A 72,089-nucleotide genomic window follows, 5' to 3' on the forward strand; every position below is an offset into this window, starting at 1 on the left:
GTTAATGATCCATGGATGGCCTTGAAAGTAAAGACAAGGATCTTGAATTTGATTCTCTGAGGGATGGGGAGCCAGTGGAGTCGGGCGAGGGTGGGAGTGATGGGGTCATGGAGCCTGGTGCCACAGAGCCAAATAAGTCACTCATTTCATGGCTTTTGTACATTGCCTACAAATACACAGTTGCTCCATTTCAGTGATTCCTATGAAGTGATTTGAAAAGCCACTATATCAAATGCAAGCATGATTTATTATTATTTCTATCATTAGTGTGCTTTGGCAATAATGCCATTGTTATGGAAGAATTAAACAGAAAATAACTTACCAGATTCAGTTTGAGGATGGTTACAATGCTTCAAACAGTTATGAAATGCATATTTAAATTTGATGTCATGACTTATTAGTTAGCAATAAATGAATATGCATAAAAATAAAAAGTATATTCAGATGTTTAAATAGTAATTATGCTAATGGACACAATAAGATAAGCCCAACATTTATAAATTTGCTTATTGGCATCAATCCACCAATATTAGAATCTAGCAGAATCAAAGCTTTTCACTTAATGTCAATAAAAAAGCTATTATTTAACAGTGCCCCAGACATCTGCCTCTAATAAGCCACACAACATATTAACACCCTTAGGAAACCAAATACACAATTACCAGTGAAGCGTTCATTGAATGACATAAATCTTACATTATTTAAGTGACGTAATGAATGATACAGTCATCTTAGCTCATTTGGACACGAAAGCTATTTATATTGATAAGTGATGTACAGTCAGTAATCAATAAACATTTACAAAGCCTAATTTGAAATAAGTATTGGAGCAAAATTTTATTTATGGAATAAAATAGTTGTATGCAGTTCTCCAGTTTTGAGAACCACATACAACTCCATTGATTAGGAATTATATATTGTTATCTGGAGAACACAGTTGCCTATTACTTTACTGCATCTGGTCTGACCTAACTGATAGTTCTTGACTTCAAATTCATCTTTACCTCATAAAATCCATTTAATACACTTCTCTTTTCACACAAAGGTGCTATAACTTCATAACTAGTACCATCTTAGTTAGAAAATCAAAAACAGTATCTTTAAAAGATGGACAAACTTGGACTACAGTGCCCCATTGGAGCTTTGGTTCACAGCATTGAGGACCTGTATTTATCTCTAATTCTTAATGATGAACCAGCTATGCTGGTCAGCCATTGATAGCACCTTATATTACCAAATCTTCCTGGATTTTCCAAATGTCTCTCCTCTGAGCTAGTTCATTTCCTAGAGAAACATTATTTCTCATCTCTCTTCCACAGATTTAGAGGTAAGGAGGAAAAGGCTCTTCAGTCCATTGATCTTTTACTTACCAAAGTACCTATGTTTTAGTATCCTTTAGTCTTCCAAATCCAATATCAAGCAGTTTCTTAAAGAACTCAAGTAATAAAATCCTCTGGAATGCAAGTTATCAACAACAACAATTTATATAGCACCTTTAACATCAGGAGGACATGAGGGATTGGGTCACACTCAAAAAGATTTATTTTAACAAGGGAGCTCCTCCTTTGTACATCCAGCTTCTCCAGACTTTCCTCTCACATTTGCAAGCCCCAGCTTTATACTTGTGCTCAATTATCCCTAAGGGCTAGTGCCCAATTATCACAAATGCCAAGCAAGTCTTATTGGAGTCCAGCCCTTGTTAGTTTCCTTTAACATAGGCTGATCACCAATAGCCATAAAAGTTGAGATCTCACACATCCATTTATTGGGCTATTTTCATTTAGAATTTATCATTTATTGGGCTAGTTTCACACAGATGTGCTTCCAGTGTGCTTTAATGAGTTTCCATTCATTAAAATCAGACCAATGTGTCTACAGTTGACAGGTAAGTTCTGTCATTCACTCCACAAATGTTTGGACTGAATTTGTCCTTTCCAGTGTTATTTGTAACCCTAATCATGTTGTCTCACAAATCTCCCAGTTGAATGGAAATCTTTAAAGCTGTTATCAGTAGATCTGGTATAATTTCCCAATACAATCTAATTTATTAGCATTCCCACCAGACCAGATATAGAAACCTCCAACACAAGGAAGAATTGTAAATTCCAATTTATTTTAGCCTCTGGAGTAATAGATGTTGTAATCTAGTTGCAATTAATTATCTATAAGATCCAGACACCTTCACAATATGGACATTAACCAAATTAAAACTCTGTGATGCATGATGGATTTGTTTCCATCGCCTTGGAATGTCCTCCCAACGTGAAAGGCGCTATACAGATGTAATTTTGTTGTTGTTGTTGTTCATTGCCGAATGGGATGAATTACAACAATAGCAAAATTACTTTGTAAAGTGTCTTTCATGTCAGGAGGGACGTCCCAAGATCCTGAACAGTCTGGAATCAGGATCCGTGTATGGCGGCAGGGTTGGGATGAGGGAGGGCAGAGAGGTAGGAGAGCAGCTGAAGGCACGGTCGAAAAAGGAGGGTCTTGAGTCGTGTCTTGAAAGAGGCAAGGAAGGGACCAAGACGAAGGGGCTGCGGGATGGAGTTCCAAAGGGTGTGGGCAGAGAGGCTGAAAGCCTGAATGCCGATAGTAGGGTTGGTCGGGTGGGTGACATGTCGCAGGCTGGAGTGTGATGAATGGAGGGAGTGGACAGGTTGTCAGGGGTTTAGTAGGTCAGAGAGGCAGGAGGGGGCAAAGCCGTGGAGAGCCTTGAAAGTGAGGAAGAGGAGTTTGAATTCTATCCTCTGAGGGATGGAGAGCCAGTGGAGCCAGGTGAGGGTGGAGTTACGGAGCCTGGTGCGGGAGAGGACACAGGCTGCAGAGTTCTGGATGATCTGCAGCTTGTGGAGGGAATTAATCAACAAGGAACGGAAAGCAGAAGGCCAATCGGCCCATCGTGTCTGTGCCAGCTCTTTGAAAAGAGCTATCCAAATCAATCCCACTCCCCTGTTCTCTCCCCATAGCCCTACAAACTTGTCCTCTCCAAATAATTATCTACTATTAAAAGTTGTTATTGAGTCGTCTTCCACCACCCTTTCAGGCAATGCATTCCAAATCCGAACAACTTGCTGTGTGAAAAAATTTCTCCTCACCTTCCCTCTGTTTCGTTTAACAACTATTTTAAATCAGTGTCCTTGGGTTACCGATCCACCCATCAGTGGAAATTGTTTCTCCTTGTTCACCCTATCAAATTCCGTTATAATTTTGAAAACTTTTTATTAAGTCTCCTCTTAACCTTCTCTGCTCCAAGAAAAATAATCCTAGCTTCTCTAGCCTCTCCTGATAACTGAAGTCTCTCATTCCTGGTACCATAATAATAATAATAATCCTTGCATTTGATATAGCACTTTTCACGTCGGGAGGATGTCCCAAAGCGCTTCACAGAACACACTGTAAAGTGAACTGACTGTATATTTGTGGGCAAACACGGCAGTCAATTGTGCACAGCAATGTCCCGCAAACAGTCGTAGATTGAAAATGACCAATTTTATTATTGTTTTTGGTTTTGGAGGGATTATTATTAGGCTCTGTGTGGAGTAAGGAAACTTGCCCAAGGTTTCGCCCTCTGCCTGGAATTGAACTCAGGTCTCTCGCTTGCAAAGCGCGTGCTCTAACCACTGAGCTACAGGACTCCACTATTACCATACTAGTAATAATGATAATAATAATAATCCTTGCATTTGATACAGTGCTTTTCATGTCGGGAGGACGTCCCAAAGTGCTTCACAGAACACACTGTAAAGTGAATTGACTGTATATTTGTGGGTGAGCGCGGCAGCCAATTGCGCACAGCAATGTCCCACAAACAGTCACAGATTGAAAATGACCAATTTAATTATTGTTTTTGGTTTTTGGAGGGATTATTATTATTAGGCGTGTGGAGTAAGGAAACTTGCCCAAGGTTTCGCCCTGCCTGTAAATCTCCTTTGCATCTTCTCCAATGCCTTGATATCCTTCCTAAAGTGTGGAGCCCAGAACTGAACACAGTCTCTAGCTGAGGCCTAACCAGTGTTTTATAAAGGTTCATCATAACTTCCTGACTTTTGTATTCTATTCCCCTATTTATAAAGCCTAGTGTCCTGTATGCTTTTTTTTAACAGCTTTATCTACCTGTCCTGTCACCTTCAAAGATTTGCTTATATGAACCCCCAGGTCTCTCTGTTCCTTCACCCCCTTTAAGATTGTACCATCAGTTTATATTGCCTCTCCTCATTCTTCCTCCAAAAATGCATCACTTTGCATTTCTCCACATTAAACTTCATCTGCCGCGCATTTCACCAGTCTGTCTATGTCCATTTGCAGTTTGCTACTATCCGCCTCACAGTTTACTACTTTTCCTAGCTTAGTATCATCTGCAAACTTGGAAATTGTACTCTCTGTACCCAAGTCCAGGTCTTTATATAGATCAAAAACAGCAGTGGTCCCAATACTGACCGCTGGGGGACACCACTGCACACTTCCCTCCAGTCAGAAAAACAACTGTTCACCACCACTCTCTGCTTTCTGTCTCCCAGCCAGTTCTGTATCCATGCTGCCACTGTCCTTTTAATACCATGGGCTTCTGTTTTGTTTACAAGTCTCTTATTTGGCACTTTATCAAACGCTTTTTAAAAACATATAAACTACATCAACTGCACTACCTCATCCACCCTCTCTGTTACTTCATCAGAAGCTCTGTCAGGTTTGTTAGACATGATTTGCCTTTAACAAATCAGCGTTGGCTGTCCTTTATTAACTATATTTTTCACAGTGAAAATAGTGACCTATATATAGCCTCTAGAGGTTTCCCCACTACCGAATGTTAGGCTGACTGACCTGTAGTTCCCGGATTTATCCTTCTGCCCCTTTTTGTTCAGGGGATTAACATTTGCAACCCTCCAGTTCTCTGGCACCACCCCGGTGTCCAAGGAGGTTTGAAAAATTGTGGCCATAGCCTCCATTATTTCCACCCTTACTTTCCTCAGTAGCATCGTGTCCGGACCAGGTGTCTAATCTACCTTGAACACTGACAACCTTTTTAGTACCTCCTCTTGGTTTATTCTTATTTTATCCAATTTCTTTAGCCTCTCCTTCAATACTGTGGCATTGGCTGCATCCTCCTCTTTTGTGAAGACAGATGCAAAGTACTCATTCAGTACGTCAGCCATGCCCTCTGCCTCCACAAGATTTCCTCTTTGGTCCCTAATTGGACCCAGCCTACCTTTGACTAACCTTTTATTCTTCATATGCTTATAAAATATCTTAGGGTTCCCTTTTATGTTACCTGCTAATCTTTTCTCATATAATCTCTTTTCTGCTCTTATTTCCTTTTTCATTTCTCCTTTGTACTTTCTATATTCTATTTGATTATCTTCTGTATTTTTGATCTGACATTTATCATAAGCCTCCACCTTCAGCTGACAATGGCAGGAGTTTGATATGCACATCTGAAGGGCTGACGCTCGTACAGCAGGCCTGATGGAGTGCTTAGTTCCCTGGTGAGTTATCACAATGTATCCTGGAGGTCAGCAGGGAGGTGCATCTCTTCAATGGCCAAACTCTACTATAGTGAGCACCCTCATATTTTCTGCCGATTCTGAGGGAGTTTGTTTTTGTGAAGTTCGATTTTATGTCATCTTATTATCAGAAGACACTGACTAACAAACTAAAGCAAAGTTTCAGCTGATCTGCAAATTACTTTCCAGTATATGTGGCTCAACTCTGTCCTGTTGTCTCTTTGGAAATTTTAAATTCCTTAAGGCTTAATTTTTTAATCTGTTCAGTTGTCAACGTGTAATCTTGTGATATAGGTTGATACTTTGATTTCTGGTAATTATTCAGGTAATAATAATAATAATAATAATCCTTGCATTTTGTATAGCGCTTTTCACGTCGGGAGGACGTCCCAAAGCACTTCACAGAACACACTGTAAAGTGAATTGACTATATTTGTGGGCGAACACGGCAGCCAATTGCGCACAGCAATGTCCCACAAACAGTCGTAGATTGAAAATGCCCAATTTATTATTGTTTTGTTTTGGAGGGATTATTATTAGGCGTGTGGAGTAAGGAAACTTGCCCAAGGTTTCGCCCTGCCTGGAATTGAAGTTCGAAGGAAATGATATTAAAAGGAACTCAATTTGTTTTTTATACATCCACCAAAGGCTATATCAAAACAAACATATTCTGTGCTTCAATTGAAGGTACCCATTTGAGAACATTTAGCAAGCTCCATTTATAAAGCAAACAGAACCCATGATTTGAAAACAATTTTTAAAGGTTATTGTTTAGCAGGCCATTGGTGAAGCAGGAATGTTTATATTTGCTTAATCTGGCCATCATATAATGATTATAAGTTCAAACAGGTTAGAGGAAGAACAAATATGAGATGGAGAATGATATTTGATCCCACAAGATGAAGTTAATTGGAATCAAAAAGAGGGCATCAGTGATATCTGAAATGGGATACCCAAGCTACCTAAGCGATAAGAAGGAAGATAGGAAAATGCAATAAAAAAAAGATAGGATAATTGCATTTAGCTATTGTCAACCGTAGTTGGTGTCGGGAAGCAACATTACAATAGAATGGAGAAGGCACGTTGTTACATTATGATTGGCAGAAACATGCAATTGACCAACAACAAGTTCTGGATTATCTGCAGCCTGTGGAGGGAGGTGTTGGGAAGGCCGACAAACATAGTTTGCATAGTCGAGCCTGGAGGTGATAAAGGCATGAACAGTGTTTCAGTGGCCTGAGGGGTGAGGTAGTGGTGAAGTTGGGCAATGTTATGGAGGTGAGGGAAGGCAGAGTGGGTCATGGCTTGGATGTGGGGATGAAAAGACAGTTGAGGGTCGAACAAGACACCAAGGTTCCTGACTGGTGGTTTTCACTTCATTGGCAAAGTCATGCAACATGTAAAGTAATTGCTGGGAATTAAGCAGCGATTTCATATTCCACATCATCCACAGTCTATGAGTATTGTAGAGTGTGAATTGCTCCCTGAAAACAATACTTACAAAATGGTGGAAAGCTTCAGTTGGTCATGGTGCTTATGAGTTTGCATTTCACCCCCTCACAAACTATTGGGTTTTCAACCCATGAATTAATGATTGGCTGCATTCTTAAAATGCCTGAACATTTGTGGACAAATGGATTGTCAGCACCTGAAACTCAGGGTATAACACAAGAAAATGACATGTGCTCATTACTGTCTCATCTACAAGAAGTTCCTAATTATGTTGCATATAATATTGCAGCATCCATAAGTCTAATAAGATGATTTTTGACCAAAATGTTTGTGAAGAACAGTGGGAAATTGAACAAAAGGTGTGCTACTTAAAGTTCATAATTCAGTGGGTCAATTTGGTACTATATGTACTGGCCCCTTTTACTTTGTTAATCGAGTCAGTCCTGCAGTTTATCAAATTTCTATTCCCACCTCATGTGGCAATCAAAAACTCTACTGGTATCATATTAGCAAACTGAAACTGTTTAAAGCAAAGGATCTTATGACTCAGTCCTCACAAGTACCAACCAAAATGGTTCATCACAACTCATGAATCTGCTATGATTATCTCCCTTGTTGCCTCCTGTGCAGTGACTTCTCCTGGGACTTACCCTTTCCTCCAACAACCCTCCGACCCACAAAGCCGATCTTCACCTTCCATTTTAGCAGACAAGAACAATTTAGTCAGCTGTTTATTCCACAATAACAGCCAATACCTGCACAGAGGACCTCAACACAAACATTGGCAACACATTCAGTGTGCGTTGGGTGTGGTGAAGCACAAGCATTGGGACAATCATTATCACCAAATGTTAAAAGGAGAAAGAAACACAATTGAATGGGTGATAGCAGTTAAACTGAAAACATTAGGGAACAAAACAGAACATGAATGGGGATATGGACCGGATTAGGAATAGGGCCGGCTGATTTCTGTGTAAAAGAGACTTTGTTGCAAAGAAAGAACAAACATGGACTGATTAGGAGTGGTTTCAGTGAAACCACTGTTGTCATCTGGTGAGGGGTTGATGCAGGCACAGTAGCAGGGAGTCAGGCGGCCGTATGGCAGGTGAAGGGTGTGTCAGTGAAGGAGAGAGATAGCCACCATTTTATACAGGGACGGAGAGAGAAAAACTCCGAGATGTCTGTGTAAGTGACTCAGAGAGACAGAGACAAAACGATTGTCTGTTTAAAAGACTCAGAGATACAGAGAGGAGAGAGGAAGATACTGAGGCAAAGGAGAAGGAGGGCAGATCAACAACGTACACAAAGCGGTATATAGCTCAATAATCCCCCAGATAAAGTTGATAATTCACTTCACAGCCGTTGGTGGGACCTTGCTGTATTCAAAATTGGCTGCCATGGTTGCCTACAAATAACAACAACAACTTACATTTATATAGCGCCCTTCATGCAGGGCAGCACCTCATAGCACTTAAACAACAACAGCAGATTACATTTGTACAGTGCCTTTCACACTGGGAGGAGCACTGGGTGAAAATACAAACTGCAACAGCAGTAACAACAACTTCCATTTATATGGTGAGCACCCTTTGCACATCTCAGAGCACTTAACAATGTTGTAGTCTAGCCAGGGGAAAGGGGGCATGATCAAAGCGATATCATCGTATGACAAGGGATTGAGGCAGTGAGTTCCAGAGGTATGGGGCGTAGTGGCTTACATTATTACATTCTGTTACATTCTTACACCATGTTTTGCATTCTGTTAGTGTTACGTTGTATTACATTCTGTTACAGTGTTATATTCTGTTACAGTGTTACATTCTGTTACAGTATTACAGTCTGTTACAGTGTTACAGTCTGTTACATTCTGTTACAGTGTTGCATTGTGTTACAGCCTGGTACAGTCTGTTACAGGCTGCTACAGTCTGGTGCAGTCCGTTTCATTCCGTTACAGTATTGCAGCATTACAGTGTTACGAATAGCATGTGCTCCAATGTTTTAAATAATAATAATAATAATCCTTGCATTTGATATAGCGCTTTTCACGTCTTCTAGACATCTCAAAGCGCTTCACAGAATATACTGTAAAGTGAATTGACTGTATATTTGTGGACGAAACGTGGCAGCCAATTGCGCACTGCAATGTCCACAAACAGTCGTGGATTGAGTGACCAAATTATTATTTTATTTATATTTTTACTTGAGGGATTTTTTAAAATACGTTTAACTTGTCATCACTCAAAAGATGAAAAGTTCCGGCACTTGGCACACAAGTACATGGTAAGAGGGTAGTACATTCTCCACTCTTAATAGCTCTTCTGAACAATTATTAGAATATTGACAATTTTTGTTGAACTTTTGGCCCATTGTACTTGAAAGTATAACCTCTGGGACCTCAAACCTTCAAAGCAGATGTAAATAATGGACAAGGTCACTTGCCATGGTTTTCCTTTGGATAATTATCTCCAAGTAATTGTTCAAAATCCCCCTCCAGCAATCCTCCAGTCTCATCTCTAAGTAGTCCCATACCTTTGATTGTTCTACTTTAATTTGTTTATAAAAGACTTTACAATTATCCTTCCCATAAGAGGCCATGCTTTTTCATATTCCCTCTTAGACTTCTTAATCTTCATTTCTTCCTTTTGATTTCCATGTGTGTTGTCAGATCCAGATTGCATTCATTGGAAGCTGGTCGGGTTGATATTCTGGAAGGATGAGATCAAATGGCCCAAAAGATCTATGAGGAGAAACTCATTCAAATATTCAAATTTTGGCAAATTCTTAAATACAGCCTTAATTTTGAACTATGGTGGCGAATCTGCTATGATTTTTCCCAAATAAGGTCCTGCCTGTTCAGGTGGACATTAAAGATCCCACAGCATGATAGAGAAGGGAGTGTATATGAGAGGAAGAGGTGACTTTAGGAGCATTGCAGTTCACAGCTGCATTATTTCTGGTATAAACACAGCATGTACAGTCTCTGCGGGCTTCTCCATGACATCCTTTCAATGCTCTCAAACTTTTCCCCAGGCAGTATAAATCTAGCTTTCCATTCCATATCACTTTGGCATAAGCGCACATAGCATTACTCCTATGATTGAAATAATTCTTATGGGCAATACAATTAAAATGACACTTAAAGGGAAAACTGAAAAAATATTAGCAGACAGAGATTATTTGGCATATTAGAAATTGGGCTAAATTTTGTCCAACAAATTCTCAATTATGGAACAACTTTACTCACAAATATAGTCCTTGATGATCTTCACAAAATTTACTGACACAAAATTTATTTGACTGCTCATGACCTTGTTTTACGAAATGAGCCACTAGAAAATGTTTCAATATAGTGTAGCTGCATGCTTTATACAGTATCTTATAACTATAATGCCTCAGCAGCACAAAACAAAGGCCTCAGGATCTAAAGGCAACCTGAGCTTCCTTTCCGTTCTCGTGATCTGAACACAATGTCATATATTGATAGACCAGCAATGTGTGGTACAGGACAGTGCAGGTCACCATTGCACATTAAAAAGGGTCGAGACCATTTATGCCTCTTTCCAACATACAATAAAAGACTTAATCATGTCAAACTTAGTGAATGGGGAACATTTTAATGTTTAATGCAAATGCAAAAATGCAAACGCAAGGATTATTATTTATCACATCAAATGTTTGCTGGATATGGTGGAGGATATGGTCGAATTCAAGATCCTCATCCTCACCTACAAGGCCATTCACGGCCTTGCTCCCTCCTACCTCTCTGACCTACTATCCCCCTACTTACCTGCCCGTACACTCCGTTCCTCTGGCTCCGGTCTGCTCCACATCCCCCACCCCAACCGCCCTACCATCGGTGGTCGGGCCTTCAGCCTCTCAGCCCCTAGGCTCTGGAACTCCATCCCCCAGTGCCTTCACCGCCTCCTCCCTTTCCTCCTTCAAGGCCGGTCTCAAGACCTTTCTCTTTGACCGTGCCTTCAGCTCCCCTCTCGACTCTCTACCCCCTCCTCGCTCCCTCCCTTTCCTCCCCTCACCCTGACCATTTCCCCCCTGCTCAGGTCCTGACCCAACTGTACAGCACCTTGGGACATCCTCCCGACGTGAAAAGCGCACTATAAATGGAATCTTGTTGCTGTTGTTGTTGAGGTGGATCCTGCCCCCTCCATTATACAACAACCCTTACCCTCATTGTACAACATTCATCAAAAAATGTAAAATTTAAATCATGCATAAAACTCTGAGCCGGTGTTTTAAGTGATGTTTTACAAAAATTGATAATTTTCGTGGTTATCAGTGATACGTCTCCTGAAGCAAACAACCAAAGTTGCCTTCAGCTTTTAAGCCTTAAGCGTTAGCCTTTGATCAGTCCTCACAGCTGCAGTTGTAAATCTTGACAGTTTTGTCTCTCCAGACATTGCAAACCATGTTATCACTGCTAACAATTTAGAGAAGCTGATCAAATTGCCGGAAGCCATCTGTTATGTTGTTGTGACATAACCTGTAGTCCATATTTCAGACAGCCCAGGAGCTCTGGTTATTGTACCTTATTGCAAGAGGCAGCAGACATTACTCATAATAATAATCCTTGCATTTCATATAATGCCTTGTCATGTCAAAACATTTCAAAGCACTTCACAGAGTTTTCTGTAAAGTGTACTGACTGTATATTTGTAGGTAAACACGGTAGCCAATTTGCACACAGTAATGACCAACAAGAAAGCAATCATAAAGTGAATGACTGATTGTTTTATCTGAGGATCGTTGACTAGGACATCGGGAGAAACCCCTTTCTCTTTTTGAATTTACTCATCAGTTTCATCAGTGCATTCATCAGAATTCCCTCTAATTCCCTTGTGATGTGGTCAATGTTTCAATGCCCACCGCCCCCTTCCATGTTCTTTTATGAATGAGAGTGACTGTATGTTTTTATTCCTTTTGTGTTGTAAAATAGATATAGAAGTTACCAACCACCTATAGTTATGTGCTAAAATGTACATTAGTTTCTAAATCAACAACAGAACCGACCGTTCTGATGAAGGTTTGCGGACCCGAAATGTTGACTCACTTTCCTTTCTCCATAGATGCTACCTGACCTGCTGAGTGTTCCCAGCGACTTCTGTTTTTGTTTCAAACTTGTTTCAAACAGCATCTGCAGTATTTTGCGTTTTGTTCATATTTAATTCACTGCCACTTCTCTTCTAAGAATGCCTACCTTGAAGAAGTTCTGCTCTTCTCAAATCTAGTTCTTCCAGGTTCCTTCTCTAAGTCACTTTATAATTGTTATGTACAGATATTAATTATTACAGCATCATAGCAAATGCAAGCTAGGACACCTAGCTATCTGGAAATATCGTTGCTTACCCCTTCCTCAAAGATTCACTTGATGTTGGCTTGATTTAAAAAACACAGAGCCTTTAATTTAGTAGTGGCACTTAGAAAATGTAGCTAGTAAAGTTAATATTCTAGGTCTTGAACCAAAGCAGATGTTTATGAAAACATGATCGAACCAGAACAGCCACTTGGGATAGCAAGTTCAGTGAGTACACAGAACATGGAACATTTGGGTACAATTCTCTAGTTAATTTATAAAATCTCCAGAGGTTGCATAAGTTAGATGGTGAATGAATCGTTTAAGGAGATGAATCTCTGTAAAGTCCATCATTGATCCTCAGATCAAATAACCTTGAGTTCTGCACAATTACCTTGAGGATCAATGACTATTACCACTTTGTTCAACTTTGACCAATAGCATGCTACAGATGATGCCGCATATTTCCATGACTCCACAGCACAAGCATGAATCATCATGCTCCACTGAATATTTTACCATTGATCATATTCATCATAACCTTCGAGCCATTTTTGTGTTGATAGATATACAAGAACGTTCAATATCTGCACAAATGGCTTCCTTGTGTTTGTGAAAACAATGTGGCTATCAGATAATCTCCCTAAGCCTTATACTAGAAGAATGAAGTTTGTCATTAACTTCACAATTATTTATTGCACATTGCATTCTGCAATTTGGCTGCCGTGTTTGCCAACATATACACAATCATTACAAAATCCCATGATTTTGGAGAGTGAAAAGTTGTCAAAATAAATTCAACGAGTGCATTAAATAGGAAAATGTTGGTTTAGAAAAGACAAGGATCAATATGATTGAAGGAAGTATTCACCAGGCTTTAGAGATTAGATTAATGAGAGAGGAAACTCAGAGCAATATAGTGAACTAAAGAAGATTAATAAAGAGGAGGGAAATAATGAAGATTAAAGAAGGAAAGGTGATAGGGAGTGGTTTTCTAGAGAGAATGAATGAGGTTGTCATTACATCATTCATTGCTAATAAGCAATATCTGGACTCACTCTTACCTTGTGTAGCCTCTAATTATAATAATAATCTTTCCATTTGATGTAATAATAATAATCCTTGCATTTGATATAGCGCCTCATCACGTCAAAATGTCTCAAAGAGTTTCACAGAATACAATGAAAACTGAATTTACTTTATATTTTGATATAGCACCTTATCATGTTGTTGAAACATCTCAAAAGTGTTGTAAAGTGTTGTGACTGTGCATTTGTACACAAATGACTGAATATATATTAACTGGTTTATTCAGCTGGTCCAGATCACTCAGGCTAAAAACAGTATAACAATTATAATAATCTGTGCATTTGATATAGCCCTTTATTGCCTTGTTGAGATAGCTTAAAGTGCTTTACTGGATATAGTGTAAAGTTCTGTGTTTTGTAGGGGAATGCAACAGCAAATATGCAAGTATTAAGCGCCCTGGGATGCTACTCTATGTGAGGGGCATTACATAAATCCAAGTTATTGTTGTATTTTATATATGGGGTGGTGGGGTGGGGGGGGGGAGAGATGTAGCATTTTACCAGAAGGAATGCTCAGTCTGTGAACATGATGTAACCAATATTGTGAAAAATGTTTAGAAACACCTTTTAGAAAATATTCAGACCCATAGTTATACAACCATAAAAGCATAGAATGGAAGAAGGCTATCTTTATTCAGCCCATTGTGTTTGTGCTGGCTCTTTGAGCAATCCAGTCAATCCCTTTATCTGCCTTTCACCTTACTCCTGCAAGTTACACCATGATATATTCATATAAGATAATAATTGATAGTTATGTTACATGGCTGTTTGTGGATCTCTTAACATTTGAAGAGAAATTGTGGTTATTTTTGCATTACTTTGTTGGAATTCAATAATAAATTCCTTTAAAGGGAGTGTTCAGCTTTCTAAGCCTAAAACTGACAAGAGCAAACACCACTGCCCCATCACCTGAACAGAAATACACTTGTGTGCATAAATGCTGAATTACTGCTGTTTCAATGTTTTAGATTTCTACGTTACAAACAAAACTCATAATTATACTTAAAATGTCTGGTGTCAAATTAACTCAGTTGGTACAGAAGGTTGCAGATTCAAACCTTATGTCAGGATTTGAGCTTATTGTCTGTGACAGTGAAGTATTCTGGGACATCAATACAAATAATTTTAAAACAAATTAAAATCAAGTATTATAATAAATGTGACAACACAATGTAAAACTTTTTAATGGAACATAAAGATGCCTAATGCACTGTGGCAGACACATACTGCGAAGAGTGGATGTAGCTGTGCCATGTTGCACTGCTCTGGAGCTGTTTTTTGTTAGCAATGTCACCTGGACAGGCTTGCATTGCCTTTAGTCAATTGGAATGCAGTTTATTGCAACACTGCACCATCCTGGGACTTGTGTGTTGGACATACATTTGCTGGACAATAAAGTTTCACTAATCACCACAGCTGCCGGAACAGCCTGCTGCAATCTTGATTTTGAGTTATGATGAGCTATATAACTATGTAGCTATATATATATATAGCTATATATATATATATATATATATATAGCTATATAGTGACCTAGATTTGCAGATGCGTCTGTAGATGACATCAAGTTAGGGGTACTCTGAAATCAAAAGAGACAACAAAGATCTTATGTTGCCTGACACTATATACACATTAAGTTATTACAAATAAATGCAAAGTACTGCATAGAGGAAATAAAAATGAAAGATACACAAACACCATGAATGGGATAGAACTGGGGGTGGGTGGGGGGGAACTGAAAGAGATCCAGGAATGTTAGTTGACTCATGCCTCACCATGTTAAAACCATGTGAAGCAACAATAAATAGGGCAAATAGAATGTTGGGCTACATTGCTAAATCAGTTAATTTTAGATACCCAAACATGCTCCAGTACAGTGCTGTGGTCAGGCATTTGTTCTATTTGCTATGGTCAGGCATAGTTCTGGACACTTCAGCAAAAGAGTTTCCCAGCTCAAAACTCAGTAAAGAGGACAGCAGCAAGGTTATTTCTGGTGTTCAAGGAATGACCTTGAAGCAATAATTAGACAAGTTATGTATCTTCAGCCTTGAAAAGAGACTTCTCAGAGGGGCATTATAGAGATAGAGTTTATAATGGGATTGCTAAAGTAAACCCAGCACAATACTTTCAGATTTGCCAAAGGATTTGCCAAAGAACAAGCGATCACAAATTCGGGATTGCAAAGGGCCATTTCAGGACAGGCACCAGGAAGTTTTTCTTTACCCAGAGATGAAGAAAGAATAATGATCGGAACAGATCACTGGGAAGGGTCGTTGAGCCAGTACCCTGCATTCCATTATGAACATCTTATTACAAGTAGGTCTTCCAGAGCATGAGATCAAATGGCTCAAAGATCCTTCTTCGACTGACCCTCCCTTGTTTTCTTGTGTGATCTAACATTTCTTCATTTGTTTCTCTATTTCCTGAAGGAGCTGGGGCACCTAATTCCTCGGAGACTGAGTTCTTGATTCTGGGTAAAATGGTGCTGAACGGCAGTATGCCTGATCAATATATTTGTTTTGGTTTCACTCTGTCTACATCATTGTCTTATTTCTGAATTTCCAGGGTACAGTCTTCAACAAAGAATGTGGGATCAAGGGGAGTACGACAGAAACTGGAGCTGCGATTTCTTTCCAAATGACAAAATATTTTTAACCTGGTTCTGTTTCATTGTTTCTCTGCTAAGGAGAAGATTCAGACATCTACCAGATGGTGTGTTTGTATCTCTTCAGTAGAAAAAATCTTCAAAATGATTTAAGACCTGAGAATTTGGGAATGGGTCCTTTCTGATTCAGTTGATCAATGTTCTTTAGTATGTTACTGCAACCAATCAGACAAGACTAGGCTCTGTATTAAACTGTTACAGACCCTGAAATCCTCCAATGCAGATTACAGTGTTTTTATGGTACAGCAGGGGGCAGCAAAGCTCAAATATTGAATGAGCCACACCAGCTATCTGCACATAAAACTCATGTGCAGGCTTGTCAAACAAATATTTTACAGATTTTATGGCAATGCTTTTTATTATACTGTAAACTGACACATGATTTCCCCCCCCCCAATTAACTATAACAATCAGAACTTCAATAACATTAGATCGCTGATAACAGCCAGAATCCCCTTATAGCCCTGGAGCACTAATAATATGTGTTACCACTGGACCTTATGTCAAGCCTTTGTGAGATCACTATGTTTCACCAAATCAGTTAACCATGGAATGAATGGCAGGATGCCAATTAATCTGAACTGAAGCCAAAGCAACTGAGAATAATGTCATTATTGCAATACTCTTATGTACAAAGTTTCAATAGTTAATGGCTGCAACTTATTCCCTTAAATTGAAGATCATCTAAACGCTTCAGCTCCTTCAACAGATAGCGTGCCACATTCAATCATTTGGAACAATAGTTCTACCAGAGAATTGTTGTTCAATAGCTTTTCTGAAACGTTTGTGATAGCAATGGTTTCAATACTATTGCTGAGTAACTTGGTCAGATAGCAACTGAGCCATTGATGCTTGAATTAATTTGTGGATGGTGAAAACTGGGGTGTTCTGTTTCAGGCGAATAGATATATTTTTCAATAGGAAAGAAAAAGAAAATGATTGCCAGGCAATCTGTTTTTTCAAATACTAGAAAATTGGGATCTGTCTCACTTTCTTCAATGACCTAACTTTCAAAATAACATGATGGATATGATGGGTATATATATATCAATCATACACAATACCTATTCAACCTTGGCAGTCAAGACAAAAGGTTTGTGGGCTGTATGTTTTGCTTTCAAGGTTAAGCTGAGGCCAGTTCAAGCATCTTAGTAGGTCTCTGTGACAAAATGTGCTGAGACAAAGGAAATTATTGTAAGTTATTGCATTTCCAAGGAACCAAGAACACAACATGGAATTATTTTAAAGGCTGCGATGTATGTTTTCAACATGTCCACTTAGCTAAACATGAGAATCGTAGAATCATGTTATAGAACAGAAACACCATAAAAAATCAGAGCACATTGGTCATTATTCATTGTTTTATTAATATAGATGACCAGAATATTGGAGATTAAACATAGAGCTACAAAGCCACTATATCAAACATATCCTGTAGTCTTATTTCAGACTAAAGTTTGATTTCGGTGTAATTACCACTAGTAACCACTAGATGTGACTGTGATGCTTTATTAAAATTTCCAAGTACACTACTAGATTTCTATATATTAGTCTGAGCACCCATTTGGAAAGTAGATATTGTTTCTTTCTGGAGCATTTTTTCTCTTGATTAGTTTTTATTTCTTCCTGGATAATTTTTAGTGCTCATTAAATAGAGACTTGTCATATGGTTCTCCGAGAAGCTTCAATACCTACTTAAACCCCGAAAATATCAAATTGTAACATGGTGTGATTCCTATCATCATTGAGCCACTTTTATGTATGAAAACTGCAATTATTTTAATAGTGACTATTTAAATCGATATCTGAAGGAAATGATATAGGAAGACTTCCACTGTAGACTGAATGGAAAAGCAGCTTTATAATAACTTAGATTAGTTTGCATTCATCTCCTTGATCAATACTGAGTAAAATTCTTACTTAGTTTAGTGCAAATGGCTATGAATATGAATAATTCTGATCCATACAAACTATCATAAACAGGTATGACTTAGGCACTTTGCAGGATTTGAATGGTTCGATGATCCTTTAAACTCCAAAAGCAATCTATAAATGATGTCTGCAGCTGGACCCATCACAGAATGTCTCTCTTCTGTAATTCTTAACAACAGTAACAATTTTTATTCACATAGTGCCTTTTACACTAGTAAGACAACTCAAAGCTCTCCACACAACTTTCCCCTCCGTGGTCATCTTAAAATCACCTCTGAGCCTTAGCTGGGTGGGAGCTGAGGAGGGGAGGAGAAAGATATCAGAAGTATAGTGGAAAAGATGCCTCTCAAGGTGGGTTTTGAAGGTGAAGAGTAAGGGACCAAGTTGGAGGGACATCGAAATGAATCTCCAGAGAATGGAGGTAGAGTGGCTGAAGTCTACCCTAACAATGATGGAGCAGAGCAGGTGAGGGTGTCAGGGTTAGGGTGTGGTTATGGAGGCATTTGCAAGTAAGAACAAGAATCTTGAATTCAATCTGCTGGGTAATGGGGAACCAGTGAAGCTGAATAAGGATAGGATAAAGGACTCATGGAGTCAGGTGAGGGAAATGAGGTCTGTAGAGGTCTGCTTGTGTCAGAAGAAGTTGCGTAAACTAGTAAGTTGGGTATTAGAGAAATCAAGCCTGGAGGCAAAGAAGGAATGGTTTACCCAACAGTAGCCTAGTTGAAGGCATTTGGTAGCCTAGATGGAGAGGAAGTGGCAGAGATGGGTGCTGTTGGGAAAGTGAAAGAAAGCAGAGGAAGTGAGAATATAAATGTAAGGATTGATGGATATTTGGGGATTAAGCGAGACGCAGATGTTCTGCACTAACTCTGTGAGATGGAGGCTTTTGCCATTAGCGCCTGTGGTGAGAAGTCACTGATGGAAGACAATAATCCAAGCAGGAAAACATCAGACTTGTTGACATTGAGCTGTAGGACTTGACTCCAAGATTTCAGGTCTGACTTGCAATCATTCAGAATAGAAGTGTTCCTGGAATCGAGAGGGAGGGAGTTGGGTGACATCCACGTATATGTGCTTACGATTCACCAAGGGGAAGGTGAAGAGGAGAGGACCAAGGATAAAGGCCTGAGAAGCACTGCACTTGACTGTGCGGGAGCAGGAAGAGGAATCATAAGAGGATTAACTATTAACCATTAACCATCTATTATTGTTGCAGCATTTTTTGTCCAAAGGAAATGTACTAAATTCAGCCCATGACCAGATCTCAATACTCAAGTGATTAAGTTGTATGTTGAATGTATTTTATGTTTTATGAGTGACATGAAAATCACCTGGACCTGTTTGTGTTTAAAACGTTCCCAATGATTATCTTTCTTATTTGTGCTATGGATTCCTTTGAGTCTTGCAAACAACAGAACATGCAGAAATGTCCAATCACATGGTCTTGATGGACAAGACCAGGAAAGCACCTTATTTCAGGGTTGCTTGCTAAGGAATGTGGGTCAGTCAGCTCCATAATGCTACGGTGAGGACATCCTGTCACAAGTGAGACGGAGCTGCACATGACTCACTGTGGTTAGTCCCAATTTGTGGCTGGTACAAATGAGTAAAATAAAGTGCTAAAATTATATAAATAATAAATAATAAAATTATATTACTGTGAGTACAGTAAATCTTCAGTTTTCTCACCTTACTGCTGAAGTAAGTAGCTTACTGTAGTTGGCTCCAGGCTTCTACACATCCCTTGTCTCCTCCGCTCCACCAACGGCAGTCGTACTTTCAGTCATTATGCCCCAAAGCTAACCACTACCCCATGAAACTTTCTGCCTCAATCCCTCTGCCTTGTCCCCTCCTAGTCCATCTTCAGATCACATTTAAGACCTTTCCGTTTGATTGTGCCTACCTCCCCTCTCCTCGGCTCAGCTCCAAGCTCCGCCAATGTTAAGCATTCCGAGGTGGTAACCACATGAAGAATGCTATAAAAATGTTGTTGGTCTTGAAGGCTATAACTTATGCTGGGCTATTCCGTGACTGTAAAGTGGCCAGTCTTGAAATGTGAGCCTAAAATGAGGATATTTATTCAAAAACAGAAACAAATTTCTCCCCATTGCCCTGGCTAACAACCTGCTCAGAAATTATTGGTCATTCATTTCATGGCTATTTGTGGCACACTGTTGTGAGCAAATGGGCTGCAGCGTTCATCTACAAAATACACAGTCACTACATTTTACAATGAATCCTACGAAGAGCTTTGAGATGTCTTGATATGAATGGAACTACATCAAATGCAAGGATTATTAATATTAATATTATTTATTAAACTAACATTTTCTTGCATCGGTTTCCTTTTAAGCCCCTTTATAATTTTCAATGTTACATGCACAAGGCAGGAGCCCCAGATCCATGCTAATTGTTTGCTGGGATAGGCCAGAGGCTGGAAGTGTCATCCCTGCTCCTTCTGTGAAACCCTTACACAGCGGTGGCTTGACTTAAAAACTGTGGAGCCTTGAAGAGGACAATTTAGCTGTGCCACACTGAGAAAATTGTACCTATTGTAACAATAAAGGAGTAAAAAATTCATACAATTCAGTACAATGGGGCTAAATATTTTGCACAGTGGAAAATTATTTCGGAGTGGCATGGAAATTGTGAAAATCCATGTTTAGCAGCAAAGAAACCCAGAACTCTTACATGAATAAATACATTTCTTCCAGTGCCAGTGGCAATTAAATCCATTCACAGGCTGATCCTGCTGAACTATAGATGATTTTCAACACTTGAAAAGGACAGTATGCCCTTTCAGGCTCTGCGGGTCTCCTCATTCAGAAAATAGCGCCAGAACTTTAGGATGCATAATGGAGTGCAATTAGATGCACAGGATGTTTCTCACTGAGAGAAAAATTAAAAATAGTAACAAACCCTGGACTAAATTATCGAGATTGTTTAATTAAATCCACACTATGATTATAGATTGGAAGATTAAAATTATGGATAATGTCCATTGAGACTGGGACATAAACTGTAGTATAATACTTTCCAGCAAAGAGTAAACGGAAACAAAACCTTTCCTACCAGAACAAATGAAAAACTCCTTTTGAGACAAGCTGCAGTTCTTCACCTGAAAGCAGACATAGGTTCTAATGTGTATTATTAATAATGATAATAATGATAATAATAATAAGGGTTAGGTTTTGATAATATAAGCACAAGATCAAGTTACTACTACTCGTTATTATGAAAATAAGATTTGGAAGAGAAAACATTGATCCGAAATGCCGAATATGCCATCAATAATGATAATCCTTACATTTGGTGTAGCGCTTTATTATGTTTTTAAGACATCTCAAAGCACTTCACAGAATATACTGAAAGTGAATTGACTATTTTGTGGGCAAAATGTGGCAGCCAATTGCGCAGAGCAGTGTCTCACAAATAGTTGTGGATTGAGTGACCAAATTTATTTTTAAAAAAATTAAGGAATTATTACCCACAGAAAAGCAATCCTCCAATCAACTAACAAACGGGTTCCTACTTACTGCTAGGTGAACAGAGGCATGTGGAGTAAGGAAACTTGCCTAAGGTTTTGCCCTGCCCGGGAATCAAACCCATGTCTTCTCGCTTGTGAGGCAAGTGCTCTGACCACTAAGCTCCAGGACTCCACAAGTACCAGAAACAGTAGACTACATATTACCATCCTGCCCAACACTAGTGCCATCTGAGTACCTGAATCAACATAACAATGGAGCTAAATATATCCACTGGACAATCTGTACACACTCTATGACATCAAAAGGTAACATCACAATAATCTGGACTCACAAGCGCAAAGAGATAGGACACAAATCTGTAATAAATCAGATATCATAAAATAAACTAGATTGTACATGCAGTATTATTAGTATGGCCGTTACAATTGACTACAATGTATGAAATAAGGAACTAGAGAAGATCAGGAAGAATGTTGATCTACAAATTGAATACGGACACATGTGGCAGTACAAGATGAGGATAGTTTATATAACCAATGGTGCAACTGGGACTGTTAATAAGACATTTCAGAAATTACTTGACAAGATATCTGGTGCACAAAATGTCCATCTGCGGCAGAAAGCATTTGTTTTGGGAAGTTGAGATTTACTGAAAAAAGTAACCATCCATTTAAGTGTAAAATATTGTAATCTTACTGAAAATCATTTAGAAACTATCTCCACAGAGTGATCTAAACTGCAATCACATAATAATAATTATCCTTATATTTAGTATCACATCTTTCAAGTTGGGAGGATGTCCTTAAGCGCTTCACAGGATATACTGGATATACTGTCTAATTTGTAGGCAAATTTATATGTGAACTTATATTGATGCAAGGTCGATGCTGCTCATTTTAGTGGTAATTGCTACAATTGTGCTGCTGATTCCTCAAAATATCCAGAATAAATGGAGGCACAGGCAGCATGAATTGTGCATGACTCTTGCTCTTGCTACCTAGTGGGAAAAGATGGTTTCAAGAGCAGTCCAATTCAGAGTGTAGTGTAAATGTCGAAGGAATGACTGGCACCGATCTCTCTCCTCCACTATTGATTTAAAGTCCTTGTGCTGTCTCAGTGCTCTGAGACACGAGAGAGCATTATTTAAATGCAAGTTGTTGTCATCTAATGAGTGAATGGCAAGCTTTCAGTCGGCTGTTTTATTAAAAATATTTATAAAGAGCTAGTTGCAGAACTGGCTCTTTAATCAGATTTCATCTTGTCATATCAATAGCTAGACATCTCAAAGATGTGATAAAACGCTACATCATATGCAAAGATTATTATTATTAACTATATGCTGGGTCAAAGTTCATTACTGTGCAAATTAACATCTGAATGTTTGCCACATTGGGATGGATACGGTCACATCAGTGCTTGTTCTAACTTCACTGTAGATAAACTGATATCATTTTTCTAAAAAAAAAGGCTTGTCCAATAAAATAAGAATTTCCCTGGATAGTCTAAGAGTTAAGAATGGTGTAATGATATGCAATTTTGTGGAGGGAATTAACTTAACATTTGCTTTGTGCCATTAGAGGCTATTTTCTCCTTGATAGAATTCTGACATGTCTGAAATTGATATAATTGAGGTCAATTAAACCCGTGTGAGGTTAATACTGTTAGAAAAAAAAGTGGGTTAGAATTTGGATATATGTGTAGGTAAGTCTTGTAATACCTAATTTGGGTCTGAGTCATTCTACATAAACCAACTCAAAAGAAATATTATAGCTGCAGCTATTGGCTGTCTTTAGAAGTGAAGTACAGGTCTGATTATAACACCTTTTAACTCTTTACTCACAGCTCAGAGGTCGAATGACTTGTCTGGATGTACTTCAATGTGCTACCAATATCTGCCTAAATTACGCAAATCTGTACATATAAGGAGAATATAATTGTAACTGAGGTGTCAACCTGGCTCAGAAGTATCACCTGTCAGTCAAATGGTTGTGGGTTCAAGCCCCTCATCGGGATTTTTAATGCATACAGTCTAGGTTCACATCTCAATGCAGTGCTGGGGTTGTTGCATTATTAGATGAGATGTTAACCTACGTCCCATCTACCTATTCAAGTGGATGTTAAAGATTCCATGGCATTATTAAAAAAAGGAAGAGATTTTCTCCTAGAGACCTAGCCAAGAATCCCACCCCCACTGCAAAAATAAATTGGCCATTCGCTTCTCCTTTGTTTGTGGGATATTGCTGTGCACAAATTGAGCTGTTGTGTTTGTCTATAAAATACACTGTCACTACACTTCACAGTAAATGTCCACAAAGTACACAGTGACTAAGTTACACAGCATATCATGTGAAAGACTTTGTGATGTCTTTGCAATGTGAAGTGTATCAAATGTAAGGATTATTTACTATTTTTTTCATAATTGACAAGCACAAATGGTAGCCACAAATAGCAATAATTTACATGAGCACAGTGTTAGCAAGGGTTGAGATGAAATCATAAGTGTCATTTAATTTTTTTTATATGAATGCAAAGTATCAGAGGGCAGCAACTTTATATGACGTAAGCACTGATGTTCAGTTCTCACAATTAGTGTATTTGCCTGGTAAAATTAGCTTCTGCAGTCAATATGGGATAGTCTCAAGGTCAGTATATGTGTGGACCAGTGTAAGAAAAAGGAATTTTTGCCTGTCAGAATACATAGCCACTTACTGATCATCAGAGAATCAACTGCAGGATACAAAGGCTAACTTCACTAAGTTAATTAAGTTAAATGGCAAGATAGTGCCATTCCTTCCAGCATTAAGTCTCTGATTGGTGTGAATTTGGTACAAAAACATGCAAGCTCTTTGTTCAAGCTGCAGATTGATCGGTGTGTGGAAATGAATGGCACTCTCTTCCTCTGCAGGTGTTGCTTTGCATCTCTGGAGTACATGATTGGTCAGCCATCTGTGGTCTTTCTTACTACTTCTCTGTCATGTTTCTTCTTTCTCTAAGTTCCAGCTAACAATTGCACGCACATTGTAGTTATATTGCATGGATTTTCATTACAAATTTGTCTCTTTTGACTATTGTTGCATATAACAAGGGAATGAAAATACAATAACAAAAACAGAGAGAGCTGAGAAAACTCAGCAGGTCAGGCAGCATTTATGGAGAAAGGAAAGTGAGTCAACGTTTCGGGTCCACGAACCTTCGTCAGAATGGGTGGAAATGAAAATACAATGTTTCGTAACAGATTTGATGATTAGAATACAAACCCTTGAGTGTCCAGTGCCGTGAGACATCCTCCCGACATAAAAGGCGCTATAAAATGCAATTTGTTGTTGTTGCTATGTTTCATTGAATCCAGTCGGAACCATCACATTTTTACATCAATTCCGACTCCGCCCACCAGCCCCCAGCTTCAGCAAGTCGTTGGGTCCAAGGCCCATTCCAAAATAGTGTGACGCAGTCTTGGATTGTGTTATAAATAAACAAATAAATAAATAACAAAAGAGCAAATAAATAATCTTTGCATTTGATGTAGCTCCTTAGCACACCATGGAAATGTCTCAAAATGCTTTACAGAATTTTACAGTGTCTGTGTGTTTTGTGGGTGAACACAACAGCCTGTTTGCACACAGCAATGTTCCACAAACTGTTACATGTTGTTTTAAGACTTAATTGGCAATTGGACATTAAGAATGAGAAGCAGGCACGCATAAAAAGATTCTGGGAAAGTGACTGGGCAGATTGTGGAAGACTGGAAGTGTAAGGTTTAAATAAAGGAACTTGTGAATGAATCTAAACCGTGTTTTGGAATTACAAACTTTACACAAACAGCCATGAAGTGAAGAAAAATTTTATCTGGAGAACTATTGGCCACAACACTGAGAGAAACTTCCTTCTCTTTTCAAATTGCCATGGGATCTTTAATATGCACCAAAACAGGAAGATGGGACCTCAACTCATACGAAGGCCAGTATCTTCAATAATGTAACACTCCCCTGCATTGAAATGTCAGCATAGACTTTGAACCAAAAGTAATAATAATAATCTTTTCATTTGATATAGTGCCTTGTCACATATTCAAGATGTCTCAAAGCGCTTCACAGAATATACTGTAAAGTGAATTGACTATGTTTTTTGTGGTCAAAACATGGCAGCCAATTTCGCACAGCAGTGTCCCACGAATAGTCATGAATTGAGTATTGTTATTTTTTTTTGAAGCAATTATTACCCCCGGAAAAGCGATCGGCTAATCGACTAACTTACTGTTGGATAAACAAAAGCATGTGGAGTAAGGAAACTTGCCTAAGGTTTAGCCCTGCTGGGAATCAAACCCAGGTCTCTCGCTTGCGAGGTGAGTGCTCTAACCACTGAGCTACAGGACTCCAAAGTACTGATTGAATCCCATGGAATCTCTTGAAGTGACATTGAAATGCCATGTTAGGTGACTGAAAACAACAATGATAGTGTGGAAATGTTTGGGCTCAACAACTATGTCTAAGTCTTGGAGGAGGGGAGGAGAAAAGATTCATACCGATGACCAGTCTTTACGAATAGTTAAAAAAACTAGAATGCTAATTTACTGCAGCACCCAGTCCCAAAGTCATAACAGTGCAGGGTACCAGTATATGTGTTCCGAGGTATGGACTTGGACTGTGTGACTATCAGTCATAAAAAGGCCTATTCTCTGTTCTGTGGGTAAAAGAAAAAGGACTACATAATAATAATGACAATCCTTGCATTTGATATGGCGCCTTATCACATCTTCAAGACGTCTCAAATCGCTTCACAGAATATACTGTAAAGTGTAAAATGAATTGACTGTGTGTTTTGCGCCTATTGCCAATTGCGCACAGTAGTGTACCACAAGCAGTTGTGGATTGAGTGCCCACATTTTTTAAAAAAAAGAGATTATTCCGCGGAAAAGCGATCCACCAAACGTCCGAACAACTGGGTTCCTATTTACTGCTAGGTAAACAGAGGCGTGTGCAGTAAGGAAACATGTTTTGCCCTGCCCGGGAATCAAACCCAGGTCTCTCACTTGCGAGGTGAGTGTTCTAACTAATATGCTACAGATCATGTTCTCCAGCTGGAGTCAGGCACTAGTAGGATATTGCACTATCTACAACATCAATTAAAAATCCCTTAATAGATGGACATGTCTGATTGTTGCTTTATTTCTGACTCTTGCCAGTTTTGCCTTATTATCTGAAAGCAAGAAAATGTAAGGTACATTGAGGTTGTATTCTGCTTTTCCTTTAAGCAACGCATAAATGGTGAAGATCACATTATAACAATAAAGCATTAACAACGCTTTTTTTTTAACCGGGACTGAAAAGGCTAAAGATACGGAGGAAGAAAATTAAAGTTCGAGTGTTTTTTTTTGCGGCTGTAATTGTTAAAATAACGTAATGCTTTTTTAAATAATCATTATTTCAAAACAGAATATACTGTAAAGTGAACTGACTGTATATTTGCCCACAAATATACAGTCAATTCACTTTAGAGTATATTCTGTGAAGTGCTTTGGGACGTCTAGAAGATGTGAAAAGCGTTATATCAAATGCAAGGATTATTATTATTATTATACCCTCAAAGAAAAAAATCCTGAGGTAGTTAAATGCTGGCATTCAAATCTACAGATCCACTAAGCATACGTTTTCCCACTAAGTATGACTTTCCCAGTTAAAATAACCTTTTCTTCTATGCACACATCAGGCTGCACACTGCCAAAAGATTTAATCTGAGATATGCCTTCGCTCATGTTTTAAAATCTGTCACTTTGTCGCAAAAAAAATTCTGCAATTGTCACAAAAGGAAGCAAAGTACAAAAATAGCAGTTAATCTACATCAGTTCTGTTGATGATGCTAAGTGAAAAGGTTAGACTAGAGTCTCTCAAAGACACAGTGCCAGTCTGTGGTAGGCCGATGGCAGTTCCACACCAGATCTCTCTTTAAATTGAATGACTTGACAGTTTAATTCACCAACAGAACTTTGAATAATAATAATCCTAACATTTGATGTAGACAGCCTTTCACAATGAGAGTCAATCTTGGGTGTAAAAAGAGTTGAGAAACATTACATCATAATATTAATTCTGATGAAGAAACATTTTAGGCCTATTTGATTTCATTCCTCCAGAATACTCACTCTACAGCCAAGCTGTTTTTAAAGGAGTCCAGTTTCCAGGCCTCAAGTACCCTTCCAGGTAACCTGCTTCAGTTGTTAATTACCTTGTGGGTGAAAAATGTATCTTGGTATCTGTCCTGAAATTGTCTTTGCTATCCTGAACCTGATGTTCTAGTGATAAATAATTACTAATAATACTACGTCCTCTCGTTCTGCTGTCTTGCATCCAAAAGTATTGAACTCAGTTTACTTTCTCAACTCCATTTAACATTTTAGACTCTTCTCACTTCCATCACCACGCTTAAGGTACTGACTTTCTCACTGAAATCTCTTTCATTGTGTCCTCTGACTGATACTTGGAATGCTCGAAGGCTGCTCTGTGTTACTGATAGAAACATTGTTTTATGCATAGGGTTTTTTCTCCCCTTTTCTTGAATTGGAAATGAATCTGTCTTCACACCCAGTGCTGAAGAAATTCACCAACAGAGCTTTAAATAATAATAATCCTAATATTTGACATGGACAGCCTTTCACGTTGGGAGAGTATCTCAATGGTGCTTCATGGGGATTTATTGTAAGGTGTAATGACTGTGTATTTTGTACGCAAATACAACAGCTAGTTTGTGCACAGCAAACTAAAGTACATGAATGTTGCACAAACAACTATGAAATGAATCCCTCCTATTTTATCCCCTCCCCCACTAGCTTTAAATAATGTGATATGATGTAATAATCACAATGATATGAGTTATATCAAGAATTATAATTCTGAGGTAAGAATATCTTTGAAAAACAATCTCATCCACAGTTGCAGCATGAGAACCAACAGACAAGTTTGGCAGCAGAGCGCAAATGATATGCTGAAATACCAATGGGACTAGTGTGGCAATAAACACAGATTGACAGGTCTCACATTGCTGTGTCCCAGACTACAGCTGTGTCACCATGCAGAGTGGGGGCAGACGTTTTGCCTCCAGGGAAGGGACCACAAAAGTCATAGTCACCCAATGGAGGTGTTTTGCAATCCTCAATGACATTTCCAGAGCAGCATTCGGTGACTGTTTTGGGTTAGTTGAGAGAAACATTGCTTTGTTAAATAGGATTGTTCTTCCCCTCTCCTTGAAATAGAATTTGATTCTTCTGTCAGCACCAAACACTTATAGACGTTAAATTAACATATTGGCATTGATGGCATCCACTTGCTTAGATCAAGTTGGCACTTTGCCCAATGAAACCAGGCAGAAAAAAAAGCTAGAATGAAAGCTTATCCTCAAATAATGCTAATTGTTACATTTTGAACTTCAGAGACTAGGAATATTCCAGAAATTAGCCGATTTAACTCTCCGAGTCTTTCAGTTTTGTCCACCATAATAAAAGTAAAATATTGCACTTCCTGTTTGTCCTTGGCTCATGGGCTTGTATTTTCCTGGTTTGCAGTAAATGAAGAAATGCTTATAAAGTGGGGGAAATTCAGAGATCATGGCTGGATTGAAAAGGAGGTGGGGGGTTGTGGGATATAAGCAATTGATTTATTTGTACAAATAAGTGCCAACCAAATAAGAAAGTGCCTACAGTGTGGTTTAGCTTGCATTGTGTGAATAAATGTATAATGCCATGTCATTTTCAGAAACTCACAAATGTAGGGGTTGTGTTTCAGGACGTGGTGGTTTGTATATCTAATGCGATTCATGAAAAGGTCATCCTTCCAATTGACTTTGTACAGGTACTGTCATTGATTCAACCCAGTTTAGTTGCTAATTTTGTTACTGTTGGAAAAAATAGTACACAAATATGACATGAACCATTTCCACTGGTAAGGGAGTCAGTGATGAAGAGACATGGTTATAAGAAAGTAACAAACAAGAAGAGTGAAAGGGGAGCTTAGGAGAACTTGTTTTACTCAGAGAATTCTTGGGTTGTGAAATGCCTCTTCTAAGTAAAATGGTAGAAGCAGATTCCATTTTGGGTTTTGTGAAAGAAGTAGATAGGTATATGATAGATAGAAGCTAGCAGTCATATGGGAATAATGCAGGGCAACGGGATTGAATGAACAGCTTGCTCTGAGAGGCAATGCAGACTCGGTTGGCTGAATGACCTTCTCCATTATAAATATCTATGATTCTATGAAAAATATCAGGAATCATCAGTAGAGATATGTTAAAAATAGCTGCTATGCAGAATTTTAGGGAGTGTCCTATTGAGGAGAGAGTGTGCATTCCAATCCAGATCAATGGGAAAGTTCCATGCACAGGTAGCATTCATATGTGGAACTCTCCATCTAGTTTGATAATGGGCTTCCGCATATATCAGACATGCAGTTAACCAAGTACAACAACAACAACAACAACAAGATTCCATTTATAGAGCGCCTTTCACGTCAGGAGGACGTCCCAAGGCGCTGCACAGTTGGGTCATGACCCGAGCAGGGGGGAAATGGTCAGGGTGAGGGGAGGGAAGGGAGGGAGAGAGGAGGGGGAAATGGTCAGGGTGAGGGGAGGGAAGGGAGGGAGCGAGGAGGAGGAAGAGAGTCGAGAGGGGAGCTGAAGGCACGGTCAAAGAGAAAGGTTTTGAGACCGGCCTTGAAGGAGGAAAGGGAGGAAGCAAGGCGAAGGCACTGGGGGATGGAGTTCCAGAGCCTCGGGGCTGAGAGGCTGAAGGCCCGACCACCGATAGTAGGGCGGTTGGGGCGGGGGACGTGGAGCAGACCGGAGCCAGAGGAACGGAGGGTACGGGCAGGTAGGTAGGGGGATAGTAGGTTGGAGAGGTAGGAGGGAGCAAGGCCGTGAATGGCCTTGTAGGTGAGGATGAGGATCTTGAAATCAATCCTCTGGGGGATGGGGAGCCAGTGGAGGCGAGCGAGGGTGGGAGTGATGTGGTCCCGAAGCCTGGTGCGGGACAGTACACGAGCTGCAGAGTTCTGAATGACCTGCAGCTTGTGGAGGGAGGTGGCGGGAAGGCCGGCGAGGAGAGAGTTCCCATAGTCCAGCCTTGAGGTGACAAAGGCGTGAACCAGGGTTTCAGCAGCGTGAGGGGTGAGGTAGTGCCGTAATCTGGCGATATTCCGGAGGTGATGGAAGGCGGTGCCAGTTGTGGTGCGGATGTGAGGGAGAAAGGACAGCTCAGGGTCGAACAAAACGCCGAGGTTCCTGACTGGCTTTGAGAGGTGGAGAGTGCAGCCTTGGATGCTGATGGTGTCAGCGCCTGAGGTGCGGAGGCGCTGACGTGAGCCAATCAGGAGGGCCTCGGTTTTTCGCACGTTGAGCTGAAGAAAGTTGTCTCTCGTCCAGGACTCGATGTCGGACAGGCAGGCTGTCAGGACATCGGTGGTCGTGGAGTTGAGAGTAGAGGAGGAAAGGTAGAGTTGGGTGTCATCCGCATACATGTGGAAGTTAACCCCATGTTTGCGGATGATGTCACCAAGGGGGAGCATATAGAGGGTGAAGAGGAGGGGACCGAGGACAGAGCCCTGAGGGACACCACATGAGACAGTACGGGGGGTGGAGGAGAAGCCATTCGTTGAGACGAAGTGAAGACGGTGAGAAAGGTACGACCTAAACCATTCAAGGACAGTGCCTTGAAAGTTGAGGTGGGAGGACAAGCGGTGGAGTAGGATAGCGTGGTCGACCGTATCGAATGCTGCCGATAGGTCGAGGAGGACGAGGAGACAGAGGGAGCCCTGGTCACAGATGGTCAGGATATCATTGGTGACCTTGACCAGGGCAGTTTCTGTGCTATGAGCAGCACGGAAACCTGACTGAAGGGGTTCAAAAAGAGAATGGGTGGAGAGGAAAGAGCGCAGTTGGGAGGCGACAACTCTTTCCAAGACCTTGGAGAGAAAGGGGAGGTTGGAGATGGGCCGGTAGCTTGATAGCTGCGACGCATCAAGGGAGGGTTTTTTCAGGGTGGGCGTGATGATGGCAGTTTTTAATGGAATGGGGACAGAGCCAGAGGAGAGGGACAGGTTTATGATGTCAGTGATATGTGGGGCAAGAAAATGGAGCTGGGAGATAAGGAGTGGAGTGGGGATGGGGTCAAGGGAGCAGGTGGTTGGTTTTAGGGATAGGATGAGTTCAGTGACAGAGGGTGGGGAAACGGGTACGAAGGTGTGTAGGGGAGGATGGGTAGGAGTCGGAGTGTGGGAGGGAAGGGGTGGGTGGTGGGTGGAAGTTGGAGGGGAAGTGACCGCGGAGCGGATTCCCTTGATCTTGGATTCAAGGAAATCCAGCATCTCCTCGCAGTGAAGGTTGGAGGAGATGACCTGCGCGGGGTGGCGGGGGGGACGGAGGAGTCGGGATGTGGTGGAAAACAGTAGCCTGGGGTTGTTCTTCGCCTCCAGGATTATCCTGGAGTAGAAGGACGACTTGGCCGAGGCTAGAGTGGAGCGGTAAATTTTGAGGAGGTCCAGCCAGATTTGTCGGTGGACCGTTAAGCCGGATTTGACAAAGGTGCGCTCAGCAGCCCGCACCTGGCATTTCAGTGAGCGGAGGTGGGTGGTGTACCAGGGGGAGGAGCGGGAGTAGGAGACAGTGCGGGAAGTGATGGGGGCAAGAGTATCGAGTGTGGAGGAGAGGATATTGTGGAGGAGGGAGAGAGGAGAAGAGGGGTCGGTGAGGGTTGAAGGCCAGAGGGAGAGGAGTTCAGAGGACTCCAAGGCATCGGTTAGGGATTGTGGGGGTAACTTCTTCCAAGGGCGGTAGAAGATGGTGGTGGGTCTGGTGGAGGTGGGGAGGGGGGTGGAGGTGGTGAAGGAGATGAAGTAGTGGTCGGAGATGGCCTTGTCGGTAATAGTGACATCCGAGACACTGAGGCCCCGGGTGATCACCAAATCGAGTGGGTGGCCGTGACTGTGAGTGGGGGAGTTTATGTGTAGGGAAAGGTTGAGTGAGGAGAGCAGGGAAGAGAAGTCTGTGGAGATGGAGCAGGAGGGGGTGAAGTGTAGGTTAAAGTCGCCCAGGATGATGAGGCGATCGGAGCAGAGGCAAAGAGATGTGAGGAGTGTTGAAATGTCAGAGATGAAGGTGGGAGAGGTTTTAGGGGGCCGGTAGAGGAGGAGGATTTTAAGGGAGAGGAATGAGGGGTGGGAGAGGGTGAGGTGCTCGAAGGAGGGGAAAGAGCCAGTGGAGTAGGGGGATAGGGCAAGTGGTGTCCTTGAGATAAGGGCAACACCACCGCCACGGCGGTTGGGGCGGGGGATGTGGTGGGAGGTGTAGCCGGGTGGCGTGGCCTCCGTGAGGGGGAAGGTGTCGCCTGGGGTGAGCCACGTTTCTGTCAAGGCCATGATATCAACGTTCTCATCAAGGATGAGATCGTTGATGACCAGGGCCTTGTTGGAGAGGGAGCGGACATTTTGCAGTCCGATGTGGAGGGAGCGGTTGACAGAAGGGTGTGTGGGAGGGGAGGGGGGTCCAGGTTGTGAGGCAGGGGTGGGGGAGATGGGGATGAGGGAGGAGAGGTTGACTCCCCGGGTCTGTGTCCGGGGTGGCTGGCGAGAGTGGTGGGGAATGGGGCAGTCGGTGTGGCTGCTGCTGGACAGCCAACGCCGAGTGCCACGGTGAGCCCGGCGGAGGATTCCCAGACTGGAACAGAGGGAGGTTGTGGGAGGGTCAAGTGGGGATAGAAGACGAGAGGGACGGAGAGAGAGGAGGAGAGAGCGGGAGAGATGCAGAGGGGGGAGGGTTTGGGGGGAGAGAGGAGGGGGGAGGGAGGGAGGGGGTGAGGGGGCTCGGGTCAAAGTAAAAAGCTCTTCTCATACGACTGTGTGTATTCGTAAGAACCATCTAACATGAATTGAAACCTGGAATCTGCGATCTTCTCAATTCTAGAAATCCTATCAATCTTGAGCTGCTCTATTTAAATAAATAATACAGTAAAAATAGGAACTCAGTCTCCCCTGATGGCTTAGCAGGAAAACACCACCCAGTGCAATTTGGTACTTATATCCTTCAGTTCAGTGATCACAGTTTAAATTAAATAGCTGAATTACATCTTCATTATTCATGCCTGTCAGCACTTTAAGGATCCAAACCCCTCTCAATCATTTTTCCTCTGATATTGATGCTGAGTCTAATAACTTAATCTGACTCACAAGGTCCCAGTAATCCACTGATCCCTGTCTTAATACTGTATAATGTTTGTACCATACTGTAATACTGTAAACTGTATTTCTAGTTCCATTTTCACAGTGGAAATTGGACTTTGCTTCCTAGTTTTATTGAATCGATGGTTGTGGGTTAATACATGATACACTGTGATCCAGGCTATGTGTAGCGGTTTGATTTCTTGGCCTCAGTCTGTGTCTAGGTAGTTGTATGGTCAGATGGAGATCATGATGGAGGAGACATTGGATGCTCTAGCTTTATATTATCTGAATGCTAATTCCACATTGAATTCAGAGACTATCTGAAGAGAAATTGACAGCAGCTGAAGGAACAAAAGGTGGACAGTACAGGTAAGGACTGAAAGACAGAGATCAAGCAAAGGGGAATTTGTGAGAACAGTACTGAAGACAAATAATGAGCAAGCAAATGGGAGGACCAGATGGAGAGGCAGTGAGAGCAGGAGAGAGATTGAGAAGCAGATGGCAAGAACAGACATCGATAAACAACACAGTTAGGGAGAGAGTGAGCAACAAGGAAGCATGCATGCACATTGTAGAATGCTCTTGCTGCAAGAAAAATACATTAGAATACATTAGAATATACAGCACAGAAACAGGCCATTCAGCCCAACTGATCTATGAGCCTCCTCCTGCCCTTCCTCGACTGAACCTTCAAGCATAGCCTTCTATTCCTTTCTCCCTCATGTACCTGTCTAGCTTTTCCCTTAAATACATCTATGTAATTTGCCTCAACAACTCCTTGTGGTAGCACGTTCCACATTCCCACTATTCTCTGTGCAAAGAAATTCCTTCTAACTTCCCAATTTGATCTATTTGTGACTATTTTATATTGATGGTCCCTGGTTTTGGTCTCCCCCACAAGTGGAAACATCTTCCCTATGTCTGCCCTATCAAAACCTTTCATCATGTTAAAGACCTCTATCAGGTCACCCCTCACCCTCCTCTTTTCAAGAGAAACGAGTCCAAGCATGTTCAGCCTTTCCTGATAGGTATAACCTCTCAGTTCTGGGATCATCCTTGTGAATCTCTTTTGCACCCTCTCCAGTGCCCACAGTGTGATCTAACCAAGGTTCTGTAGACGTTTATCATAACTTCCCTGCTTTTCATTTCTATCCCACTAGAAATGAACCCCAATGCCTGGTTTGCNTTTTTTTATGGCCTTATTAACCTGCTTTGCTACTTTTAGTGAATTGTGTACATGTACCCCTAGGCCCCTTTGCTCCTCTACCCCATTTAGGTTTTTATTTTCCAGGATGTATGTGACTTCCTTATTCCTTCTACCAAAATGTACCACCTCACACTTTTCTACATCGAAATGCATTTGCCATGATACCTGCTAGCAAATAAACCAAGTAGACATTGGGATCAAAGCACAAGTGACAATCTTCCAATGTGGTACAAGGATCAGAGAACTGATGTTTTACTGCAGCATCTTTAACCTTAAATCGGTGCTCACTTTCATCCTGACTTTATACATTTTGTTCATTATGATAAATTGAGAACACTTTTCCCGAATGAGAAGTAAAGTCTCTGTTGAAGAAATTATTTGGAGACATTATTCATGATATAAATTGCAAAGTGTTTTGAGAAAAAAGCAATTTCATCAATAGAAAAAGGTATTCCTATAAAATTTCCCCCAGGACAGTTGATATAAAGAGAAATCCATGCCATGTGGTAATAGGTTAGGAGTTGTAAATCTTGGATAGAAGTTCATATCTGACACCCCATTCATAAAACAGAAAGCAGAGATTATTTCAAAGCTTCCCCCATTTCAGGGTCTTATGTCCTTATGTCTTCTGAAGATCTGCCTGCATTCTAACATGCCTTTGTTCTCCATGCACTTCACAGTACACAAAGGTAGAAGGGAAAGGAAATAAATAAGTTTGAATTCAAATAAAAGTGCAATGAAATTGAGGGTGAATGAAAAGCAAGCGGTCATTTATAAAGACAAAAGGCAATGTGACTTAAAAAGTTAAGATTCAACATTCCAATTGATACTACATCAACAGGCTTCTGTATTCCATGTTCTCACACTCCTGTGTGAACAAATGTTTTCTGATCTGACTTCTAAGAGAGGGGAGTCCTGTAGCATATTGGTTAGAGCAGCATCTCACAGGGGAGAGGACCCAGGTTCAATTCCTGGGCAGGACAAAATCTTAGGCAAGTTTCGTTACTCTACATGCCTCTGTTTGCCTAGCAGTAATTAGGAATCCATTGTAAGTCGATTAGCAGATTGCTTTCTGGAGATAATAATTCTTTTTTTAAAAAAATGGTCAATCAACCATGTCTGTTTGTGGGACACTGCTGTGCACAATTGGCTGCTGCATTTCACCCACAAAATATACAGTCAATTCATTTTACAGTGTATTCTGTGAAGTGGTTTAAACGTGTCAATGACGTGATAAGGCTCCATATCAAATGCAAGGAATAATCGGCTTAGCATTAGTTTTAAATTATGTCCCCTTGTTTACACCTTGTTATTTAAAAGGAAGTATAAAAAGATTGGTTACGCTGCCATTCAAAGCTTGAATCATTGGAGAGTGGGATATTTAATCTTTTGTTTTGAGGAAACAATCCATAGATTAGTGGAATGGGTAGCTGTTTCTTGTAGCAATTACTTTCATAAAGAAATCCCAGTTTCTTATCAAACAGAATGACTGGAGCTGGCAATAGTAACACTAGAGAACTCTGAAAAGATTGTCGGCTGAGACTGATTGATAGTTTGCGGTGTTGGTGTAAGAGTTCACAGGATATCAACTTTATATATGTAGTGGAGTCCTGTAACTCAGTGGTTAGAGCACTCGCTTTGCAAGCGAGAGACCTGAGTTCAATTCCAGGCAGGGCGAAACCCTGGGCAAGTTTCCTTACTCCACACTTATAATAATAATCCTCCAAAAAAACCAAAAACAATAATAAATTGGTCATTTTCAATCTACGACTGTTTGTGGGACAGTGCTGTGCGCAATTGGCTGCCGCGTTCGCCCACAAATATACAGTCAATTCACTTTACAGTGTGTTCTGTGAAGCACTTTGGGACGTCCTCCCAACGTGAAAAGCGCTATATCAAATGCAAGGATTACAACTTCTAAGGCGGAATCCAGGAAATAGGGCACTCCAATGCAATCAGTGGACTGGAACTGGGTTCCATGTGGTGCCTCTAGGCTGGCTCAGTTGGTGGCACTCTTCCCTCTGAGTCAGAAAATTCTACAAGCCCCGCATTGGGACTTTGAGCTCATAGTGTAGGCTGACATTCCAATGCAGTACTGGGGGAAGCGTTGCATTGTTGGAGGTGTTGTCCTTAGGATGAGATATTAAACCAAGGTCCCATTTGCCTGTTCAGGTGGATGTTAAAGATCCCATGACACTATTCAAAAAGAGAAGGGAGTTTTTTCCATGTCTTAGTCAACAATTCTCCAAATTAAAAATATTTACTTACTAGTAGTTTTGGGGATATTGTTGTGCACATATTGGCTGCTGTAATAGTGGCAGTGATTGGGCAGGAGGGAGAAGCTGTAAGTGCTATTTTTCAGCAGAATGACCTTTATAAATTTCCAGAACCCTTTGAGGCCAGAACTTTGCTGCATAACATCAGAGTTACTGTCATAACTCTGACACTGGAGAGTGGCAGAAACTCATTTCTCTTAAATAATAGAGTTGTTGGTGCTAATCTGCAGTGTTTAGTGCCAAATTCAAATCAAAGTGTGGCACCAAGCCAACCCACATTATTTACAACAGCTCAGTTGTCACAACTAAAATCGTGTCCTGAATATTTACAGATCTATAGCTCTCAGAGCTCTGGTAAACCCGGGGACTTGTTTTCTTGCTAAGGGTAAACATTTCATTGTTGGCATATCATTATTTCATATTAAGTGAACAGTCACAGAGTCATAGTTGTTTTCTGTTGCCTTATGAAGCTGTTTCTTCATAAGGCAAGCTCTGCAGCTTTAAACCGTGGGAGATTTGCTATGTGTCAGCCTGGCTCTCGCCTCTGATTCAGAAGGCTGTGAGTTCAAGACCCGCATCGGGGCTTTGAACTCACATAGTCTAGGCTGACACTCCACTGCAGTGCTGGGGGCTTGTTGATTGTTGCCCTTCGAATAAGGTGTTAAACCAAGGTCCTGTTCTGGTGGATGCTATAGATCCCATGAGACTTGAAAGGGGAGGGATGTTTCTTCCCCATCAATTCCCAAAATGAGGGAGGTTGGAAGGGTGGGGGTTCTGAAAGGCTGAGATCAGATCAGAATCTGATTTGATTAGAGATCAGAAGGGCCATCTTGTGAAATATAAAAAATATAAAAAACTGGAAAAATAAAATGTAGCAGTCAATGACAAATTTAGATACCACTCTGGGGTCAGATTATTTTTTGATACTAGTTTTCATTGTTTTGAGGCAGTGTTTTGAATTATATAATTATACAGTTCAGAAGAACTTGGTCCATTGAGTCTTCATCTGCTCTCAGAGCAAGGTGTTCATTCAATCACAAGGTCCTGCCTTTTCTTCATACTCCCTTCACCCTCGATCATATACCTGTCTACTTCAAAATGACCATCTGATAGAACATATCTCCAAGTCTCTTTCAAAGCACAAAAGAACTACGTGAGGCTTGATCAAAAAAATCTTGGCAATTGTGCATGCCATTGAGGAAGTTCATGAATATATTTATGGAAAGAAACAAGGAGAGGCTGAGTCTGCCCACAAGCTGTTGGAAATAATTTTCAAGAAAGCATTATAGCCAGCTGCATCCACATTGCAGAGAATGATAAATGAGACTTTGAAAATACTTGCTGAAGGTGAAATCCGGACCAGCAAAAGGGCTGATTATTGCAGATAATCTATTGACAGTTGTGAAAGTGACTGGAGACTTGCAGGACATGGATGAGGATGAATGTGAGGTAAGTATAACGCAGATGATAGCTAAAACAGAATTTAAATATAAAAAGATAAAGTCAGACACTTTTGAAGATGTAGCTAAACAGGATTTAAGAACATTCCATGAAGCCTGTTAAAAGATACAACCAAACATCAAGAAAAAATAGATCATATTTTGGGGCTATAGAGATTAAATAATGGTACAAAATGAACGATTGGGGTGAGATATGCAATGTTGCTTTACAGGTATGTTACATCAAATTTATTTTTAACTGACTCATAAGTAAGATAAAGTCATAAAGAATCTGAGCTGAATTATTGCAATTATTACACAGTGCACTGGAGATCACAAAGTGACTATATGAAGCCTGTCCCAGGATAGAGCGGTAGGTGGGGCAGGAAGCCATGGCACGGCCCTCCAAATGACCAGAGACCCCTCCGATACATCTGAGCATACACGCCCCATCTCTGCCAAGTACTCACACCAGTCACGGGATAGGGAGGGAGGTCTCTGTGACACAAGACACTATCTTATGGGACGAGTTATCTGATCAATTTTACATTATAAAAACTTACAAGAATTTCTAGAATGCGACTAGTTACGTGTTAAGCAGATTGACTAGTAACATAGTATCCCTTATTAATATTTTGTTTGTGAAGTAGCTGGGATATTGACAGTATGGTAAATAGCTAGGGTTGACTTCTCAGGAGTTTACTATAATTCATATTCTGTATTTAAGGAATCTCTTAATTTAAATTAAACTTTTGACCCCAATGCAAACTGTACATGAATGGAAACCCGCCCCTGTGACACAAATACCAGAGATGCATTGAAATATATACAGTGACTACTCTTGATGTACAGTCATACAGAAAGGGACAGATATCATGTCAATAGATTTAAGGTAGTGATTGATTTGCCTGCTGTTCACAGCTTTACTGACTGTTGTAGAAATGAATCTATGACCTGCATTTTAGCGTCTTTATAAGCAATAGGACTATAGCAGTAATGAAACAGTAAAGACAATCTGAGAAGGACAACTTCAAATAAATTAATCCCTTATAGAGACTAATATTGAGAATACTTATGAATATGAATTTGCAGATGAGATGCAATTAAAGCCAGAAGTGGCAGAGTGGTTATTAACACTGCTGGGTATAGAAAGTGTTAGGTGAAATGGATGCAGAGGAATAATCTTCTCAGCTACCTGGATTACTCGGACAACCCACCCTTTCTGATGCCAATTGACACACAAGCTTTACAAAAACCTATTTGGTGACCTAGCACTCCGCGCAATGAAACAACTTGTGTCAAAATGTGTTGCTATGTTGCAAAAACATCATTGATAATAATCTTAATATTTGCATTTGGTATTGAAACTTGTTATGTGAAAACAACAAAATGTCACAGATTTCTTTGTTAAGTCTAGTTACTGTGTATTTGCAGGCAAATACAGCAGGCAATTGGCTCACAACAAAGTCCAACAAACAGCCAGTTAATACTGAGCTGCCATTTTCAAGTGGATTTTAAAAATCCTTTGGCATTATTTGAAAAGAAAAGATAATTCCTCTCAGTCTCCTGTCCTACAATCCTTCAGTGACATTGAACATTCATCTCCGGTTTGTTTGTAAGGCCCTGTTGTGCACCAAATGGCTGCCACATTTGGCTACATAAACAGACTGAAATCTTCGAGGTCAATAAAATTGCAAAGTCTTTCTTATAAATGTTATGGAGGAACATGGCTTAACTTTTCTTGCAATGCTCTCACAAGATCAAAAGACAGGTCCAGATGTCTTTTGCTCATTTGATCTTACCTTTTCAGAATACCCAACGTTCCAACCACCATTACACTATGAAGCTGTTTTTTGAATGGGTTCAGTGTCCTGACCTCAAACACCGATCCTGGTGATCTGTTCCACTTGTTCATTACTCTGGATAAAGACATGCTTTCTGGTGTCTTGTAACGTATGACTTCACAAGATGACCCAACACGTTTGGATGACAAAGGCCTTTCAGCCTATTTTATCTCATTCTGGCGTAACCACCTTACAGCATCAAGCTGTCATTTGACATCTTTCAGTCTGGGCAATTCTTTGCATGAGGTTTGTAAATCACAGTGTCCTGGACAAGCAAGGGGGTTCTGGAATGCTACCCTATGCGACGGGCGCTAAATAAATGCAAGTTATTGGAGTTGTTGTTGGTTGCCCTGTCAGAAATCATTTACAATTTCTCCTTGGTTTAGCCAGAAAGGTATCTTGCAATTGCTTTGCTTGCCTGCTAACATTTTCCATGTCCCTATTCCTGGGAGCGATACATTTGGGGACTGTTTAAAGTGACTGCAGCAATATCTGTAATCTAACAAGAAATGCAAGGGACCTGACTGGCTTTGTATTGCCATGGAAACATTAGGTAGAAACAACTTTCGCAGCTGCTAAGGTCAAAAGAAGTAAGAGGACAGCACTGTATCTTATTTTGCAATGAAGTACCAGGAGAAGGGATTGATAAATTCTAATTATGAGCAGCACAACTCCTAATGGAACTGGACTGAACTCTGAAGGCATCATCCACTGGAAGTCTAATTTGAGCTGAACAGCAATGCTGAAAGTGGCGTTTATACAAGAGACATCACAATTTTTGTTTTGGTCAGCTAGGTGCCTGCCACACACAAAACACCTCTCGCGTACTTTCATACAGAATCAGTTTCAATTTCCCAGTTCTGGAGTTTGGAATGACTAACATTCCACTTGTCCATGTCAGGAGAATACAATCATAATAATAATTAATAATTATTTTAATAACAATAATATGATTATACCATATAATAATATATATTATTTTATAATATAAAACCTTATGTCATCAAGACATCTCAAAGAGCTTCACAGGACTTCACAGGACATACTGTAAATTGGACACTTGATGTATTTAAAGTGTGGATTTGGGAGATGCTAAGGGATTAGAGCCTCTTCCTTCAAAAATGTATGTTGTAATGTTGGCTTGATTTAGTTAACAGTTTAGTTTGCCAATACGAAGCACAGATAAACTTCCCACTGCTTAATCAGCTCGGAAATCCCTATCTCTCAGGGCAACTAGCCTTTGCAGAATTGTCAGGAAATGATTAGGAAAAAGCTTGATCCCAATGACCTATTGAAATTACTGCTCAGTTAACGTCAGACAAGCAGCAATGTCCATAAAGCAAATAAATGATGGGTTGACTTCTGCCCCTCATTATAACTCAAATTAACAGTGCTTCTAATCCCCAGACTCCACCTCGCCTCAGCCTGTAAGATCATTTCATTTTAACATTTAAGATTATATAAAATTGTGGAAAAAATCTTCCATTCACTCTTAATTTTGAATCTAATTTTCTGCAGTTCTTGGAAATAACCGATTTCCAAATTAAGACCCAATTTTATGAAATTTCCACAATTCAGTGCAATTTTAAATTTTACGGCATATTGGTCCACAGACTGAGACTTGGTGAAATTTCAGGCTCTACATCCTAGTTTGGTTCCATTTTGAGCTGCCCTCTCATACTTAGTATTTATAGTTTCTTCAGTAAATTGTCTATTAGAAATTGACAAAGTAAAGTAAAACATAGGATCACTTGTACAAACTTTGGAGTGTCATTTTGTCATGGCCTACACCTGTTACTGTGTTTCTCTGCAATCTAACTGGATCTCTCCTACAAGCCACAGCTGTGCAATGAGTGACAACAATTTGCTTGACTGATTTTTTGTTGAACCTGAAGCTCAGCCTTACACCTGACCTAATTGTTGAATCCTCCAGTGTTCCAGACAATGAACATCATATTGCGGTGCTCCCTCCAATTCTTCCAGACCATCCAAACTTTTACAAAACACCACTTAATCTCACTTCCCTTCACTTCGCATAGCAGTAAAAAAAGATTCACCTTTATGGAATCTTCCAAGGGTCTGAAAATCAATAGCTTTCTTTAAGGGTCAACAGTTCTACACCTCCTCTCTGTTTAATCAAACTGTTGTCAAGAATCATTCCTATCGCTCCATGCCTTCTTCTCTCAAGCAAACACAGGTCAAGTTCTGTTCTTTTGTCTTCAAAGCAACACTTTTTTTCTTGTCTGTTTCTCTAAACAGTCAACTGATACTGTGAATTTGAAGCTCAAGCTGTTAAACAACAAATGCAACCTAAGAAAGTTCAAGGCCAATACACATCACTTTTTCCTCCTTCTCCTCTACCTCTCAGTGCCAAGGGTTTCTTAATTCAGAAGCATGATACTTCTTTTAAACCCTGTTTCCCCGAAGGTGATTGCTTAGAACCACTGCATTATGTGCTATTCCGATTCTATTTAGTGTTTTATTTAAGTACGTATAAACAAAATCAAATATAATAATGATGCTTCTTACATTTGATACATCACCTTTTACATTATGTGAATATCTCAAAGTCCTTCACAGAATTTAGAGAAAGTGACTGAATATTTTGTAGGTAAGCACAAGGGCAATTTGTGCACAGTGATATCCCACAAACATCTATTAACTGAATGAACAATTTTATAGTATTCTGTTCATTTAAACAAATTAACTGTTATTTTCATTCAGAGATTAACTGTGGTTTCCTTCTCCACTGCTTGAAAAATGACTATTAAAAGCAAATCACAAGCTTACAACAATAACCACAACAACTTACATTTATATAACACCCTTTATGCAAGATAGCATGAAAACAAAACTAGATTTGAATGAAGAAAGGCTTTATCATGTTTGATCTCATCCTTCCAGAATACCTGCTGCCTGACAAAAAATATCGCAAATTCTGTACCTTACAACAAATATCACATCAATCACTGCAACCTACACCTCCCCCCTCAACTCCTCACCCCAACAGTATCTGCTTGTACAGATTGTATTTGGCTCATAAACGTCTTATCCTTTCGCTTCCTGGTCATCTCCGCAAATAAGAAATATGTGAGGTTTGTCAGTCCATGTACAACACTCAGAAGTGATAGGCTTTTAGCTAATTCAGAACAGATGCTGTTCAGCACATTCAGTACCACAGACCCTATTAATCAGCAGTACTGATTATGTTCTCACATGTTTTCTACATTTTCTACATTCAAGACATAGGAAATAGCTTTTTGATTGTAATGTTCTTGCAGTCCAGTGAACGGTCTTGTCTATTTCACCCATGACACTGAATCAAAGGGAATGAATAATGCTGTATTTGGTGTGGTGATTATCACTGGTGATTTTTATCGCCGATGATAACAATCACATCAGATGTTGCATTCTCTTCCCCCCCCGCCCCCCCCAAACATTAAGGCTATTAACTTTTTGGTAGATTTAATTCACATTCAGTTAAAAAATAGCTTTTATAATATGGAAAGGATACTGATCATTGATTCCTGCATCATCTTGTGTGTGTGTTTGTGCATTTGTGTGCACACATGTGTATGCATGTGTGTCTGTGTATGAATATGTGTGGTTCGTGGTGGTGTGTATGCATGCGTATGATTTATGACTGTGTGTGTGTGAATGAGGATATGTTTGTATGTGCCTGCTTGTGTATATTTAAATGTGTGCGTGTGTATGACTGTGTGTTTGTGTGTGACTGCGTTTGTGTGTTTGTGCTTAATGGTGTTTGAGTGAGCTGAAGGGGGAGGTGACTATTATTTCATAGTTTACCACTTAATATAATACAGTAAACTCCTTATAACTCGTCACTCCAAGGAAAAAGTGCTTAGTGACGAGTTGTACAGAGTGGTGAGTTAGGCATATGCATAAATACGTAAATAAATGCAGCTGGGATATTGACAGCATGTTGACTTGTTAACAACAAGTTGTAACAAGTTAAGCCAGAGTCGAGTTATCAGAACTTTACTGTATGTTACCACTGGTGGTAAGAACATTTATTGTAAATGCTGCTAATTCAAATTTACCACATATTTACAACTTTGACTAAAACATTAATTAAATCAATTAGCAGAAGATTTGAATCAGCCAGAAGAGTATTTCCTTCCCTCATGCTGTATTCAGTCACATTTAAAATATGTTTAAATCCTACAGCTAAACATCTTTGCAAGTTCCACAATATCTCTCCTGAGTAGAGTCTTAGTCACTGGTGCTGCCCAGGAGATTGTTTTTAAGTCTGGTAGTCCAGTGTCCTGGCCACAACTACTCTTCATGGCAACCTGTTCCAGTTGATAATTTCCCTCTAAGTAATATGTTGCGTGCAAGTATTGTCTATTGCTTGGAACTATTATAAGAAAAATTAACAGGGTAGTATTTTGGTGATGCATAATGTAGTAATAAAGGACATATAATCAGACAGCATGATTTCTGAAAGTAATGAAGCACACACACCTGCAAATTCAATGCTGATTTCCAGGTGAGGTCAATCTTTTCCAGGTGGAGTCCTGTAGCTCAGTGATTAGAGCACTCGCCTCGCAAGCGAGAGACCTGGGTTTGATTCCCGGCAGGAGAAAATCTTGGGTAAGTTTCCTTACTCCACACGCCTGATAATAATCCCTCAAGAAAAAAATATAATAATAAATTGGTCACTTCAATTCATGACTGTTTGTGGGACACTGCTGTGCGCAATTGGCTGCCGCTTTTCGCCAACAAAAAAAGTACAGTCAATTCACTTTACAGTATATTCTGTGAAGCACTTTGAGACGTCTAGAAGACGTGAAAAGCACTATATCAAATGGAAGGATTATTATTATTATTATTATTATTATCACTCTAGTCTTGGGAAGCTTATCCACCTTGTGTGTTGCTAGGTGCTAGGACCTTGATGAGTTCCATAATTGTGACAAAATTGTCACAAATGGTCATGAAGCTAACAACCAACTTTTCTGGAGGATGGTTAGCCAGGATATCGGAAGAAGCTCCCTTCTCTTTTTGAAATAATGCATTAGAATTATTAACATCCATCTAAACAGGCAGATGGGAGCTTGGTTTAACGTCATCTGAAGGACAGTGATTATGATCATTAATAATACATTAGCTTGATCATTAACCTGCCAGGCTTGTGGAGATGAGACAAAGGCATAGAGGAATAAACACATGGCAGATTGGGTAATTCTTCCCTGTTCCAAGACTCAGGCGTGACGCAGGAAGAAAGGGCAGAAAATAGTGATTTATTGTCCATTTCTTAGCAGAATCATTTAACTGATTCCTAACTTCATAATTAACGCTCTCTTTCGTTCAGTGATTGTGATGAATGGTTGTTATTAATCTTTGAATTTATCATTTTGAAACATTTCTGACAACCAAATTGTAACACTGAGACATTCTTTATAACAGGTGTCTCATCATCAGTGTCCTTGAGAAACCAGCAGAATTTTTAGAAAAATGCAACATTTTCTGTCTATTTTAATTATCATGGGAAATAAGTTTGCTTTAAGTAATCATGTCATCAGGGTATTCAAATTTCATGTTCTCTGTAGCTCGGTTGGTTAGGCACTGGATTTGGGATCAGAAAGTTTTGTTATTGAAATCCAATCTGTCACTCATCAGCACCTTGGGACGTACTCCCGACGTGAAAGGCGCTACACAAATGTAATCTTGTTTTTGTTGTTTTCGATTTTAATACAATATCTAAAAACAGGGTTTTTCACTAATTGAACTGGCTTTGAAGGACCACACAAGAGAGTTACGAGTTAAGAAGACAGTTGTTCTACTCAACTGGTTGTGTGCCCAATTATGCCATCAATTTCAGAGTCCAACTTTGGATTGCTTGCTGCTGAATTGCAGCAAGTGGATGTCCAGCTGTGATATCCTAGTATTTCAGAATCAATTGATTTATTTACAGTTTGCTTACAAGTGTAGCCTGATATGTACATATCTGACACAAGCTTGCTCCAGCTATCTCACAAGTCGCCTGAACAGTTACTGAATGTTATCCCATCAACTTTAGGCAGCACATTGGGTATAAATTCTATAGGTTGAAATTTATCTTCTGTGCATTTCAGAGAGTCCAGAATTTGGTAAGTTCTTAAATGCAATCTTAATTTTAAGGCTGTTTTTTGCCTATTTATTTCTGTAAGTTCTTAAAAGATATCTTAAGAGAATTATTTTAACAGAAGACTGACAAGAGTTCAGATTAAAATCAATTATTTGCCAATTTCTTGATGCTCTGAAATGCTATGAAAATAGAATCAGTGTAGACTCAAGTGTAATTTCTCCTATTATATTTTAGATGACACATTCGTGCCCATCAATTAAATTAATTGCCCTCGAATTGGGGCATGGAGTGTGTCATCTCTGAAAAATGGATTGTGCATGCAGGAGAATCTGCTCTATGTTCATCAGGGCTGTATCATAAACAGAACATGCGTACCCCGTATTTTCATATTTTGGTCAGCTTTTTTTTGAGTTTGTAGTTTCAACAGGCCTGCCTTCCAGTAACCCTTTGAACATTCATCAAACCTCATCACTAACCTTCTTGAATTATGTTTATGGCTTCCCAAAGTCATGTAGCTTTGATAAACAATATCCCAGTGGATAAAGCTCTTCATCTCAGCTCTGGCGCCTGACTTTTACTAGTAATTAAGTCACACCCTATTGATCTTATTACTATGTGCAACCTTTTGTGTGTTATAAACATTGACAACCCCTATCAATAATTCTTTAATGGGAAGATGGCATGTAATGAACGACTAGCATCACAGTAGTCCTTTTTCTATATTTGCATGTGTCGTTTTATCAATAGAGTTAATAATAATAATAATAATCCTTGCATTTGATATTGCGCTTTTCATGTCTTCCAGACGTCCCAAAGCGCTTCACAGAATATAATAATAATAATAATAATCCTTGCATTTGATATAGCACTTTTCACGTCGGGAGGACGTCCCAAAGCGCTTCACAGAACACACTGTAAAGTGAATTGACTGTATATTTGTGGGCAAACGCGGCAGCCAATTGCGCACAGCAATGTCCCACAAACAGTCGTAGATTGAAAATGACCAATTTATTATTTTTTTTTTGGTTTTGGAGGGATTATTATCAAGTGTGTGGAGTAAGGAAACTTGCCCAAGGTTTCGCCCTCTGCCTGGAATTGAACTCAGGTCTCTCACTTGCAAAGCGAGTGCTCTAACCACTGAGCTACAGGACTCCACAGCCGAGTTGTATTGCATTGATGAGTGAAGGCATTATTCTATTATATTAATAACTAACTATTAATCTTTAGTACATGCTTTATGCACTAGGAGAATATGTGGAGGAATATTTTGATGATATTGTCATAATTGTTTTAGATCAAATTAGCAAGGTGTTAAGAATTACATTATTCTGATCAGCCATTGTGGTATAAGGGCTTGGTGCAAAATCACATTCAATGTAGAATTAGTCTCTGTGTCTGTGATCAACGCTAATTATTGAGCAGCAATCTGGCACCTAAGTAAACAAAAAATCATGTATTGCAATTAGTATTGCAGTACAGAGAGATAAATGACCTACCACTGCAAAAATCTTAAACTATTCAGGGAGAATTTGTCTCTGTACTGCAATACTAATCGCCGTGCTCGACTGAGATAAAAATAAATAAATATAGACCAGAATTTAAAGTTGTAAATTTAGCCTAAGGATCAGCTGATGTCAATATTGTATATACCATAGAAACAAATATAAAAATCAAAGTACACACACCTCCTTGGTCCAACAGCATTTAGCTCAAAATCATTAGAAAAGAAGAAACACAGTGATCAACAATCAATAATAATAATAATCCTTGCATTTGATATTGTGCCTTCTCACATCTTCGAGACATCTAAAAGCGCTTCACAGAATATACTGTAAAGTGTAGTGACTGTATATTTTGTAAGCAAAACGCGGCAGCCAATTGTACACAGAGGTGTCCAACCAACACTCTTGGATTGAGTGACTGAATTATTATCATTTTTGGGGGGAGGTTTGATTTATAAAACATGTGCAACAATAGAGTCAGGATTTCAACACTCCAACACTGCACCACTGTAGATGCAATCTTTCATAAAGCATTTGATAATCATTGAACCTGTTAGGAAACATCACATTGTTCACCGTATGAATTGGAATTGGAATTGATTTTCAGTAAATGTGAGGACCTTGGCAGCCTAGCACATCTTATTCTCCACTAATTAAAAAATGACTTGATCCTAAAAGAAATAGTAAAAATGCTCAGGAAGCTTTACAAGTCTGCAGTAATGTATCATCCGATGACAAATGTAGGAACAACATACTGAGAAACTATGTCTGATACAAAATGTATCATTGGACTTTGGTGAATACATTCTAAACTTCACAATGCTTATCTTGAAGCACGTACAGTGTTTTAGAGTAAATCCACTCAAACAAACAATGCCATTTTTCACAATGCCATTTTTCACGCGCAGAAAAAGAATCTGATTTTGACTAGAAATAATTGAGACTTGGCATGTCTATAAAGGCCTCAGGCTTCAGAAAGCTGGCAACAGGACTGCTTGCTCATGAGCATCTGGTGTTTCAGACAGAGTGAAAATTAGAAATTCATATAAACCCTGTACTACTTCAGTGTTCTCTCAGAGACACTGCATGAAGACAAAGGTGTTTCCTCTCCAATGCCTCTACAGTCTCTCCCCTGAGGGTTGCATCTGCTAATTAGAATTTCCAGAGATACCATTGCAATGATTTGCTTCACTCATCTAGGCTCCGAGTGAAATTTCTCTCCCTGTTAGAGCTAACAGCAATAAAATGTACAGAGTTTTGATTTTTTTATAATAATAATAATTTCCAATGCATTTAATATTATACCTTTCATGTCAGGAGGGTATCTCAGAGTGCTTCATGAAATTTACCGTAAATTGTCATAGTTGCTTATTTTGTATTGATTTTTGGCAATAAAATGGCCTTCATTTAATACACTCCACCCTGGTATTTCAAGCAGATATTGAAATTAATAATGAAGTTGTGAGTCAAATTACATGCACATTAACATTTCCTGAAAAAGGAATTGATATATGTTTTGAGTTAAAGTTTCTTATGAGCTGGCTTATTAAACGTGTGTTAATTTCATGCTAAACACAGTCAAATGTTCGAAAAAGTCTTGTGAGCACATAGCCCAAACATTAGTATCCTGCTCCAGTAGTGACAGTAAGTTACAAAAATGTTTTATATCATCAGCCAAACAACAACTTGTATTTATAAGTGCCTTTCACAGTGAATAATGCCTTGAAGTACTGAGTGACAGGCTTGGACGTCAAGCAAGAGAGAGAAGGGAGGTGGAGGTGATGATAGAGGAAGTCAAAAAGGTAAGTTTTGAAGTGGGTTTGAAAGATAGACAAAGAGGGGACAAAGTGGAGGGATAGAGACAGGGAGTTGCAAAGATTATGGGGCATAGTGGCTGAAGGCTCGACCACCGTTGCTGGTGTGGAGGAGTTGTGAGATGCACAGCAGGTATGTTAGCTGAGTGAAGATAGAGGCATCTAACTTGTCATTGTTAAGAGTAATATAATACACTATTTAATTGTTTCTTCTGTAATGCTGTGCTACGGCTGGTGATTATTATATCATCAACGTTGCATTATTCACTCCGTACATTTTTCAATACTTACTGTTCATTGCTGACCTTAGTTTTTAATGTAATATAGGAAATGCCATTGAATTGAGGCTTAAGTATAATGACAAAATATTTTATTTTTATAACCCCTTCTCGCTCCAGAGATTTGGATATACATAAATTCACCCACAGAATACATACAGTCAAATCACTTATCAAATGCAAGGATTATTATTATTCATTATTATAATATACAATCTTTACATTTGATATAGACCCCTTCACGTTGGGAGTATGCCTCAAAACGCTTCGCAGTATATACTGTAAGGTGGTGTGACTGTATTAATAATAATAATCCCTGCATTTGATATAGCGCCGTATTACATCTTCGAGACGTCTCAAAGCGCTTCACAGAATCTATTGTAAAGTATATACTTTGTGGACGAAGCATGGCAGCTAATTGCACACAGCAGTATCCCACATCCTGGGTCTCATCAAGTTTAGCGAACTCTGCTATTACCTTCAGCTGTCAGCCTGGCTCAACTTGTAGCCCTCTCCTTTGAGCTGGAAAGTCAAGGAAATAATCTTATTACATCGTCAGGACATCTCAAAGTGCTTCACAGAATTTACTGAGCAGTGAATGTGTATTTGTAGGAGAACACAACAGCCAATTTGTTAACAACAATGTTCCACAAACAGTCATAAATTGAATGGCCAATTTTTTTTCTTGTTTGTGCCTTTTTAAAATTGGAGATTACTTTAGAATTCACCTCAGCTTTGTATTGACGAAAATTTGAATTAGTACTGACAACATTTAGCCAAGCACTTGACTTCTTTTTAACCTGAGGACACACATGGCATCACTGTGCGGAATAAGGGCTTTCTATTTCAATAAGCCAACACAGCGTTGTGGAGACTGGGTGTTTTGTATTGTCATTCCTAATTACATTTGCATTGATGCAGTGATCTGGAAAAGAATATATCCTGACTAATTGGACTGTTATGGCAGGCTGATACTTGTTCGTAGGAATAATATACAGTAAGCTTTCAATGAATGTTTAGCAGTTGTAAGAAAATGAAGAGGTACTTACAGATAAGAAACAAACACTTTTATGGTCAGTTTTTGCTTCCATTTAATAATAACAATATATAGTGTCATTCATGTAGAATAACTTGGAGCTTTTGACAGTGACAGGACTGATATCAAGAAGGGAGAAGGGGAGAGATGACAATAAGTGTGGTCAAATAAGATGGTTCAAAGTGGGACATGAAGACAGATAGAGAGGGGGGTGAGACAGAAAGATTGAGGGAGGGAACTGGGGGAGTAGAATTGGAAAGCTTTGTGACCAATAGGTAGGATGGGGATGAGCAGAGGAACAGGATAGAAGGAGATCAGAGATCCAAGAAGATGTTAGGAATTTATTCCTCTGGTGGGGGAATCCAGAACAAGGGGGCATGGTGTTAAAATTAGAGCAAGGCCATTTAGGAGTGAAATCAGGAGGTAGTTTTTCACCCAAATGGTTGTAGAAATCTGGAACTCTCTCCCCCAAAAGGCTGTGAATGCTGGATCCATTCAAATTTTCAAGACTAAAGTGGATAAATACTTGTTGGGTCAGGGTGTCGAGGAATATTGGGCAAGGATGGGCAATTGGACTTAAGGTACAGATCAGCCATGATCTTATACAATGGAGGAACAGGCTTGAGGGGCTGAATGGTCTACTCCAGTTCCTATGTTCCTAGGTGAGGGTGAGGACCTGGAAATCGATCCATTGAGAGACAGGGAGCTGGTGGAGTCTGTCAAGGACTGGAGTGATGGATATGGAGTTTGGTTCAGGAAATATTTAGGATTTAATGTAACATTTTCCATCAATGAAATTAATCTTTTAAAAATTAAATTGCCAATTCATTTAAGACATGGACGCCTTGGGTAGTTTCCCAATATTGTCTAGACATAATAATAATCCTTGCATTTGATATAGTGCCTTATCACATCTTTGAAATGTCTCAAAGTGCTTCACAGAATATACTGTAAAGTGAATTGACTGTATATTTTGTGGGTGAAATGTGGCAGCCAATTATGCGCATTAGTGTCCCACAAACAGTCGTGGATTGAGTGATCAAATTATATTTCTTATTTATTTTATATTTTTGAAGGCTTTATAACCCTGGAAAGTGATCCACCAATCGGCTAACAACCAGTTTTCTACTTACTGCTAGGTAAACAGAGGCATGTGGAGTAAGGAAACTTGCCTAAAATTTCACCTCACCCGGGAATCAAACCCAAATCCTCTTGCTTGTGAGGCAAGTGCTCTAATCAATATGCTACAATACTCCAGATTGTGGTAAAACTGATCCTTGGTGTAGGTGAGGTTGGATCAAATCAATTCTTTTGACAAAGTGATTGCCTGACCTTTGTACCCAAAGTGGTGAAAAATGTGACATTTCATAACAAATTTGATGTCATCATGTTAAGAATTAATACCCCAAATTTTAGCACAAGGGTCCAAAGTCTCATTCAAAATTGTTCATCCTCTAGAATGTCTGCTCAGTATTAGCAGACTGAGAATACTTTCTACCAAGCCCTCCAAAGATAGATTTGGTACTGCTTCACAGGATACTGGTTGAGTTGAGCTGATGTCCCATTTTCAGCTGCACAAAAAGCAGAATCAGTGGTGAAGTTTAATAGAGAGATAGAAAGATGCTTACTTGGGTAGGAACAGGAGCAGGCCATTCAGCTCCTTGAGCCTGTTCCACCATTCTATTAGATCATGTCTGATCTGTACCTCAACTCTAATTAGCTGCTTTTGCCCCAGGGATACCTTTATACCCTTACCTAACAAAAAAGTCTATCCACCTCAATGTTGAAAAATTTAATTAGTGGAGGTATAAAAGGTTAAGGCTAAAGCACAAAGTATTAGGATTAAAAGACCGATCAAGATCTTATAAATTGACGAAAAAGCCTCAGTGGGCTGAGTGCCGACTTCTGTTCCTATTCCCTATGTTCCTACAAATATGGTGTCCTTCATGAATGGGAGAATAGAAATCTTCAGGCCCTATGTATTGTGCTGAGATCGAAGGGAAGATTCAGACCCAAAACCAATCAATAATGCATTGACTTTAAATTCTGCTGCTTCTTAACCAATTCAATGTAATCACATCAAACTGTTATGAAATGTTGCATTTTTCACCCCTGTAAATTTTTCTTACATGATCTCTATTTTCAGTTATTTTCTCCTGCTGTCCACATCAATCATATCTGTGCTGCAATTCCGATTTTTTTTTCAGCTAAACAGTGCAATGCCCTGTCTCACCCTAAAGCTTCTTTAATTATTTCCACTTCAGTGAATACTGCGTTCCAGCTCTGAAAATTTTAAAAAAATTGATTTATGCCAGGTTGTGGGTTTAAAATGTACATCAAGAGCAGAAAGCCTTTCCAATATGAAAGGGTGTGGCCTTTGGACTGTGGCCTTTGGACAAATCATATCTACAGAGCGCATAAAGTCTGACAAAAGTTCAAAGAGAGATCCAAGAAGAGGAAGATCAAAAGGTCACTTCCCTACCCCCCAGCTCCTCCCAAGCCGAGGTATGCGAAGCACTTTGAGATGTCTTCACAATGTGAAAGGTATTATATAAATGTAGGTTGCTGTTGTATTCTGAGGAGCTGGTAAAGAGGATAGTTGAAGCAGTGAAGCCACGAAGTGTGCAAATTACATTGTAATATCTTCTTCCCTGTCTCACTTCTGTGAAGAAAATTCAAAGTAAAATCGTGAGAGAAAGCAGTTCCCCTGATGGCCAAGTGGGTAACAGACTGTCCTGTGAAGCACTAAACCATACGGACAGGAAGGTTGGCTACAGGGTCGAAGCCCAGTCTGTGCTGAATTAGTTGTTCTCAGCCAAGGGGAGTTATAATATATCTCATGACCCTTGAATTAGGGGAGAGTCAGCTGGAAGATACATGTGTGTGGATGTTGAATAAGGATAGAGCTTGGATATGAGACACTGCAATTCTTTTCTAACTTAAAATCAGTCTACTCATACTGTTTGGGTGATACGATGTTCAATGGCTGAACCTCTTGCAACAGTAGTCAAATACAACAACAACGATGATAACAACAACAACTTGCACTTATATAGCGCCTTCCAACCAGGGTAGTGTCTCAGGGTGCTTAACAATGGTGGAGCCTGAGTCCGAGCCGGGGGAGGGTGGAGGTGGCCATAAGCACGGTCAAACAGGAAAGTCTTCAGGCGGGACTTGAAAGAAGGGAGAGAGGGGGCAAGGTGGAGGGATTGAGGGAGAGTGTTCCAGAATTCTGGGGCGTAGTGGCTGAAAGCATGACCTCCGATGGTGGGGCAGAGGGTGTGAGTGACGAGTAGGAGGCCGATGCCAGTCGAGCGGAGGCACTGTGTAGTGGATTGGGGAGTGAGGAGGTCGGAGAGGTAGGGAGGTGCCAGGGAGTGAATGGATTTGAACACGAGAGTGAGGATCTTCAGGTCAATCCATTCGGTGATGGGGAGCCGGTGGAGCCTTGCCAGAGCTGGTGAGATGTGGGTACGGAGTTTGGTCGGGGTGAGTGTGTGGGCAGGGCAGCAGAGTTTTGAATGAGCTGGATCTTGTGAATAGTGGAGCTGGGGAGACCAGGGAGAAGTGTGTTTGAGTAATCCAGGTGGGAGGTGACAAACATATGCACGAGGGTTTCGGCTGCATTCGGTGTAAGTTACGGTTGGAGGAGGGCAATGTGGCGGAGGTGGAAGAAAGCGATCCTGGTCAGGGACTGGATGTGGGGAAGAAAAGACAGTTGGGGGTTGAACTGGACACCTGGGTTGCACACTGTTTGGGTGAGTCTGAGGGTGAGCCCAGGGAGGTTGAGGAGTTTAGATCTGCAGGAGCGAAGACGTTGATAGGAGCCAAGGAGTATGGCTTCCATCTTGTCCACATTCAGCTGCGGAAGTTTGCACTCATCTAGACCTTGATGTCTGCCAGACAAGCTCATAGAACATCAGCAGAACTGGAGTTGGTACTGAAGGAGGCAAAGTAGATTTATGTGTCATCCGCATACATGTGGAAGTTTACCCCGTGTCTGTGGATGACATCGCCCAGAGGGAGCATATAGATAAGGAAAAAGGAGGGCCAAGGATGAAGCCCTGGGGTACCCAGCAGTTGACTGGGCGGGGGCAGAAGGAAACACCATTTGCTGAGAAAATAGGAGAAGATAATATAATAATAATAATCATAATCATCATCATAATCATCATTGCACTGATGTAATGTAAGGCCAATAGGTTTATTAGACTATTAGACTGTGCAGCATTGCTGCCAAATTTAATTTATATTAGTGTGTGATGAATCATACTCTAGTCCTAAAGTTTAAAGACTTGTCTGATTATACATTCTGCCTCATTTTGTTTTAGAAAAATTAGAATATTCCATCACTAATTTCTGAATCAATCTGTCAGAAATGACAACAAGCATATTTCTTCAAGAGTACAGTCCAGACAAATTAGTTTTCTCAAGCGGATAATTTCTAAAGGTAAAAACGTACAGTGCTGTGATTTCTGTGCAAAATGCACTGATAAATTGCTCTGTTGGTAAATGCAGCCTCGGGTGGGTGGCCAGTAAACTTATATAGACAACAAAATTTAATTTGCAATGTTTCTTAATGGGATTCCTTAATAATGAATAATTTGTGAGACAGAGCCTTTATTAACGAATCCTGTGACAAACACTGCAAATTAAGTCCCAATATGTACTTGATGGAGATTTTCTGTAGATTCTGAGATGTGCAATATGTTACATGCAAATACAGTTGGTATCACACAAAATTTCCTCAGAAACTTGCCCCTGACACTACCGGGTGAAATTTGTAACGATTCATAACATAAAATAACATGATCCACATTTGTCTTTTTAAACTTACAATGTGCTGCTTTACATGATGCTATGAGAATGGCAATATAGTATTGAAATGAAGTTGTGACAATGAAAATGAAGGCTCATCAAGGTAACGGTTGCAACAATAAAATGTGTACAGTTGCATTTACAATAACCTTTAGCACTGAGAGAAAGAAGTGAGATTTACTCATTCATTGTTAACAGAATGACAGCGTAGATAAAAGAATTGTCATTTTACTAAAGTATTTAGAACAAGAAATTATTCTTGATTCAGCAGCAGGCTAAAATCAATACCTTTCTTATTGCACTCTAAAATGATGGATTAATATTGTTACCAATGTTCGACATGTGCTGTCAATTCCTAGTAAACTGCAAACACATTTTGTTTTCATCCAATTTGCTTTGCATTCACCAGCTGACAGAAGTCCCCTATCAATGTACCAACCGCACTATACATTCTTAAAATTAAGGTCAACAACTTGCGATTGGTATATTGATAAGGGACTTCTGTTTTTTTAGCTTTTTTTATGTAGGATGAATGTCACAAAGTGTGTAACATATAGGAAAGGGAACAGCAACAAGTGATAAAGAAGGAAAATTGAAGGAGGTGGACCAAAGCTTGGTGAAAGAGATATGTTTTAGGAGGGTCCTGACCCAACTGTGCAGCGCCTTGGGATGTCCTCCTGACGTGAAAGGCGCTTTATAAATGGAATCTTGTTGTTGTTGTTGTTGTTTTGAAGCGAGGAAGAGAGGAAGTGAGGCAGAGAGATTCTGGAAGTGGCTGACTGCTTAACCAGCAATGTTGGCTATCCTGGCTATATCACCAAATACCAGACTTCCCTTTGCCCAGTCAGCAGAAATATTTATTTGACCCAAAGAGCCACTTCAGCACTGTAATTTGCCTCTGCTACAGCTACTGACTGCAAACCCTTGCTCAACATCCCAATGCCAGAGGGGAAATTTGATTTAGAATGTGTACGGCACGTGTACAGAGAATTTGTTTTATCTTTCAGTGAACAGGATGCTACCAGCGTTTTATAGATAACATGCCAATTCAAATAAAAGTGGAGTATCCACAAAAAGGGACAATTGAGCATTTATATTGAATTAACCAGCACTAGTGCATTCTGCTTAGTAGACATTTACTTTGACAAAAGTTTGCAATTGCACTCATTCTGTGGAGAAAGCAATTTAGATATATCAGTTGACATAGCACAAACCATATTTTAGAATCGGTAAAGTCTAGTTACGTTCAAATGATTTCCAAAGATGTAGAAGAAAAATATGGTTATAAAAACTTATTTTATCTTTAGCAAACAATCCTAGCTTTTAGTACAGCCCTGTGACCCTCCCTCCTCTGCTCCTAGGCGCATTGACTAAATATGTGTTATCAGAAGTAAGTAGGCATGCCCCAGAGGGACTGCATTTAGTTTAATGGGGTTTGGGTGCTCTGGACTGCTGGACTGACAGCCATTGCAAAATTGCCCAAAGCACTGCAATGAAGAGTTTGCAATAATATACAGACAGTCCTCAAAATGAGAGTTGGAATGATTACATAACTCATTTGTAACTGAAAGGCCTATATTAACTGAACCTCTCCAGTATAGAGAATCAATGTCACACAGACTCCTGTAACAAAATGCAAAATACTGCAGATGCTGGAAATCTGAAACAAAAACAGAAGTTGCTGGGAACACTCAGCAGGTCAGGCAGCATCTATGGAGAAAGGAAAGTGAGTCAACGTTTCGGGTTCACGACTCTTCATCAGAACTGCTTGACCTGCTGAGTGTTCCCAGCAACTTCTGTTTTTGTTTCAGATTCCTGTAACATGTGTGTTTCGAGGCTCTCAGCTGGATGAATATGACCACAAGATGGTTTTTCTACCCTTTCAATGAGGGCAAAGGAAAATCTCCCATGGACTCAGTGTAAAAACATATTCTCCAGTCTGTGACTTCAGAACTGGGTATTTTTTTAGAGATAAAGATGCTGGAATGATATGAGATGAAGGTTATTTTCAAACACTATGAGTAAAAAATCATTAATGATAAAAAAATGCAGAATGATCTAAATTACTGATCAAAGTATTGATGCTGATAGGGTCTCTTAGCTAGTTTGTGCTAGAGGTGTAATGTTACTACATGTTTATGACTGAATACAGTATGTTATCATGGACAGTAAGGTCCAGCCTCGGTTCGGGTGCCAAGCCATTATTGTTAAGATCGATGCCTGGTGCATTTTAATGATGTGAAGGCATGCTAAGGATTTACTTTATATCGTGTATGTTTGGACAGGCCATTAACAATCAGAATTTTGGTTTTGCCAGTTAATTGACAGAAAGGCAGAAAGGCAGAAATGTTGTCAATCAGGATTCTGAGGACAGAAAACCACACGGATGCAAGAATACTTCAAACAATGAATGGAGTGGGGTGGGGGGGAGGAAAACATTCTGTACAGCCCGGCTCAGTTGGTAGCCCTCTTATCTCTGAATGAGTAGGTTGTGGATTCGAGCCCCACCTCAGGACTTTGAATTAATAGTCTTGGCTGACACGACAATGATGTGCTGCATTGTTGGAAGCGCCAACTTGTAGGAACCCCATGCTGATGTCTCTGCGAGAAGATCCTTTGTGAATTGTGTTGTGAAGGCATTTTGAAAGTGCTGTGGTGAATGCCACATTTTGAAAATGTTATTTTGAATAGCAACAACAAATACAACAAGTTACATTTATGTAGCGCCTTTCAAGTTAGGAGGATGTTCCAAGGAGCTGAATAATTTGCCTTTGACTGCAGCACAGCAGCTCATATTCCCACTTACTTCTTGCTAACCCTGCAAACCATGGCCCAAATTAGTCCTAGCTGGACAAGCAATGGGAAGCTTGCCAGACAAGCAGTATTGCAACAAATACTTTGGGACCCCACAACTTGGCTCTTGCCAACCTGTGTCTGAACTCTCTGGGGTAGTAACGCAGTAAGCATCCCTCCAGGGAGAGAGTGTACATACTATAACAGACAAATGGTCAAAACAAACTATAATAGTGAAGGTTCAATTACAGTATCATAAAGATGAGCTCTCCCATAGATTGAAAAATAATTTTATTTATTATAAAATAAATCTTCAATCATCTCAATAAAAGGGGCTCACTCACACACAGGTGCATAAACAACCCCTGGAATTCAATTCTGTATAAGATGTCAGTGCAATCCAAACTAGTGAATGTGTTAAAGCAGAAGGATCACTAAAAAGTAAATAGAGTGAAAGCTGATACAGCTCCAAATACAGAGAAGTGCATTAGATATATATGATGAATGTACTATTTTACCTTGCAAAACAAAATAGGAAGTCCAGAGTCCTTCCAACAGAAGTAAATTCTGTTCTGACACTTCACTGGAATATTGTATTGAACTGTAATATTACAATTGCATAAATATTAGTTTGAAACAAATAATTCTACAGAAATTAAGTGATCTGCACTGGAATTTCCTTGTATTTAAATCATGATAAATCTAAAATAAATTCGTGATTGTGAGATGCTAAGTGATATTTCCATTTGAATACTGCTTCAATTAATTATTTTAACATTTAATGGTTAGTTGCAATATGCATTAATCAAACTTATAATAATAATCCTTGCATTTGATATAGAGCCTTATCACGTCATTGAGACATCTCAAAATCATTCAGAGGATATACAGCAAAGTAGATTGACTGTATTTTGTGGGAAAATGCAATTGGTAGTGTATTGGTCATATTTCTTTGGTTCAAGATACAAAAGTTGACAGGGCTAAGGTTTTAGGTGCCTGAAATTTCTCTTAGTCTTAGTCTGTATGACCATTTTAACCTTAAAATCAAAGAAATTGCAGAATTGTGAAAAATTCTTAAATTCAGACTTAATTGGAAGTCAGTTCCTTTTCAGAATTAAAAAAAAACATTTTTCCTAATCTTCTTAAGATTGCTTTTAAGAAGGGTAGAAATTTCAGGCCCTATTGAAGGCCATACTTGCATTTATATAGCGCTCATCAGGCAGGGTAAAGTCTCAGAGTGTGATAAACCAGCTTCAAGGTTTTTTGTCCATCATACATGACAAGCATCGCGTTCACTAAACCTGCCATCCACAATGCTGTTTGAAGCGGCTGAAGTCACTCTGCTATTCAGCCCAAGTTATTGAACTTTATGGAGAGTTCAATGCCTTTAAACTCTGAAGGCCACCAGCTTACTTTGTATTGCTTAATGGCCTGTGGCGTGCCTTTTATTGCAGTGAAAGTTAAGAGGTCCCGGTTCCTGAAAGGTTGTATTGCTTGGAGTTATGTAAGTCCTACGTGCTGAGTAGAGAGTAACTTTTTTTTAAAAGACCAGTGTTGGATGTGAACTTGTTTTCTGAATCATTGGGAACCAGATTCACTTATAATTTCTGCTTGAATAGACATGCATGATTCGTACTGGACCAGCGAAGAATTTTGGGAATGAATCCCTTGGTGCAGTTTCTTCCACTTAGTGAATGAACTCCTCTTTATGTTTCCCTCCAGTTCTTTGTTAATAGAGCCGTGTTTACTCAGGTGCATTATAGTTCCATTTCAAGGAACATATTTTTAATCATTTTTCAAATCTCTCATGATCCATTGGTCTAGTGCATGAAGCTGCAGCTGTAATTTTACTGACCTAGAAAAATAACCCTGCTTTCATAACTTCAATGATATTCTCCTTCAGGTGAGATGTTAAATCAAGGCACAAATTGTCTGCTCAACAGACACATCACAACACACTATGAGATCCCCCCTGACATGAAATGTAAGGATTGTATATTATTATGACAGTTATGGAGAAGAACAGTGGAGTAGGATGCAGTGAGCAAGCAGCATCAACACCAGCTCAAGTGTGATGGGTTGATTGGCCCTCTGTACATAAACATGTTATTGGGGGAAAAATTGTGCTACTCTTCAAAGCAATCCTTAATTCATTTCAGTAACACTTTAATAACTACCAGCAGGTGTCGACACTCACCAGGTAAATAGTTTGTTCCACTGCTGCCCTGACAGAATGTCTGTCAGACATCAAATCCTGGATGAGAGCTAACTTTCTACAGTTGAACATCAACAAGACTGAGGCTCTCCTGATTGAGCAAGGCCCTCCACACCTCAGGCACTGTAACAGCATTACCATTCACGGATACCCACTCCACTTCACTAAACCAGTCCAGAACCTTGGTGTCTTGTTTGACCCTCGATTATCTTTTCTACCCCACATCTATGTCTGCTCTGCCTTCCCCCCACCTCCACAACAATGCCTGGCTTCCACCGCAGGCAGCCAAGACCCTCATACACGCATTCATAATATCCAAGCTTGACTACGCAAACCCCCTGCTTGTCGGCCTCCCCAACTGCTCCCTCCATAGATTGCAGATCATCCAGAACCCTGCAGCCCGTGTCCTCTCCCGCACCAGACTCCGTGACCCTATCATCCCTATCCTCACCAGACTCCACTGATTTCCCATCACACAGAGGATACAGTTCAAGATCCCAGTCCTCACCTTCAAAGCCCTCCATGGTCTTCCTCCCCCTATCTCGCCGACCTCCTAACCCCCTACCAACCTGCCCACTCCCTCCGCTCAGTGGGCTCTGGCTTGCTTCACGTACCCCTGCCTCGCTCGCCCCACAATTAGCGGGCGGGCCTTCTGCCACTCTGCCCCCACCCTCTGGAACTCCATGCTGCAGTCCTCTGCCTCACCCCATCCCTTGCCTCCTTCAAGACCTGTCTCAAGAACCTCCTCTTCGAACGTGCCTTCGGTCACCCTCCTTCCCCTCTGCCCTCCACCCTCCCCAATCCTGACCCCCAGCTCGGGTCCGAAACATTGATTGTCCAGCACTTTGGGATGTCCTCCCAACATGAAAGGCGCGATACAAATGTGTTGTTGTTGTTATTGTTTTTCTTCTTCTTTTTAGGATCCAAGTACTGCCAATTAACTCATAGTGAGTGATAAGATTGGAGTTGTCAGTCATAGCCCACCCAACTGGTAGAAGTTTTTTGGGAATTAGAAGAGGGATGATTTCAGGGCAGCACCAGCTAGTGTTTTTTTTCATAGATTCATAGAATATTACGGCACAGAAGGAGGCCATTCGGCCCATCGAGTCTGTCCCGGCTCTTTGGCAGAGCAAGTCACTTTCACTAACCCCAATCACCAGCTTTTTCCCCATAACCCTGCAAACCCGTCTTCCCCAGATACCTATCCAGTTCTCTCTTAAAAGCTGTTCATTAAAACATTGCTTAAATAAATTAAGAAACATTTTAAGGAGTACTCTAGATTTTCCCCTGGGATTCTAAATGCACAGTATATGATTTTTAACCTTAGGACATTTAAAACAGTTAATTTTTTGAAATAAGGGTATGGGTGTTTTTACCCACTGTAATTACTAGGTTTTTCCACACTGAGACACTAGAGCATCTATATTGACTAATCTCAATAATACACATGCTAGGATGAACAAGGTTTAACAGGACAGTTCTCAGTGGGAATGAAAATTGCAGCCATTGAATAGGACTTAATGGGTTGCAGAACCCAGTTCACAAGGTAAGTGCTATAACAAGTGGTATATGGAAGGGGGAGGGGACAAGATTCGGGATGAACCAAAAATGCAGTTAACTGTGTTTTTAAAACCTGTCCTTAAAATAGGTTCAGGAATGATACTTCTTTTCCCACTTGCCATACACACTAATGTGGAGGGCAGAGTGCATCTATTGAAGATTCAATACCAGACCCATTGTTTACGCCGGTGAGAAGCAGACCATCATTATTGCTGACCACAAGAGCAACGTTTTGGTGCAATTTTACCAGATACTGGTTGAACGGTGAAATAAAATGCTGAGGTTGGACAATGAATTAAGTTAAGTAAGGATAAAGTCTGTCATGTGTTGCCATGAAGCCAGCACATTAATATATTTCTCCCTATTGGGGTTTGACATGCAATATTCGCAAACCAGATCTGTGACTTACTATTTGTGTTTTTTGGATTCTAAACTTTACATCAAGATTTGCGAATGTGAAAGAGCCAGAAAGCAAAACTGTTGGCAGGACATGGTTGCAATTAGCAATAAAACCAAGAAATCTATTTTGGAAATATCATATTGTAGACCCCATTGACATATTTTGACTGTGTTCAATCTCCATATAAACTTTCCAGTATCTATAGGTCTGAAAATGGCAGAAAAGGCAAAAGAGCAAAGCTTCCCCTCCCACAACCATCTGTTTTGTTCTCTGCTCTTCACATTTCACATTTGGCAGCTTTCAGGAACTGCAATTGGTCTTTTAATTTTTTTCCCAAATGATAATAACCCTTGCTTTTGATATGGTGCCTATCACATCTTTGAAATGTCTCGAAGCTCTCCACTTAATTTATTGTAAATTGTAGTGACTGTGATATTTGTAGAGAAACTCAGCTAGCAAATTTGCTCACAGCAATGTTCTACAATCAGTCAGAAGTGAATGAGCAATTTTATTGGGGAGATTGTTGGCCAGAACACTCCCTTTTCTTTTTGAATAGTGCCATGTGTTCTTTTGTGCCCCCCTGAACTCTGTTTAATAAAGGAAGGACATTTTGCCAATGTTTAGACTGGATTGTGAGCTCAAATTCCCGACTAGGTGGCAAATTAGACAGCAAAATAGAAGGTAGGAAGATACAGAAACAAGATTTCGCCATTTGAAGCGGAACCAGTCCAGTGTAGAGGATTTTACAGAAGCACATGTAAAAATTAATAAAAACTGCAACTAAAACTAAAGTAAAATAAATGCGTATCAATCTACATTATATACTGTAGTTTTTTAACGCCATCTTTGGAGAGACTCACCAGATGGTTTGGGATGCTGGTGTATGAGCACTCTGTGCTATTGAGATATAGGATTAGGGTTTAACTTCACAATTTCCAGTTTTGGGAATTTCTCAGTGAGCTGGGGAAATTGGAGGAAGCAGTGTGTGAAGGGGAAAAACTTGTCACATGGAAATTATGGAAATCAGTGAGAAAATCAACTTGTAATGCATTCCTACACCCTGTGATATCCATTTCAACAGCAGCATTAAAAGAAGCAGAAGAGCAGGTTGCATCTCACTGCAGTCTCAGTATGGAAATTTTGTCAGGTGATGGAATGGCAATTGGCCTTGTTTTGTAAAAAGAGAATAAAAGAGAAAAATCCAATGTGCAAAAATAACCTTTTGATAAATAATCTAAAGTTTGTTTAATTTTGTGTGGAAGAAATCTGTGTCAGTATTTGACATTGATGATATTGTTTGAAGATCTACATGCTGGTTGATTGATGATTGCTCCCATTATATCTCAGCAGTTCCATACATACAGACAGACAGTTTAGCTGATAGACTTACCCGTGTGTTTGATTTTTATACTTTTACCAAATTGAAATATTGACAGAGGCCACAGTGGGCATCACTGAGGTCCACAGATTGAAGTGCCCTTTTCATTGAGGTTTTAGATCGTGATCTCTGCTCCGTAACAACAAGTATAGGGAAATAATTTAGCTCCTAACATAGTGAATGATTCAGGCACTTTTCGTAGCCAAGTAAGCTGTATTTCTGCTCCTATCTGAAAAGTAACATTCTACTTGGCACTAGTTAATAGGAAATAAGCTGCACTTAACTGGAACATGCACACATCTTTAATAAGAAATGTAGACTCTAAAATAGCAACATAATCTGATTTTGTAAATAAACAACCAACAATTATTAATTATTTTTGCGAACCCTCCCTCCAAAATCACCATCATGTGTTATAATAAGAGGAGAATGCAGATCTTTTTCTGGAGGGTTTTAGTCACGTACGTGAATAGGTAATTGAGAGTGATTAGCACCAGTGATTACAATGAAGCAGGCAATTTTACATCCTTTAACATAAACAGATGTGATAGCTCCCAGCACAGCTGTAGCAGCCTGGCAACAGACCTAGCAACATGAGAAGCAAGGAGACAAGTGTTAGTCTTCCACCAGTGGGCAACCAGAAGAACACAACACCTTTGACAATGCAATACTTCCCCCCAAGTATCAGCTTGGACTGGCAAATGGCAATGTGGGGCTTGAACTACATCCTTCAGACCAAGACATACATATTTCACAGTATGGACAAGTGTGCACTTCCATCTGCAATCACTACATGGGACGCTTCAGATTTTGCATACTTGGGATTTGAGATTAACCAAACCACACATTTTACTAATCTGATAATTCTAAATTGGAAGTCACAATTAATGTAATAAATCCGTTTTGCAATAATTGCATTTTAGAGCCTTTTGTTAAATAAACATTTTACTCTTGAATGATACAATTTGTTTGAAATGTAAATACCCAACTTTTGTATGAGTGACCCAAATCATTTTTTTTAATGAATTTTCTGCACTTATTGGCATACAGTTGATCTGCTAGTAAGTAATTTTGACACATTTTAAAAGGTTGTGACCAATGCTCCAAAAACTTACCTTGGTTCAGGAGACACTTTTGTCTTCCATGGTAAAGCCTCACCATAGAAAACATGAGCCTCCAAATATGAAAATGGCAGCTTTTCTGTTTCAAAANTTTTTGAAAGGTTATAATAATAATTCTTACATTTGATATAGCACCTTATCACATCTTCGAGTGAGCAGCAGAGTGGGATTAGATTGGGTGGCTCACTTGGAGAGAAGAGCCAGAGTAGATTTATTGTGCTGAAACAGCCCATTTCTTTGCTGTAATTTTTTACTAATCTATGGTTTTACTGTGCTCTGCATTTTCCTTAAAGAAAAATAGAGAGATTCATCTTACACATTCATTTATGCACATGCTCAATGTTCAAAGAAGCTGTTGCTGGCATAAAACTTTCAATTAACATGTGCAGCAAGAAAAAAAATTCATTCTAACCCAGGGTTGAATGGGGGGGGGGGGGGGGGTGGGGTTTGGGGGGAGGAGGTGAAGGAAGAAAAACTTTATACCAGAAAATTAACCTCAGGGTTCATCTAGTAAGGCATGATATCCTCAGAGGCGAGCCTTTCTTATGAATTTGTGTTGCTTCATTTCTGTTAATAAAATAGTCTCATAATACCAAGGTGAACTTTTCATACAACATGCACATCCTCAGTGAATAAAGATTTAATTGCCATGAAACCACTCCATGTGGATGCATTTTCACCACCAAGAGAAGGCTTGTGGAGAAGACAGCAAGTGGAAAGCTGTGATGTTGATTTACTAGATCTAGATTATCGGCAGCCTTTCTATTAATACAGCTCCTTGAAAGAATGCATTCAAGATGTAAACTGTTTATATCAATATTTACAGTATGGATAGTAATGGGATTCTGCAATGGTATTTCATAGGAGTGAAAATAAAAATAATCATATTCCTGTGCGAAAGCATCGGCTTCAGTGAGCAGCTCACCACTTCTTTCAGCTTGAGAAGAATGAACAAGACAGTGAAAGTCAGAGAACGTCACCTGGGAGAACTGAAAGTACAAGGAAAACTCAATGATCTTTATGTCTTAAAAATACATATTTTTAAATACACTAAAACAGCTCGAACATTGTAACTGTGTCATTTGGGAGAAAGACATTGTAATCCACATTCAGTTTCCCACAGAAGCATAATCCGCAATCACCCACAAAACACAGTAACTCCACGTCCCAATATATCCTGTGAAGCACTTTGGGATGACTTCCTGATGTGAAAGGCCCTATAACCAAATGCAAAGTTTTAAAAAACATTTTACTTATTAAATCCTCTGAAGCCAAATATAGATTTGTATTATTTTCTTTTTAATGTGGGGGCAGCGTTTTTATGTTTCTCAGATCTTCACAGATCATGCAGTAGTTCCTGTTTGTCAATCAGCTGCAGTTGGTAGCATTCTTGCATTTGTGTCGTAAGGTTGTGGGTGAATCCTGCATCTGGGACTTTGGAGCAGGTCCAGACTGATACTCCAGTACAATTCTGGGAAAGTGCTGCATTGTTGAAGATGCTGTTCTTTGAATGAGGTGATGAACTGACTGCTCAGATGGAAATTCAACGACTGACATGACATTATTTGAAAAGTCATTATATATTACAGAAACCTCTGAAATGCTTTGAGACCTTTCAGTGTGATAAGGCACACTGTCTCAAATGCAAGTATATTTTTCCACTAGAGGATGCCAGAGAACAGCTTTGACAATGTGTTCTATCTTGAGGAAAAATGCCAAATCTTGTAATCATATTATTGCCTATGGGATGTTGCTGACATAGATTGGCGCTTTTGCCTATATAACAACATTCACTACACTTCAAAGCAACTTGTTTTGCTATGTGCTTTGAGACATTTTGGCGTGATAATGCTTGCATTTGATAAAGCAGCATATTATTTGTAATCAGTGATTAACATTATACAATAGAATTCTCTAAGTTTTTGTTCATAAATTTAGACTTTATTCGAAACTTCAACAGTAAGTCCTACACTTAGCCATAATGGCCTTTTTAGACCATTTCAATGGGTAGTAAAAATGTAGATGCTGAGATGTGCCTAAAGCATTATGACACGATGATTTTCATTTGAAACACATTTGTGCACTGCTGAGCATGTCTGTTCTTTCACAAGATGTTGGAAGCAGCTCGCACACAGTATATTTATGCACTAATGCCTGCTTATAGAAATTGAGGGCCGAGACACCCTGCTAAGTGGCTGGATATTTGGATGTAATACTAGGTTCTGAAGTCTGCAGAAAACCCAGTTATGTCAGTTAAGTGAAAAGAGCCATAATTGAAATCACACAAGCTCGACTTTGGAAAATGTCACACAGACAGCGAATGTATAATATACTTACATATAAAATCTATTCAAGGGAAATATGATGTGGGTCAGCTCTCAGTGAAAGCTGTTAAAGGTCACAAGGGAAACGGTCAGCAATCAATACTTTAAAGCAGACATTTGTCACAGAAGAAACCTGTCTGGAAGCAGTGTGATAAGGCACTGTATTGACTAATGGTAATGCAGTGTCATTAGTCAACATTCAGTAAGAGGTGTAAAAATTAACTGACACACCTGATAACCAAGAGCTTGATATTAAGAGTTACAGTTTATATGCCAAATTACGATATTGTTTTTTGGTAATTGGAAGCTTCATGTGTCTATGGAATATTCCTTTCCAGAAGAAGGTACGTTTTTTAACGTTTTACCTTTTTAACGAAAATTAATCCAATAACCAATGTGGTTGATAGGTAAAGAACCCAGAGAACAGTTTTTTTTAAAAAAAGTTTTTACTTGAAAGATAAAGAAAATCTCAATCTTGTATTTGTTGAACCAATGAAAATCTGTGAGAAACAAGGGTATTAGTATGCTCAACAAAAATTTACACTGATACAGAATCTTTCAAATTGGGCGAATGTCTCAAAAGCTCTTTACAAAGTTTGATGTTCTCGCAGTAACTCACAAGTAAAAAGGTCGAAAAAAACATAAGAGAGACTGAGATAAATCAAGAAGCATTAGTTAGATGATGCCACGTTTAGGTTTTAAATCTCTATAAGTTGTATTAAAGAAAGGAAAGATTGAGAGAAGCTCAAGGAGTTTCTTAGTGTTGAGGTCCTGGGAAAGAACAAGCTGTTAACCTGATTTACCATTATAACTGACAGCACAACGTTGAAATTCTGGTACAAAACTGTAAAAAAGCTAATGCCAGTTGGGGGAAGGGGTCTTTGCACTAGTTCATTTGCATTCTGATATTCCAGGAAAAGCACACATATTTCCTAGAACCATCAGCAAAGGAGAAGTGGCACAGTCATTTACAGCACAGCACGCAAGGGGTCATCTGACAGGATAGTTAGGCGACTTGACAAGGCTGTGGCACCAAGCAACTATGTAAGGGGGAAAAAGCTTTCGAAGGCTAGAGTTCAGAATTATCGACATTGCGGATTATGCCGTTATGCGGAACTCGCATTTTATTAGATCATGTGAATGTGCTGTTCTATCTGAATTCAAGCTCGCAGGCCACACCAACTTATCCTGCATCTTGCGTCACCAAATCCCATGGCCCCTGTCAATCTGTTGAACAGTAACTCTGAACAGTAGACAAAACTCCAAAAGCATTATACACTTTCACGGGATCAATAAAGCATTATTACATTGCAGGCCATCTGAGAGGAACTTCTAATCTCAGAACAGAATGGACATTTCCATTAGTGAAAACAACAGAAAGGAAAAACAATAGCAGATTGATAGAACTTGCACACAAAAATATCATTTAACATATATAATAAAACTTTTCCTCTCAGGAAGATCTAAAATGTAGATTAGGCTAATAACATATGAACTAACCATCGCCAGTTGAAGGCAGGTATCCTCAATTATGTAAGTATCCAATGAAAAGGATTACCTAAATCACCTGAATAATAATAATAATCCTTGTATTTACAGAATGGTTAGTCTATGAGCTATTGGACCACTGTGCATGTTGGATCCCATTGTCTTGACTTGGGAAAATCTGTACTCTTCCAAACATGTTACGATCTTACAGTCTTTTTCCAAATTTCCTGGCTTTCAGGTTTCCTCTCAAATTATTCTGCCTATTTGCCTGCCTGTTCAGTGGACACTAAAGATCCTGCGATACTATCTGAAAAATGTTGGGAGATTCCCTGATTCTCTCCAGAACCAGGTCATCAATTCTCCAGTTAAATTTGATTAGTAACTTCATGGAGAATTGGCTGTCGTATTTGCTCAAAAAAATATTGTCACTACCCTTTACATTAAATCTTGTGAAATATTTTGAAGCATTTCGCTGACTTGATAAGGTGATATATCAAATGCAAACATTATTATTTATTGTATTCTATTTTGCTGTAGGTGATGATGCAGCTTTTGGTTCTTCCATCAATTCATTGAATCTGTTCTTTCTCCCAATGTATTCCTTCTCCACATCAAAGATTTCCTCAACATAGCATTCAACCCTATTCATGCTTTTTCTATTGATTGCTTTTTGCATTCATCAACTTTAATCCTTTTATATTTGTTTATATGATCTTTCGATGTCACTGTTGATTACCTTAATCTTGGCTCATGTGTTTGCCCATTATGAGCTGATAATTTTGTTTGTTTGTTATTGTTCCAGGAAAGTCATCTGTATCCAGTGTAACGTGGATGTATTTGATATTTATTTTACATGCAACCTTGTCCTGGCTTCCCATCTCACCGCTCCCCATACATCAAAACCATTTGCTCTGCATTTCAAAAAAATCACCCAAAATAAAAAGTTAAAAAAATCTCAAGCAAGACCTATGTTCAGAATACATCACATCCTGTCAATTTATTTAAAGGGAAACTTTCTGTGGCATCATACCCCGACACTACCCTGCGTGAGGGGGGTGGGGCTATATAACTGTTTTGTTTATATGTGGGACTCTCAGTCTGCTTTGGACATTGTTAAAAATGGCTGTAGGTTTTCATGTGAGTCAGATATCTGACTTATCAAAAATAAATCCTGATTCTTCGCATTTGAATAAAGGGAGCCCAGACACCCAAACACATTGTTTTATATATATATTCTGATACCATCTGTCATCATTCTGATACCATCCTGCTACTTTAACAGTCTGTAAGATGCTTTGGACATATGTTATATAATACTAGCTGAACCCGTTGCAGCTTCGCTTGCAACCAAAGGATCCAATATAGAATGTAGATTGACATACAGACAGACACACAGAGAGACATTTTGTCTTTATATTCAGCTGGGAGGAACTCCTTTGGGAGGACTCCCATCAAAGCTACGCTAACCAGCAGGTCTTCGAATTATTGCAAGGCTTTGGAGTAGATGAACATTTGCAGTTTTTCCTGCTTCGGGCATGATGTACAGGTTTTGAGATGAATCCACACGTGAGCATCCAACATAGAATTGTCCATGGTAAAAGGTGTATTCAGGGTGTATTCAAGAAAAGGCCAACAACCTTTAAGCTCTGCCCCTGGGCCTTGTTAACTGACATGGCAAAGCACATTTGAATAGGGAATTTGGAGCCTTTGGAACTCAAATAGGCAGTCATTGTCCCCTTTGAACTGACCAGTCAGAATAGTTGCTTCTATAACACATGACCCCTATAATAATAATAATAATCCTTGCATTTGATATAGCGCTTTTCACGTCAAGAGGACGTCCCAAAGCGCTTCACAGAACACACTGTAAAGTGAATTGACTGTATATTTGTGGGCGAACGCGGCAGCCAATTGCGCACAGCAATGTCCCACAAACAGTCGTAGATTGAAAATGACCAATTTATTATTGTTTTTGGAGGGATTATTATTAGGCTCTGTGTGGAGTAAGGAAACTTGCCCAAGGTTTCGCCCTCTGCCTGGAATTGAACTCAGGTCTCTCACTTGCAAAGCGAGTGCTCTAACCACTGAGCTACAGGACTCCACCCCTAGTTGAGAGAACTCCTGTTGGGAGGACTGTAGCTCCCGTGACAACCCAAAAGACTGCCATACATTTGTTGCAGAATATATTAGTATAGATGTATCTCTTTAACAGGTTGTGTGCTTTCCTATGCTGCTACTTTGTTGCAGAATACCATTCATACCTCATGTTTTGGGGCTCAATTAAAACATTTTTGAAATACAGCTCATCAATGATCGGAGGTCCCTGAAAAAAAAAGGGCCCATGACACTCTTGCAATCAAGACCTTTCCGATAAGGTATAAATCATGTCTCTATTCACCTATTTACTTGCAGATGTTCATGCACTGGTTGTCTGGTCACATTCTACAAAGAGCTTGGTCTGCAAAGATTAGAAAAAGAAGGCTTCATAAGCATCAAGGGCCACTGCTTTACATTCATGATAATTATGAAAAAGAATCATCCATAAATAGTGTATAAGTTTAGAACATTGCAAGTTGATCAGGCTCCGCTGATTCCCCATCACCAAATTGACCGATTTCAAGATCCTCACACTTGTGTTCAAATGCCTTCACTCTCTGGCAGCTCCCTACTGCTCCAACATCCTCACTCCCTAATCCACTCCGCTCGACAGGCACCGGCCTCCTACTTGTCCCTCGCACCCTCCACTCATAAGACCATAAGACATAGCAGCAGGAGTAGACCATTCAGCCCCTCAAGCCTGCCCCGCTATTTAATAAGATCATAGCTGATCTTCTAATCTAATTCCATTTACCCGCCCTATCTCTATATCCC

Source organism: Callorhinchus milii, unplaced genomic scaffold, assembly GCF_018977255.1.
Source record: "Callorhinchus milii isolate IMCB2004 unplaced genomic scaffold, IMCB_Cmil_1.0 Scaffold1, whole genome shotgun sequence".
NCBI lineage: Eukaryota > Metazoa > Chordata > Chondrichthyes > Chimaeriformes > Callorhinchidae > Callorhinchus > Callorhinchus milii.